Here is a 72,089-nt window from a genome sequence, read left to right as displayed (position 1 = left end):
ATAAGTTATTGAGAGAAATGAATTTCAAATATGTCCTGCGTGGGCGCGATAGCATGCTAATAGGCAGGGATGACATCATTTTATGGAGGCGGCGTTATCTTCGAACCATTAAACGGTTGAGAAATGAAGGCAGACCCATTTACTATTTGGACGAGATATGGGTGAACGCAGGACATACCCGAAGTTACGTCTGGGTAGATGACTACAAATTACTCAAAACAAGCGTTTTTGTCCGGATTATCCATCGGAAGCAAGGGCCCATCACGTAAAGGGAAACGTCTGATTATCGCAAACATTGGCAGCAAAGCAGGGTTCGTTGAAGGATGTTTGTGGACTTTCGAATCCAAGAAAAGTGGAGATTATCATGAGGAGATGTGCGCCGAAACCTTCGAGAAGTGGTTTCAAGATGTTCTTCCTCGGCTTCAGGAAAAAACAGTTATTGTTCTTGATAACGCGCCGTACCATTCTCGGAGAAAAGAAAAAGTTCCCAATGATAATTCCAATAAGCACGAAATATCAGAGTGGCTAAAATCTAAAAACATCGATTTCGAAGACGGTATGTTGAAGAAAGAACTTTTAGATATAGTTAAAAATCACAGAACAGCGCACAACGAATACGCAATAGGTGAATTGGCGCAGAATGCAGGGAAAACTATTCTCAGAATTCCTCCGTACCGCTGCGAATGAAACGCCATCGAGTTAGTGTGGGCCAGAATCAAAGGCTATGTTGCAGCGAAAAACAAAACACACAAAATACCGGAAGTTAAAATACTGCTTGAAGAAACAGTAAGAACAGTGACTGCAAAGGATTGGAACAAGTGCGTCCTCCATGTCGTAGAAAAAGTGGAAACTCAAATGTGGAAATTAGACTGCACTATAGAGGAGAGAAAGGAGCGGTTTGTTATAAACCTCAATGAAAACAGTTCAAGTTCGACAGACTGAACCTTGTTTCGTCCTTTATCATTATTATTACTGGTATTATTTTTGATATTAACAATTAATTGTGTTTGAATGGAGAGTTTTGTTAGCAACCTGAATGAAAATAAATCTGCTTCGACAGAATGAAGTCAGTTTAACATTATTGTTAAATTTATTTCGTACATTGTTGCCCAGGTTTCTCACGCTGTGACAGCTCGGCAGCCAGCCGAATGCGGCCAGCCGCAAAGCGTGCGCCAAGGATTTTCCACACCCCTACGTATGACGTGAACACCGAATGCTTTCTCTGGAAACGAGCGTAGTCGCTCACGTGATACTGTTTATGTTTCGTCCCAGCTCTCGGTGAATAGACTTTTAGGTCAGGGTGAACGAGAATTTCAGTAGTCTTTGTCAAGTCAAAGGGCAATAAAATCAGATCCTTTGCTAAATGCACGAGCTTAAACCGTGTATATTCCGTAATCCACGAAAGTGCCAAAAATCAAATAGTTATGGGGGAGCACACGAAAAATTATCACTCCAAAGGTGGCCAAGTTTCAGTGGGCAACAAAAATCCAGAAAAACACGGAAACACAAGATTATTCTTTCGCTATTTACACTCGCGCAGCATCGTATGGTTATCCATCGTTTACAATACATTTTCAGTCCGAAACTACACAGAATCAATTTGGCGGTTACTCCGACCTACCACGTGGTGCGAAAAGACGTCCACAAAGGAAAAACATAGAAAATAAATAAAAATCCCCAAAAATATTACTGAAAATGAAAGAGCAGATTAAAACACATTTAATGAGTGAATTTCCGTTAAGCGGAGAGGAATAATAATGACTGTGAGCTTAAGGCCCATGGTACCGGCGTGACCGAAGTCCAAACGTTCAACTGAAATGTGAGTAAACTGTGAAAATAAACTCCCTTGTGGGGGTTTAGTGGTTATCTTGCATCTGATTTGAACGACTGGTCTTCATTACCGAACAGATTTCACATACCTTTGTTACTTTACCAAATCGAGAGCTGCGTCTCCACGTCTGTTCACTGCCGGGTCCCAGGAGCAAGAGACGGTCGGACACCTCACCTAACGGAACTTCGTTCAAAAGGTGGTGGGGAGAAGATTCGCAAACCTAACAGAATCGAACCTCGATACTTCGAGAGCCCTTTGACCCGACTTGCCCACCATCTTTGCTAAACTTGTTCACGTTTGGGGGGTTAGTACTATCCTACCACAGAACCATTCTACACATGCACAGCTACGATCTTTGACCAAGCTTTCTGCTACATCATTAACTATCTCAATCACACAAACCAGGTCGCATAAAGAATTGGCAACTAGGAAATGTGGCACACATAAAATGAATGACTGAATAAATAAATAAATAAACACTTGGTCCATTCTCTTCTGTATGTTACCCTAGTAATTACTTCTGCTGAATAAAAAAAGCACTCACAATAGTTGTCATATGCCAGGATATATCCAAGAAAATATGGAGCGGGACAACAAGTTCCGTTTCATCACTGAAGAAAATGGACTCAGGGCTGTCTTTCCGATGGATCGACAGTTCAGGACATTTTTTTTTTTTCAATTGGTACCACGAGGAGGCGACCCTAATCCCCACGCTACACCAATCCGTTATTCTAATTTTTATATGTTTGGCAAGGTTGCAAGTACATAAATTAGCTCCCAAGGCCACACAACAGAAGAATACTGACACTGGCCACTGCCACAAATATTCAGAACATTACAAAGATTCTATAGATCAAATTATCTTAATCAATTAATAGCACATATCCATTACAGTTTCACACTCCTTATCTAAACATAAAAATTATCCTAAGACAAGAATCAACTACAGATGCCGTGGGTGATTGTTAGTGTATCACAACAAAAACATAGTACGTCTAAGCAAATCATCAAATGACTAAACATTCCCCGCAATCATTAATATAAAACACCCCGCCTACAATGGCTTCAAAATATTTACTACCATGTCCATTACGTATTCATCAATTGTACACAAACAAAATCGGAAAAAATGAGTAATTCAGTTAATCATACAAAACCACCAGCCTTCAAACGCTCTACAGAAAATTATTGTTATGCATATTATTAGCTATTAACTAATCAGAAACTTTGATGAGGAAAATACCTGTTTGGAGCAGAACCTACAGTATACTATTTACACAAATGAAATTCATCATAATTATAATTGATCATCTCCAAATCTCAAAATAAACTAGCACTACATTATACAGTGACACATTAGGTCCCAAATTTCATCGAAAAGCAACTTGTAATTTGACAACTACCAACTACCAATCAATCTATTGTATTACACGCAAGGAATGTAATGAACTAAGCTTATCTAGTTCACTCACAGAGTTGGAAACGTCATGGTTAGGTAACACTTTGCTACATTATATCTACAATTTTCAAGGCTTAGGGCCTCCTTGTTGGTCAGACAGGAATGAGGGAAACTTCATCAACCTACTTCCTTATTAAGTTCTTAGACAACATTTTGCCTTGAGCCAGCAAATGTTTGTTCAGATCACTGCCCCACTTTTCAGCCTGATAAATGACAAAACAACATACCATCAATTACGCTTCAGAAATTACAAATTCATTATATTGACGCAAAAAAAAACATTCCCTCTTTCCTCTGCTCAAAACTGTCGTCCTGTTGATCGATTGAGCAAAGAAAGGAAATAAGTAAAATACACTAAAACACACGACATTCCATATCCTACTCATGTTTAACTAAGTCATAAGCAATAAAACACACGATGTTCATATGAGTCTCTGTAACATTTAACTTTATCAAAGGACCAGCTCACACGCTAGATCAGCTATAGCTTGGCACGCCCTACGTTCAAGTAGTCTCACGGCACTATAAGTCACACGCACACCATCTAGGGTTATCGTCGGGGTGGGCTTTGTTCCAAAGGCACTTGGAGGTAGCCTAATGCACTCTGCCGACTGTCCATCTCATGCTGTCCCTTAGATTTATTGTTCTGTAGACAATTACTTTCTGCGAATTGTGGTGGCAAACTAGCTGTCCATTTAAAGTAAAACACACTGTTATAAAGCAGTTCCCCATATTTGTTATTAGCACTGGTGGGTTTGGGATGGACTAACAGTATATCCCTTCCAGCAATCCAAATAAAACTGTATGACAATCAACTACACTGCACGTCGCGTCCTTAAGTTGTTGTTGACCTATTTACTGTTCTCAGTCCACTTCTGCATTTTTTTTTTTTTTTGAACAGGAATTCCCATGGCTCACGAGCGTAAGGCTGTGCTGAAAAGTTTCTAGCACGGCACAGCTGTCTGTGCCTGCCCTTCACCGTCATGGATTAACAAAACGTAAGTTCATAATGACTACACACACTTTACTCAAATATCACTTTATTTATCTATCCCCTATTTCTAAATTCAAAGTCCGCTGTCTTTGCCTAGAAAGTTCTACCGCTTGTTCTCCTTATTCTCAGTGTTCTTGCTTCCAACAAGGGTTACTACTGGGTGTGCGGACATTTGCCACGCTGGACATTTGGCAGGCCGGACATTTACCACGATTTTACCTGCTCCGAAGGGTTGGGTCCCTTGTCTCCCCTTCCTCCTCCTTCTCCTCATCGCTTACTGAGCCTTTCCGCTGATTTACTTAACATAGAACCAGAATCTCTTTGAATTTTCTGCCACATTTGTAGAGAGAGTTTCGTTGTGGAAACTATTAAATGCGTCTCGCATAGAAATCAGCACCAAATTTCGAGCCTCAGTAAAACTTCGCCAATCTTGGAGATTTTGCGTTCCTCTAAATTATACTTTCCTTTATCGGTGTTCCTGCAGCAGCTTTCTGTCATGTTTTGTGTACCATGGGGAATCAGTTCCGTCTCTTATTAATTTATTTGGTATGAATCTCTCGAGTGCTGTTGATACTATTTCTTTGAACTTAAGCCACATATGGTCTTCACTTGCATAGTTTGGAAGGACTGGAGATTGTCTCTTAGAAAGACGTCATCTGCATTTTTAGTCGCTTTTATAAATAGATATATTTCGCGTTTAGTTTTGGTGAATTTCTTTGTTACGGAATTGAGCCTCGCTACGACTGTGCGTTCACTAATCCCTGTATCCGTCGTGATGCTCAGGATTATATGTGGCTAAGAGGTCAAGCGTGTTTTCATAACCATTTAAAAATTTGAATGGCCTCGTGAGCTAATTGCTCAACATAATTTTTAAAAAAGCTTTTAGAACAGTTACGGAAGTTGTTTTCTATCTACAATAGGATCTGAAAATGTATTTTTGCCAACATACAGAAAGTAGATTCAAGTCACTGCCAACTATAATTGTATGAATAGGGTACCTATTTGTGATGAGACTCAAGTTTTCTTTGAACTGTTCAGGAACTGTTTCGTCTGAGACCGGCGGTCGGTAAAAGGAGCCAGTTATTAATTTATTCCGTTTGTCGAATATAACCTCTGCCCATACTAAGTCACAGGAACTACCTGTTTCAATGTCGCTTGCGAGCTGGAACACACATTACATTATTTTCCTTAAGTTGTGCTTCTTGTTTCTGTTGTAGTGCAGATCATTACAGTTACAGCTTTTCCCTCCAAAACCTAGGATTCTTTCTCTGTAAGCCTGTAAATACCAGAGCTAAACAATGTAGAACAACAATGTGCGTTAGAAGCATAGCATTCTGTATCACTTCATTTCTTTATTTCTAACATTTTAAAATTGTAAGTCGACTTTAGATGACATGTCAGTCATAGATGTTCTTATCTCTATTTAGTGAACATATTTTCAGTCATGTTTTGAACATTGTCCCGTTACAATTTATTAAGTAATGTTTCGCCGCAAGGGGTATCGCATTTTAGAGAGTAAATTAATATGGAGTATATCGTTCTTCTTTTCGCACATTCACATACCCATTTCTTCTTTCCTTATTGTCTTTTGGGCATGCAGTCGTAGTAATTAAAGTAGGCACGAATGCAGTGGTCAAAAAGAAGTGATTAGCGTACATTCGCATTCTCTTTACATCGTTCCTTTCTTGTTGCCCCCATGGCGATGGACTGTTTCTATCGCAATCAGTAAACGTGAAAGGAAGCTACCGTACAGACAGAGGGATCTATATTTATACTTGACAGAACTAATTACGTACTGACATAATCGTACGTATTGCTTTCGTTTCCCAAAAGTTACAAATATTTCGATTTCGGAAAAGAAGTTCTGTATTTGGCCAAGATGTCGAGGAAGAAGGTCCCTTACGTACGGGTTGTATCGAGTAAGATGTGGAGCCGGCGGTTTGAAACCGGACAGAAGTAGTACGGGGAAGGGCGTCCCTTACCTGGGGGATCACTACCTGGCGAAGGGGCAAGTGTGGCAAATGTCCGGCGTGGCAAATTTCCAGCGTGGCAAATGTCCGGCATTCTACTAATGAGGCTAGCAGTTCTTAGTAGTCTGTCCTTCATACCTTGACTTTTGCAAAAGTGACAGTGTTCACCGTCACCAACTAACAGGTTTAGTAGCGCTAATAGCCGCTGCCAACGTCGCCGCCTCCTGTGTCCTGGTGGAGCAACATTGTGATCTCCGTCCGACAAGATGTCTCGTAGCGATAACTACAGGGGTCTCCTTTGTAGTGGAAAGAGTTCAGCCACTCTGACAGGCCGTGACCTTGCTGCAGGTAGCCGTGTCGTGCGCTGGGGTCCGTCGTCAGCGCGCGCCGTGGCTGCTGTCACCATTCAGCCACCGCCACTGCCGTTTGGAGGAGAGGGAAAGGTAGCGCCAGACTCCATTCGTAAGTCCGGGCCTGCCGCTCGTGCCCACAGGATCAGCTGTTCGACAGGGACAGGTCGTCCCGTGTCCTTGCCGTCTGGAGCCGACCGGTTGCCCTTTTGCTGCTCGCCGTCACCTTGTAACATTAGTAAAACAGTTGTTACTCCCTTAAACTTTGGTGGTCCTCATTACTCTTGGGGGTCCTCAATTACTCTTGTCTGTACCTAGTACAAATTACTTAACCTACTGTACACTGAAACATAAATATCTACAGACCTCGGCAGAGCTTTACAATTAAAAGGCGAATCGTTATTAACAAAAAAAAAGAACAATCCTCAATCGCTATATAACACGTTCGCTTACTAACACAGAACTCTAAAACGTCTATTCTCATCTGTGAGGCATTTTATTTTACACTTAACTAAATAACCTAACATCGGTCTCATCGGATTAGGGAAGGATGGGGAAGGATGTCGGCCGTGCCATTTCAAAGGAACCATTTCGGCATTTGCCTGGAGTGATTTAGGAAAATCACGGAAAACCTAAATCAGGATGGCCGGACGCGAGATTGAACCGTCGTCCTCCCGAATGCGAGTCCAGTGTGCTAACCACTGCGCCACCCCGCTCGGTAAATAACCTAACACTACAAGCTGTTTTGTTTTCTGACTAACATTTGAATAGAGAAAATGCGTCTCTAAAAGTCTTTACAATATTGAGACGTCCTACCGTAACTAGCCTATTTCATATTTTAAAAGGTATTCGATTGCCCATCAAGGAGCAAATTGTGGAATCACATAGACAGGTATTTTGGGTTGTGACAATCGGAATTCAGTTGACTACTCCACCACCACTATCTGCGTCTCCATGTCCTGTTTTACATGCTTACTATCTCATAGACTACTTGGTCTAAGTTACGTCCTGGTTACCAAAGCATTCTCAAATCATAATCTGGTGTTACTACAACACTTTCATTTCCAAAACCGGTTAGATGTTATTATTTTACTGTTCATATACTACACACAACAATAAAACAACAGGTGACGCATCTGCTCATCCAAGAGGGTATGACCAGGATAACACGTTACCAAATGGCAAACAGACAATAACACAATACAAAAATATAGATAGAAATCCAGAATCATTGGAATGATACTACCTGAGGTTACTACCTATCCTTTCAATCCTATACATTACCCAATTCGGATATTTTGCTCTTTGTTCTCGCTAGGTTAGTTCGTTAAGGAAACCACTAGGGTGTTCTTCACTTAAGATCTCATAGAAACATTACATCTCTACTTCAGTTATTCCAAAACTCTTGTTCTACGTCTCAGTCTATTGTCATCAACATCTCGTCCTCTTTCATGCTTTTGATTGCCTGTGAACAAAGAAACAAGCACAGATACCGCATACATCTAGTTTAAAACTAAGGGCATACTTTACATCTTATTGTACAAGTATCATCTTTTGTTAAATAAACATCATTCATGACTATAACCAGTACTCCCTTCTGTTACCTTCATGGGCTTCCTCCAGGATCCTTAACTTGCCTCCGTCTGATTTTCCTCGCTGTGGTCAGCTCTCCCTCGGGGTCTCTCAAAGTCATCACTGCCGAAGTCAGTAACACTTCATTGCGCTGCGTCTCTGCACACCACCGTAACATAAATACAACAACACACAAAATTCGGTGCCTTTCGCATCCGACATTTGGTCCCGTCGTTCATTCGGCGCGAGTCATTACTACACATAAGCGCATCTACGGCGCGTTTCCCCATCATCGTACTTTCCGAAAGGTTTACCTTTCCTACCGTAATTTCCTCTCGTTTCCCTTACAAGTGATCATCGCTCCGCCAGAGCAAATCACGACCATAACATACGAATATCTTTCGTCGACACCTGTTATTATAATTAACACCTATAGATGACCAGGCAAAGACAGTAAAGGGTGCTAAATCACTTTACCCTTTATGTTGTACAGTACTATTTTTATTTACAAAAATCTGACCAATTCCCCAGTTTACAAAAAATGTCACTTCTGCCCTTAATTCTTACTCCATCGCCGGCCGTTGTGACCGAACGGTTCTAGGCCCTTCAATCCGGAACCGCGCTGCTGCTACGGTCGCAGGTTCGAATCCTGCCTTGGGCATGGATGTGTGTGATGTCCTTAGGTTAGTTAGGTTTAAGTGGTTCTAAGTCTACGGGACTGATGGTGCTCAGAGCTATTTGAACCATCTTACTCCATCCATTTCTCGATGTCAGTTATGTGATGCAAACCCCTAGGCCCACGAGACCTGACCGTTTCTATTTGAAATGCGTTCTGATAAGCAACACGCTTCACCCGAAAGGGCTCTGAATAGACATGCAAGAATGTGTAGGTGCTGATAATGAACCGGTGTCTTTCGGACAAACTATGAGTTTTAACGAGAACTGTATCTCCTACTCCTAATTTTAATTGTCTTTTACATCTCCTACTTTGCACTTCCGAGTTGAAATTACATGTGGTCCCAGCCAAGTCTGAGAAAACGGTTTAGTTACTTCTGTGGGTCCCACTTCGTGGTTCCTCTATCTTTGTTGTTCCTAAATGCCGCGTTTTCTCGTTATCACAGTCTCCTTCCTCTGTACCTAGCATGCATAGACACACTTCAGCGTCATCATACTCGCCGATCACACTTATACCAAGGGACACACATCCGACTCTTTCTTCTACGTGTCCCTCATCGAAAACGACACTCATTCTTGTTTCGTCATCGCGCAACTGGACGCACATACCATAAAAATTCATTTTCTGCAGTAGAAGCGTCGGACACCGACTCTTCACACTGCACCGCGCGAACACATCTTCTCTAACAAGGGAACCTCCCCATCGCACCCCCGTCAGATTTAGTTATAAGTTGGCACAGTGGATAGGCCTTGAAAAAGTGAACACAGATCAATTGAGAAAACAGGAAGAAGTTGTGTGGAACTGTGAAAAAATAAGCAAAATATACAAACTGAGTAGTTCATGGGAAGATAGGCAACATCAAGGACACTTAATACGCAGGAGCGCCGTGGTCTCGTGGTAACGTGAGCAGCTGCGGAGCGAAAGGTCCTTGGTTCAAATATTCCATCGAGTGAAAAGTTTAATTTTTTATTTTCAGTTTACGTGACAAACTCTTATGTTTTCATCACTTTTTTGGGAGTGATTATCACATTCACAAGAAAACCTAAATCGGGCAAGGTAGAAGAATCTTTTTACCCATTCGCCAAGTGTACAAGTTAGGTGGGTCGACAACATATTCCAGTCATGTAACGCACATGCCGACACCAGTGTCGTATAGAATATATCATGTGTTTTCCTGTGGAGGAATCGGTTGACCTATGACCTTGCGATCAAATGTTTTCGGTTCCCATTTGAGAGGCACGTCCTTTCGTCTACTAATCGCACGGTTTTGCGGTGCGGTCGCAAATCACAGACACTAAACTTATTACAGTGAACAGAGACGTCAATGAACGAACGGACAGATAATAACTATGCAAAAATAAAGAAAATAAAATTTTCAATCGAGTGAAGACTTGAACCATGGACCTCTCCTTCTATAGCTGCTCACGCTACCACGGGACCACGGCGCTCGTGAGCTGACGGGCTCCATAATATTGCCTATGTCGCCCATGCACTACTCAGTTTGTATATTTTGCTTATTTTTTCACAGTTCCACACAACTTCTTCCTGTTTTCTCAATTGATCTGTGTTCAGTTTATCAAGGCCTATCCACTGTGCCAACTTATAACTAAATCTGAGGGGGGTGCGATGGGGAGGTTCCCTTGTGAGTAGTCCGTGCGCAAGATATGTAACATTAAGAACAGTCTGAGCTCAGCAGCGCAGTGGTCCGGTGGTCAGCGTCAGCAGCTGCGGATCGAAAGTTCCTTGGTTCAAGTCTTCCCTCAAATGAAAAGTTTTGAAAACTTTACTTTCTTTATTTTCGCAAAGTTATGATCTGTCCGTTCGTTCATTGACGTCTCTGTTCACTGTAATAAGTTTAGTCTGTGTTTTGCGACCGCACCGCAAAACCGTGCGATTAGTAGACGAAAGGACGTGTCTTTCCAATGGGAACCGAAAACATTTGATCGCAAGGTCATAGGTCAACCGATTTCTCCACAGGAAAACACGTCTGATATATTCTATACGACACTGGTGACGGCATGTGCATCACATGACAGGAATATGTTGTCGACCCACCTAACTTGTACACTTGGCGAATGGGTAAAAAGATTCTTCTACCTTTTCCGATTTAGGTTTTCTTGTGGATGTGATAATCACTCCCAAAAAAGTGATGAAACCATAAGAGTTTGTCACATAAACTGCAACAAATGAATGCAACAGCTTCACAGTCGCACGGTTTTCCCTGTGCTCTGTCAAAACATATGTTTTTAACGTTTTCAAATTTTTCGGTGTGTAGACTGTCAAATCCTGCATATGTCCAAGGAAATCTGAACATGTCCTGGAATTTTGGAGAGCGAAGTTGATTATGTGAGAGTGCCTGAACTTTGATAATTGTCTGAAAATAAAAAATTAAACTTTCCACTCGAGGGAAGACTTGTACCAAGGACATCTCGGGCCGCAGCTGCTCACGCTAACCACGGGACCACGGCGATTGTGAGTTCACATCTCCTTGATGTTGCATATCTTGCGCATGGACTACTCAGTTTGTATATTTTGCTTACTTTTTTCATAGTTCCACACAACTTCTTTCTGTTTTCTCGATTGATCTGTGTTCCGTTTTTCAAGGCCTATCCACTGTGCCAACTTATAACTAAATCTGAGGGGGGGTGCGATGGGGAGGTTCCCTTGTAAGCACTGCTGCTTCACTTCCTGAGTCTAGTAGACAGGGAATTGTAATTTCGTTAATTTTTATGCTGGCTGTGGGGCATCTGACTGAGTTTACTCGTGTTGTTTCCTCTAGTAACACGTCCCGGATGTCTTCGTCTTCGAAGCACTGCGTTGACATAATAAACTTCATCATCATGCGACGCCGCTGTGACCGCCCCTGTCACTGCTAGTCATGCGTCCCTACTTTCATTAATATTGTTGCCTCAGGAATTATCGTGTGGCTCCATTGACCTCCCGTCCTTTGTGTGCAACACATTACCATTATCAGGCGGGGGCCGATATTCCCTAAAGCCTTTCCAACCTCTATCACTGCGCTGTGGACTCCTAGGTCCTGGCCCACGCCTCTCATTACCACGAGCATGATTGCTATTGCGACCAAACTGAGGCCTCCAATTGTGGTTGCGCCTCTGTCCGCGATTCCCGTCATGATTACTTTCGAACTTAACTACATTTTGCTGCTCAGTTACGTTTCTTTCAGTGCCTAATTCTTGCAGCAGGTTCTGAAAACCAGTAACGTCTTCCATACCCCTTCCCGCAATTGTAATATCTTTGCACAATTTATTCGGAAGCGTAGTCAGACAAATTCTATTAGGTTTCTCGGAATCGTATGATGCATCGAGAAGCTGATTACTTTTCACAAGCTCTTTGTAAAATTCCACGGGGTGCTTGTATGTACTTTCAGCATAGCTTTCTTGCATCATTATGCCTAACTTTACCCGTTCTTGCGTGCTCCGAGACCAGAGCTCGTTGAGGAAAGTCGTTTTGAAATCCTCGTACATTCGTCAGTCCTAAAGCATTATTTGCATTCGGGTAGCCGCTTCACCTCTCAGGTGACTGCACGCAAATTTTATCCTAAGCACATCTCCCCATCGTACGGAACGATTTGAAGTGGAATGATCATATAAAATTAATTGTTGGTAAGGCGGGTGCCAGGTTGAGATTCATTGGGAGAGTCCTTAGAAAATGTAGTCCATCAACAAAGGAGGTGGCTTACAAAACACTCGTTCGACCTATACTTGAGTATTGCTCATCAGTGTGGGATCTGTACCAGGTCGGGCTGACGGAGGAGATAGAGAAGATCCAAAGAAGAGCAGCGCGTTTCGTCACAGGGTTATTTGGTAAGCGTGATAGCGTTACGGAGATGTTTAGCAAACTCAAGTGGCGCTCTGCATCGCGGTGTAGCTTGCTGTTCAGGTTCCGAGAGGGTGCGTTTCTGGATGAGGTATCGAATATATTGCTTCCCCCCTACTTATACCTCCCGAGGAGATCACGAATGTAAAATTAGAGAGATATGAGCGCGCTCGGAGGCTTTCCGGCAGTCGTTCTCCCCGCGAACCATACGTGACTGGAACAGGAAAGGGAGGCAATGACAGTGGCACGTTAAGTGCCCTCCGCCACACGCCGCTGGGTGGCTTACGGAGTATAAATGTAGATGTAGATGAGCGAGGTAACGAGTGCTCAAACTGGGTTCACCACATCGAGGGCGCTATGTCGTGATTTCGGTCTGGGAACAGAGAGTAAGACTGTACAGAGAGAAAGTGTCTCCTGCATTCTTCCTCGTCGCTATCGAAATTCGCACCACTGTTTGCCGTCCGCACACGTGGCGCCGAATTTCTCTCAGTTCACTGAGCCTGTCTTCGAATTCCCTGTACTTATCGTCTACTGCACACCTACGCTCCCCACTGGTGATTTCCACTGCTCTAACTGTGTTATTAATAGTGGCAGTGCCCTGTGCGCCCTCGTTTTCCCGTAGCTTATTATGTAAGTCAGCTATCAGGTCACGATTGCGTTTTTTTTATGTCTGCTCACATCCTTTTAAAATGAAGCTGTGATTGCACTTCTTCGGATTCCGCAATTGCGGCTGGCTGTGTCCTGTCCGAGTCTGCCTCATTCGTTAGCTTGATCCTTTCTACTGCACTCGTTAGAGCGCCTACCTGATTGATTACTTTATCAATCTCGTCTGCTTGCGCCGTAATCTGCGCACCCTGAGCAGCTACTTGTTCGCTCACACGAGCAACAGCCTCTCCTTGCTCCTTGCAAAAGTCTACTAGGACTTGCATTATTTGCGTCTCCGAAGGAATGACGATTTCTCGCGAGGAGACTTCATTTTCTAATGCTATTACACGATTTTCTAGCCTGCCGGTGGCCTCACTGACTTCGGTTTGCACAGACTGTATCTCCTTTAACATGGAGTCAGCTGGTGCTTGATTTCCAGCAGCAGCTGTTTCGATTCTAGTTTCTAACGCTTCTAGGCGTTCCTGGTGATGCCCTAGCTTGCGTTCTTGTTCGTCAAATCGCGTGTTTATTGCTCCCATTTGATCGTCCAATTTCCTTGTCAGGTCATCTCGCAACTCGTTATTTGAGTCGATCGAAGCTTCATTTAATACTTTCTCTGAATCGTTCAATTTATCACTTAGTGCTTTGTTTGAATAGTTCAATTTATCACTTAATACTTTCTCGGAATCTTTCAATTTTTCACTTAATGCTTTGTTTGATTCGTTGAATTAATCACCTAACGCTTTATTTGACTCTTTCAATTTATCATTTAATGTTCTCTAGGAGTCATTAATCTGCAAGGTAAAGTTAATCAGTGCCCCTTTCTGCTCATTGGCAATCCTGCTTCGTGAAATGAAGAATGCTTGCTAAAAACGGATTTTCCATGGTCATACTTCGCTCGCCAAGACTGGTGGAAGCGGTTCTTCCGCAGCTTCGTTTCTCGCCCCCTCGTCAATGCTGGCGGTCTCCAAGACCGTCCCCACGCTCCCTACCTCGGGTTCCGTTAGGTTCCCGCCGGGTCTACCTGTTTGTTCGCCACCCGTGGTCAGCTGACCTTGCGGGTTCACTGCCACGCTTTCGGACTCTCCTGCACCCGGCAATGCCGACGCGCTCTCCACACTACCGTTTCCAACACTAAACGTGTCCATATTAACTACACTTTCAGCGCCTGCCCTGGTAATAATCTGTCTCATTACCTATCTGTACTGTTATAGCCAGTGTTTCCTACCCCTTACACAGAATGCAAGCACAAAACGTGAATGATAAATTTGAAAAATGGCTCAAATGGCTCTGAGCACTATGGGACTCAACTTCTGAGGTCATTAGTCCCCTAGAACTTAGAACTAGTTAAACCTAACTAACCTAAGGACAACACAAACATCCATGCCCGAGGCAGGATTCGAACCTGCGACCTTAGCGGTCTTGCGGTTCCAGACTGCAGCGCCTTTAACCGCACGGCCACTTCGGCCGGCGATAAATTTGAGTTCCGTTTCAAATGCAAACCAGATTTGTGCCCTCATAGTGGTGCTACTGGCTCTACCCTTATGCGCCTGCGTGAAATTTGAATAGACGTTATCTTCTAGACGTAGAAACACGCCTGCCAACTTTCGTTCGTGTCGCACAACTCCTTCTTGTGATTTTCTTACGATAGTGTAGTTTGCTGATCAATGTTGAGATAACACTACAGTTCTGAAATGACGCATTTTTTTTTTTGCATTGGTTTTAGTATAGTTCATTTTGTTGAGTGGGATGGAATAAACGACGTTATACAATCAAGTGGGTGCAGAACGGTACAGAATTTTCTTTTTAGTTCTAGTGAAGTTTCGCTTCTTGCCTAGCAGCAACTTGCCGCCATGAAGTTCAGGGATCTGTCCCAGAATGCTCAGATAGCAGGGGTTCACGCACTGTCCAGGCACAGATCACAGGTCCCAACTGTACCGGCGTCATTTGTCAAGGATTATAGTCAGATGAGACCTTTCTACTGCACTGCGGCTGGGCTGTGACATTCCTCTCTCTATTATTAAGCTTCAGGAAGTGTAAAAATAGACAATGCTTTTACGTCTTCAGGTAATTAAGATTACCGTATTTAATTCGCCCAGAAGAGAATTACTGAGAAATGAAAGTTCCGCGGTGCACTCCGTAAAGCTGAAGTGTGGCGGGTTATGCATGAAAGTGGGCGCGCCGCTGTTCCGAATTATGAATTAAGTGCTCGTCGCACACAAAGCGGCCGGGAGGCGGCTCTGCGACCAATGGGAACCCACGGCACCGTAATGGCTTGTTTAACATTGCACGCAGCTCGGAATTAACGCTCTGCGCCGAGACACGTTCGGAATTAAATTCCTAGAGGAGGGCGAGAGGTGGGGGTGAGGTTGGCCGGGATGCGGGTGGTGGGGGAACAACAGCCAGCTGGCACCCCCGTACTGGGAGGGAGTGAGGGACCAGGCGGCAACCGGCGGCCGTCAGAGGACTGACTCATTTACTGTGGTGGCCGGGGAGTAGAGAAGGGGGGGGGGGGGGGGACTCACACTGGTTGGAGGGAGGGCGGGTGTCACATCCTTACAACTGCGTAAGGTGCTGCTGAGGCAGACAGGACGAATGTTATCAGATACCCTATCGAGTCATTATTATCATTCTAAGAAATAAGCCCGATAGGTTGGGTCGTTTCCGACTTAGAATTGAAGTTAGCCAAACAGGTTGTTGCGAGCAGTGTCATCGAGCGTGTTTTTCGTTTGTTTTTCTTTAACCGGGCAAGAGAGCGATACAGAAATTCGGCGTGGGACGACACTAAGGATCGAACCCGGGACAGAGGCTGAGCCGTCTCGAGCACGGTCATCTACGCTATGAGCAGAGCTGACAGTAATTTTATCTGGCGGGCTGCTTGAATCTGCGAGCACCCTAGCCCGATTGGCTAACTTCACTGTTAAATTACTGGCCATTAAAATTGCTACACCACGAAGATGACGTGCTATAGACACGAAATTTAACCGATAGGAAGAAGATGCTGTGATATGCAAATGATTACCTTTTCAGAGCATTGACACAAGGTTGGCGCCGGTGGCAACACCTACAACTTGCTCACATGAGGAAAGTTCCCAACCGACTTCTCATACACAAACAGCAGTTTGGGGTCACCAACGTTGTTATGATGCCTCGTGTAAGGAGGAGAAATGCGTACCATCACGTTTCCGACTTTTATAAAGGTCGGATTGTAGCCTGTCGCGATTGCGGTTCATCGTATCGCGACATTGTTGCTCGCGTTGGTCGAGATCCAATTACTGTTAGCATAATATGGAATCGGTGGGTTCAGGAGGGTAATACGGAACGCCGAGCTGGATCCCAACGGCTTCGTATCACTAGCAGTCAAGATGACAGGCATCTTATCCGCATGGCTGTAACGGATCGTGCAGCCACGTCTCCATACCTGAGTCAACAAATGGGGACATTTGTAAGACAACTAACATCTGCACGAACAGTTCGATGACGTTTGCAGCAGCATGGACTATCAGGTCGGAGACCATGGCTGCGGTTAACCTTGACGCTGCATCACAGACAGGAGCGCCTGCGATGGTGTACTCAACGACGAACCTGGGTGCACGAATAGCAAAACGTATTTTTTTCTGATGAATCCAGGTTCTATTTACAGCATCATGATGGTCGCATCCGTGTTTAGAACATCGCGGTGAACGCACACTGCAAGCGTGTATTCGTCATCGCCCCAGTGGCGTATCACCCGGCGTGATGGTATGGGATGCCAGTGGATACACGTGTCGGTCACCTCTTCTTCGCATTGGTGGCACTTTGAACAGTGGACGTTACATTTCAGATGTGTTACGACCCGTGACTCTACCCTTGATTCGATCCCTGTGAAACCCTACATTTGAGCAGTATAATGCACGACCGTATGTTGCAGGTCCTGTACGGGCCTTTCTCGATACAAAAATTGTTCGAGTGCTGCCCTCGCCAGCATAATCTCCAGATCTCTCACCAATTGAAAACGCCTGGTCAATGGTGGCCGAGCAACTGGCTCTTCACAATACGCCAGTCACTACTGTTGATGAACTGTGGTATCGTGTTGAAGGTGCATGGGCAGCTGTACCTGTACACGCCTTCCAAGCTCTGTTTGACTCAATGCCCAGGCGTATCAAGGCTGTTATTACGGCCAGATGAGGTTGTTGTGGGTACTGATTTCTCAGGATCTATGCATCCAAACTGCGTGAAATGTAATCGCATGTCAGTTCTAGTATAATATATTTCTCCAATGAATACCCGTTTATCATCTGCATTTCTTCTTGGTGTATCAATATTAATGGACAGTAGCGTACGCCGGAAACGGCAAAACGTATCGAATTATTTTCTGAATAATTATTTATCAGCAGAGCCTAACCAGTAACTCTGTTACAAGCTTTTCAGCCAGTTTGTGATCACCCACTATACATAAACATGAATCTATGCATGACGTATCGGGCTTCAGGGAAGCGTATGATGTTTCTGCATCGTGTTGGCATAACTTCAGACTGCACGATTGGTAACAACTACTCTGACGCGAAAAAAGCCACAGGAGCAGGAATGAGTAGGGCGACATAAGCGAAAGTTGGTAGGCATGTTTCTACATGTGAAAGATGATGTTGTTGTTGTGGTCTTCAGTCCTGAGACTGGTTTGATGCAGCTCTCCGTGCTACTCTATCCTGTGCAAGCTTGTTCATCTCCCAGTACCTACTGCAACCTACATCCTTCTCAATCTGCTTAGTGTATTCATCTCTTGGTCTCCCTCTACGATTTTTACCCTCCACGCTGCCCTCCAATGCTAAATTTGTGATCCCTTGATGCCTCAAAACATGTCCTACCAACCGATCCCTTCTTCTAGTCAAGTTGTGCCACAAACTTCTCTTCTCCCCAATTCTATTCAACACCTCCTCATTAGTTACGTGATCTACCCACCTTATCTTCAGCATTCTTCTGTAGCACCACATTTCGAAAGCTTCTATTCTCTTCTTGTCCAAACTGGTTATCGTCCATGTTTCACTTCCATACATGGCTACACTCCATACAAATACTTTCAGAAACGACTTCCTGACACTTAAATCTATATTTGATGTTAACAAATTTCTCTTCTTCAGAAACGATTTCCTTGCCATTGCCAGTCTACATTTTATATCCTCTCTACTTCGACCATCATCAGTTATTTTACTCCCTAAATAGCAAAACTCCTTTACTACTTTAAGTGTCTCATTTCCTAATCTAATTCCCTCAGCATCACCCGATTTAATTTGACTACATTCCATTATCCTCGTTTTGCTTTTGTTGATGTTCATCTTATATCCTCCTTTCAAGACACTGTCCATTCCGTTCAACTGCTCTTCCAAGTCCTTTGCTATCTCTGACGGAATTACAATGTCATCGGCGAACCTCAAAGTTTTTAATTCTTCTCCATGAATTTTAATACCTACTCCGAATTTTTCTTTTGTTTCCTTTACTGCTTGCTCAATATACAGATTGAATAACATCGGGGAGAGGCTACAACCCTGTCTCACTCCTTTCCCAACCACTGCTTCCCTTTCATGCCCCTCGACTCTTATAACTGCCATCTGGTTTCTGTACAAATTGTAAATAGCCTTTCGCTCCCTGTATTTTACCCCTGCCACCTTCAGAATTTGAAAGAGAGTATTAAGATGATGTCTATTCAAATTTTGCGTCAGTTGCAGAAGAGCGACGCTAGTAACGCCGCTATGAAAATGCCAGTCAGGTTTGTTTCAAGTACACTCTGTAACGGACGTGGGCCTTGAGACTGGATATAGTGAGTTGACGCCTTTAACGCGACAAAGACACCACTATCACAATCTCACTGGGGGTGAACGAGGTCGCGTAATTCGGCTAGGAGGAGCTGGTTGTTCCTTCTGCGATACTGCAGAAAGACTTCACAGGAATGTAGCCACTGTACATGATTGCTGGCAGCTGTGGTCACGAGAATGTACTGTCGCCAGAACACCAGCATCCGGACGGCCTCTTGGCACCACCGAGAGTGTAGCCAAATGTGTTTGGCCGTTGGTGCATCCATCGTACTGCGTCTGCAGCCACAATTTGAGCGTAAGTTGGTACCATCGTGACACAACAAACTGTAGCACATCGGTTCCTTTAAGGACAGCCCCGTGCCAGACACCTTGTAGCGACCATTCAACTGCCCTCAAACCACCGCCATTTGCGACTTCAGTGGTGTGAATCGAGAGCTCATTGGACGGCAGAGTGGAGGTCTGTTGTATTTTCTGGTGAAAGCTGGTTCTTCCTCGGTGCCAGTGCTGGCCGTGCGTTGGTTACAAGGAGGCCAGCTGAGCGCCTGCAACCAAACTATCTTCGATCTACACGCACTGGACCTACAGCAGAAGTTGTACTCAGCGATGCGACTTCGTGTGACCTCAAGAGCAGTCTCGTCCTTATCACGCGCACTATGACTGCAAAATTATACGTCAGTCTTATAATTCAGCGTGCAGTACTGCCATTTATGAACAGCATTCCAGGGCGTGCTTCCGACCAGCTGTTGTATTCCATCTTTCTCTACAGACTATCGACATGTTGCCTTGGCCTGTTCTATCACCGAATCTGTCTCCAATCGAGCACATTTGGGACATCATCGGACCACAACTCCACAGGCATCCACAACCAGCGTCAGCCATCCCTGTATTGAGCGACCAAATGCTACAGGCATGGAACTCCATCCCAGAAACTGACATCCGGCATCTGAACAACACAATACAAGCACGTTTGCATTCTTGGATTCAACGCCCTGGCAGTTACGTAGGTCATTAACGTACCAGCATTTTACATTTGCAGTTGCTGATCTCGGGCCTACATTAACCAGTGATTATGTCATATTAATTACTTAAATATGTTGCTTAGACAGATGTTGTTCCTAAATGTCATTACTCTAAATTCATTATCTTTTTGGCGTCGCGATTTTTTTCCATCATTGTATGTTGAGAACTGGGACTCTGAGACCAAAATTTTGTGATCGTGCGATTATCTCTCCCAACTGACTGATTTATTGGTGTTTGTTCCATGTAGGAATTCCTTTACGTATTTGAACTATTTCCGTGTCTACAAATGTAATGTATTTATGGGCGTTCAGCTACGTAAACAGCTGTTTGTAAATAAACTCCTGTTATAGAGACTTGTGTAATGTAACAATCTATGGGAAATGTATATGTTGTTGTGGTCTTCAGTCCTAAGACTGGTTTGATGCAGCTCTCCATGCTACTCTATCCTGTGCTAGCTTCTTCATCTCCCAGTACCTACTGCAACCTACATCCTTCTGAATCTGCTTAGTGTATTCATCTCTTGGTCTCCCTCTACGATTTTTACCCTCCACGCTGCCCTCCAATGCTAAATTTGTGATCCCTTGATGCCTCAAAACATGTCCTACCAACCGATCCCTTCTTCTAGTCAAGTTGTGCCACAAACTTCTCTTCTCCCCAATCCTATTCAATACCTCCTCATTAGTTACGTGATCTAAATAACTGATGATGGTCGAAGTAGAGAGGATATAAAATGTAGACTGGCAATGGCAAGGAAATCGTTTCTGAAGAAGAGAAATTTGTTATCGAGTATAGATTTAAGTGTCAGGAAGTCGTTTCTGAAAGTATTTGTATGGAGTGTAGCCATGTATGGAAGTGAAACATGGACGATAACTAATTTGGACAAGAAGAGAATAGAAGCTTTCGAAATGTGGGAAATGTATATATAAAGTGCAAACAACGCACAGGTAGGATAACTGTAGTCCTTGTGGTAAGAATAGAAGAGGTGGAAAGGGCTGCTTATAACGACCCTACACCCCTCTGCTCTAATGGTAATTATAGTATAATTTTAGTCTTTTTTGTTTCGAGTGAATGGTCACGCCTACTAAACAGCGTTGCCATGTCAGAAACCGGCAGTACTTTTTGTAGGCTCTAACTACGGAGTTGCAAAGAATAATATAATTTACTCTTTGAAAACTGTTTTAACTTGAAACTGTCTTACAAATATTAACTACGTCTAATATTATTCACCGCGCGGGATTAGCCGAATGGTCTCAGGCGCTGCAGTCATGGACAGTGCGGCTGGGCCCGGCGGAGGTTCGAGTCCTCCCTCGGGCATGGGTGTGTGTGTTCGTCCTTAGGGTAGTTTAGGTTAAGTAGTGTGTAAGCTTAGGGACTGATGACCTTAGCAGTTAAGTCCCATAAGATTTCACACACATTTGAACATTTTTTAAAAAATATTATTTGGGCCATAGAACGTATTTCTGACCGTTAAGTGCAAAATTAGGGAGTCGATCTACCCAGCAACAAAGTTTAACACTTCACTCCTTAGCTTTAATTATAATTTTGTTGATCAGTGTTCCCTACTGGAACACACCGCTACTATATACTACAGAGCCAGGAAGCAGTACACGCTCACCTAGGGAGCTTTCTTCTGAAAATAAGTTGTTCTGTCTTCTGCATACCGGCCATCAGTTCTGAGGGGGTGAGTTTTGAAAATAATATTCATTAAACTTAAAACAGATAATGATTTATTTTTGAATAAATGTAATTTATCGTAGCTTTTAGTACCAAGATCTTTAACGGCAACAATCTCAGCACTCATGAATTGCCTTGGTATTTGCGACTGCGGACAACCTTTAGCTGATAATGAAGTGATGACAGTGAAAATTTGTACCACACCCGGACTCGAACCCAGATTCTCGGCTTTATGTGAGCATTCACTTCGGCTATGGAAGCACGACTGACGGCGAGACCCAAAATTTCACATGTTGTCGTCCATGTGACTACATCTGCACTCCTACACATCATGTAATTCGTGCGTAGGAGAGATACTTAAACTGAAGTAGGAGAGATACTTAAACTGAAGCGCCAAAGTAACTGGTGTAAGCACGCGTATTCAAATACCGAGATATGTAAACAGGCAGAATACGTCGCCGCAGACGGCAACGCCTATATAAGACAACAAGTGGTTGGCGCAATTGTTAGATCGGTTACTGATGCTACAATGGCAGGTTACCAAAAAATTTAAGTGAGTTAGAACGTGGTGTTATAGCCAGCGCATGAGCGATGGGACATAGCATCTCCGAGGTAGCAATGAAGTAGGAATTTTCTCGTACGCCTATTTCACGAGCGTGCCGTGAATATCAGGAATCCGGTAAAACAGCCAATCTCCGAATCGCGGCGGCCGGAAAAATATCCTGCAAGAACGGGACCAACGACGACTAAAGAGAATCGTTCAACATGACAGAAGCGCAACCCTTCCCCAAAATGCTGCAGATTTCAATGCTGGGCCATCAACAAGTGTCAGCGTGCTAATCATTCAACCAAAACTCATCGATATGGGTTTTCAGAGCGGAAGGCCCACTCGTGTACCCTTGATGACTGCACGACACAAAGCTGGCCGCGGTGGTCTAGTGGTTCTAGGCGCTCAGTCCGGAACCGCGGGACTGCTACGGTCGCAGGTTCGAATCCTGCCTCGGGCCTGGATATGTGTGATGTCCTTAGGTTAGTTAGGTTTAAGTAGTTCTAAGTTCTAGGGGACTGATGATCACAGATGCTAAGTTCCATAGTGCTCAGAGCCATTTTTTGCACGACACAAAGCTTTAAGCCTCGCCTGGGCCCGTCAACACCGACATTGGACTGTTGATAAGTGGAAACATTTTGTCTGGTCGGACGAGTTTCGTTTCAAATTGTGTCGAGCGGAAGGACGTATACGGCTATGGAGACAACCTCATGAATCCATGGAGCCTGCATATCAGTAGGTGACTGTTCAAATTTATGGAGGCTCTGTAATTGTGTGTGGCATGTGCAGTAGGAGTGATATGGGTCGCCTGGTACGTCTACTTACGATTCTGACAGGTGACACGTTCGTAAGCATCCTGTCTGATCACCTGCATCCATTCATGTCCATTGTGCATTCCGACAGACTTGGGCAATTCCAGCAGGACAATGCGATCCCACACGTCCAGAATTGCTACAGAGTGGCTCCAGGAACACTCTTCTGAGTTTAAACACTTTCGCTGGCCACCAAACTCTTCAAACATGGAATTTATTCCTAGCAACGCGCTGTGCCGAAGAGATCTCCACCCCTTCGTACTCGCATGGATTTACGGACAGACCTGCAGGACTCATGGTGTCATTTCCCTCGAGCACTACATCAGACATTAGCCGAGTCGATGCCACGTCGTGTTGCAGCACTTCTGCGTGCTCGCAGGGTCCCTACACGATATTAGACAGGTGTACCAGTTTCTTTGGCTCTTCAGTGTATACTGCAAGAACTGTGGTGGTAAGAAGTACGATTCAGTCGATGTTCCTGTGGACAAAACTTAGGCCGTGAAGTGGCGCGGACGTCCTGTTCAGATCTCTGTCGCGACAGCGTGTGTGCGGAGTTATTGTGTACCTCAGTCGTCTTCGTGCACTAAACGTACAGAGAAGGAGAATGAAACGACCATAGCAGAATCGACATTGAAATTCAGTTTCTCGAACAAGTATGCAAGACAAAGGGCAATTCCTACGAGACGAAGTCCGTATTGACTGTAATGACCTTGTCGGCATCCATCTTAAGTCGTGAGCAGTGTGTTGTACATGAAGATGGTCAATGATATGTCTTGCGACACGATTCGCAATGTGACGCGAAATGCCCTAAATTCCGATATTTAGACATACATTTAGGTATTGTGCAGGTGGAACATGCAGAGCTCGGAGAGAGAACTATTCGAGTAGTCGAAATACCTTTTTAGATTCCAGCTGAGATGGCGGTTACTATGGTGAGCACATGCGGAGAAGTGACTTGCCATATGGCTGAAAAATAGGCGCAAATGACAACATTCCTGGATCCTTGATGGGTTGCGACTGCTTCTCATCGAACTTTACAAATGTTTCCCGTCCCTTCTGTGCATCGGTGGCTGTCGTGTCATCGTCGTCTAAGATGGTCATCTGGAAACTGGCTTGGGATGTAGCCAAGAAGGTTACGTCCATTCCAGGTGTCTGCAACGTCGAATTACTCAAATACGGCCAGGAAAGGAGCAGGCAATGACCACACCGAAAATGATCACTGTCTTATGTCAAGGCTCTCCAAGTCAAGTCTCCCATACACGCCGACCGCAACATCGTCTTTCTCAGCAAGACCGTCGCTTCTGGAGCACCAGCAATACGACGTGAATGGAACAAAGACGTTGACTGAGCCCTCTCCAGCAATGCCTTCATCACGAGCTGGTGTTTTTGACACAGGCGATAGGAATGGAAGTCGGCTTCATGGCTGTGCGAACCGACACATTTCTTATTCACAGTCGGAACCCGCAATAGCCTTTGGACTCCAATGCCAAAGTCCACCACCAAAGGTCTCCAAAGCAAGGGGAAGAAACATCGGCTGGCTACGCCAGTCATCTGCCACACCCTTATCTCAGAAATACGATGATCCCGCCAGCAGTGACCTTTACCCACAGGATGCAACAGTCATGAACCACCAGTCCCCAAGTGGGGTGTCATCGACGACACACACTCACAGCGACATGCCTGAGGAAGTAGATCAACATCTATAACAAAACCACAACTCAGTAGCGGATGGAACACTGATCACTACTGAGTCCCAGTGGGGCGACCACCAATGTGGCATATTGCTATGACCTGGCGAAGTCAATGACAGGATGCACATTGGGGGGTCTCTTTCAGCTGTAGCTGTGCCACTCCGTAACGCATAGTAGACTATGGAATTAATGGGAGTGTGCTGCCGATGCCGGAGCCGCTCTGGGCGCTACAGCAGTTCCTACCCTCGTGATCGCCTCTATTATAGCCAAGTTTATTAGACAGGTAATATTAAACTCAACACCTTCAGTACACAGGTCAAGTACCAGGTGTTCTGCCACGTGTTGAGGGAGCTAGACCTCAACATGGTCCTCTTTCAGGAAACAAGCCTCAGGATTCTTCTGCTTATTTGTGGACACGACGTCTACCATACACCATGCGTGAATAATGGCAGTGGGAGGGCCATACTCCAGAAGGAAGGTATAGAGGTGGACAATGTGATATACCTTCCAATGGCTCGGGGTGTCCCATTACTTTTCGGACAATGGTATTATTAATACTCAAAATATCCACGGGTGTACTGCCGGTCTACAGTGTCCAACGGGCACAATATTTCGGCGATCATACATGTCGCCATCATCAGGTGAACTGACGGACTGAGCTCCTGTGAACGTGCCGGCACGGAGATCCGTACACTATGGCTGCTCAGGGGGAACTGGGTTCGGCCGCGGAGGCGGCCGATTTAAATACCCTCCGCCCGCGGCGCGCTCACTCCGCCGTCCGCGCCTCGCGCCACGGTCGCGCGGTGGAACAGATTGCGACGGCGTCTGAGATGACGTCGGTGTGATGGCTCTGTCCGCCGTGGTCGTCACAACTATACATTTGCTCGATTTACTCTTGATTAACCCAATCGCTGGTTCCCAAGCCTTGCTAAGATTATAGTCACGAAACTTCCTGGCAGATTAAAACTGTGTGCCCGACCGAGACTCGAACCGCCGACTTGCTCGGATACATCAGTCGAGTGTGCCTCTGGTGTTCACGGCATCGACCCTCGACGGTACGCATCGTCTGACCAATATACGACTTGCCACATTGACACGGAATCTGGTACACGCCGGCCTTCCTCAAACCGAGGTCATCTTTGGCGCTCCCCACCAGTGCACGAGTTTTATTCGGAGGACAAAACACAGTTCCAACCCGGTGTTTCTTCAAAATGCGGGCGATTTTCCCCGAGAGTGCGCCTGTATATGGGATAAACGCAGTGACTACCTCCTCCCTCGTGATTTCATTCATCTCCACAGGTTGTGCTGTAGTGGGTGGGCGGAGAGCACGTTGAATCTGCCACTCTGAGTACCCATTTTTTCGAAATACAGTTCTCAGATGTTCCAATTCCTGGGGTAGTCTCTCTGCGTCAGAGATAGTGCGCGCCCTATGTACTAGAGTTTTAAGCACCCCATTCCTCTGTGAAGGGTGGTGGCAGCTGTCTGCGTGCAAATACAGATCAGTGTGCGTTGTCTTCCGATACACCCCATGGCCTAGGGTGCCGTCAGGCCTTCTCTTGACCAAGACGTCAAGGAAAGGTAGTTTAACCTCCGTTTCAGTCTCCATAGTGAATTTGATGTTGGGGTGTATGGAGTTTAGATGTGTAAGGAAGTCAAGGAGTTTATCCATACCATGTGGCCAGATGACGAACGTGTCGTCCACATAACGGAAAAAGCAAGTAGGTTTCCATTCGGATGACGACAGGGCTTCCTCCTCGAAGTTCTCTATGTACAAATTCGCTACCACCGGTGAGAGTGGGCTACCCATGGCGACTCCCTCCGTTTGTTTGTAGTATTCTCCATTAAAAAGAAAATACGTGGAAGTCAAGACATGCATAAAAAGTTCAGTGGTCTTCTCGTCAAACTTCTGACTAATCAATTCTAGTGACTCTCGCAGGGGTACCCTCGTGAACAAGGAAACGACGTCAAAACTCACCATGATATCTGACTCACCCAACGTGAAGCTATCAAGGCGTTTAACAAAATCCACGGAATTACGTATGTGATGAGGGCATTTACCCACATAAGGACTTAATATTCCCGTCAGGTTTTTGGCCTACAAATACACTCCTGGAAATTGAAATAAGAACACCGTGAATTCATTGTCCCAGGAAGGGGAAACTTTATTGACACATTCCTGGGGTCAGACACATCACATGATCACACTGACAGAACCACAGGCACATAGACACAGGCAACAGAGCATGCACAACGTCGGCACTAGTACAGTGTATATCCACCTTTCGCAGCAATTCAGGCTGCTATTCTCCCATGGAGACGATCGTAGAGATGCTGGATGTAGTCCTGTGGAACGGCTTGCCATGCCATTTCCACCTGGCGCCTCAGTTGGACCAGCGTTCATGCTGGACGTGCAGACCGCGTGAGACGACGCTTCATCCAGTCCCAAACATGCTCAATAGGGGACAGATCCGGAGATCTTGCTGGCCAGGGTAGTTGACTTACACCTTCTAGAGCACGTTGGGTGGCACGGGATACATGCGGACGTGCATTGTCCTGTTGGAACAGCAAGTTCCCTTGCCGGTCTAGGAATGGTAGAACGATGGGTTCGATGACGGTTTGGATGTACCGTGCACTATTCAGTGTCCCCTCGACGATCACCAGTGGTGTACGGCCAGTGTAGGAGATCGCTCCCCACACCATGATGCCGGATGTTGGCCCTGTGTGCCTCGGTCGTATGCAGTCCTGATTGTGGCGCTCACCTGCACGGCGCCAAACACGCATACGACCATCATTGGCACCAAGGCAGAAGCGACTCTCATCGCTGAAGACGACACGTCTCCATTCGTCCCTCCATTCACGCCTGTCGCGACACCACTGGAGGCGGGCTGCACGATGTTGGGGCGTGAGCGGAAGACGGCCTAACGGTGTGCGGGACCGTAGCCCAGCTTCATGGAGACGGTTGCGAATGGTCCTCGCCGATACCCCAGGAGCAACAGTGTCCCTAATTTGCTGGGAAGTGGCGGTGCGGTCCCCTACGGCACTGCGTAGGATCCTACGGTCTTGGCGTGCATCCGTGCGTCGCTGCTTTCCGGTCCCAGGTCGACGGGCACGTGCACCTTCCGCCGACCACTGGCGACAACATCGATGTACTGTGGAGGCGGTACGTCCACCCGGCCTCCCGCATGCCCACTATACGCCCTCGCTCAAAGTCCGTCAACTGCACATACGGTTCACGTCCACGCTGTCGCGGCATGCTACCAGTGTTAAAGACTGCGATGGAGCTCCGTATGCCACGGCAAACTGGCTGACACTGACGGCGGCGGTGCACAAATGCTGCGCAGCTAGCGCCATTCGACGGCCAACACCGCGGTTCCTGGTGTGTCCGCTGTGCCGTGCGTGTGATCATTGCTTGTACAGCCCTCTCGCAGTGTCCGGAGCAAGTATGGTGGGTCTGACACACCGGTGTCAATGTGCTCTTTTTTCCATTTCCAGGAGTGTATGTAGGTGCCCTGATGTTGCTGACAATCGGGCGTAATGGTACCCCCTCTTTGTGAACCTTCGGGAGTCCATATAGTCTAGGCGGTACCGGACCTTGGGGTAACAATTTCTTAGCGTCACCCTCCGGTAAATCTGCGTCCTTGAGAAGCGACCTCGTCTTGTTGTCCACCTTCTTTGTAGGGTTAACGCTGATCTTCCGGTAGGAATCGTCATTTAGCAGGCTGTGCATCTTATCAGTGTAGTCCTTATGGGAGACAACAACTGTAGCATTGCCTTTGTCAGCCGGTAAGACAACAATTTCAGAGCGCTCCCTCAGATCACGAATGGCCGCCCTCTCTTTACTAGTGATATTTGACTTCATCGGCTTGGATTTCGTCAAGTTCGCACCAATGACGACCTCATAAACCGTGACTGTGGCTATAATCTTAGCAAGGCTTGGGAACCAGCGATTGGGTTAATCAAGAGAAAATCGAGCAAATGTATAGTTGTGACGACCACGGCGGACAGAGCCATCACACCGACGTCATCTCAGACGCCGTCGCAATCTGTTCCACCGCGCGATCGTGGCGCGGGGCGCGGACGGCGGAGTGAGCGCGCCGCGGGGGGAGGGTATTTAAATCGGCCGCCGCCGCGACCGAACCCAGTTCCCCCTGAGCAGCCATAGTGTACGGATCTCCGTGCCGGCACGTTCACAGGAGCTCAGTCCGTCAGTTCACCTGATGATGGCGACATGTATGATCGCCGAAATATTGTGCCCGTTGGACACTGTAGACCGGCAGTACACCCGTGGATATTTTGATTATCAAATACGCCAGGAGAAACTCAAGAATCACGGTATTATTAAAGTTTACGTTTCCTTCAGTATCGATAAATTAAGAGAATATGCAAGTTTTATGGAAGAGGTAGCCCCATTAATTAAGGGACTGCTAAGACCACATTGTCCTTGAAGGTGGCATCAGTTGTGCATTAGCCACAAAGGTCCTAATTCCAGGCTTCAGAAGCCTGGAATTGAACCTGCTGGTGAACGAACTGCACCTTGTACATAGCGACCAGCAGTGATTTACTTAGTTCACCAGCCACTTGACAAGACACCTTGACTTTGTTTACATCTCCTGTGGATGTACTGTGGCAGTGCTTGTGTGGACCTATAGCTGGTGGCTTTCTCTGACCATATTCTTAGGTCTGCACATTGTCCTTATCATGACAGAAGGTGTGGTACAGACTGGGCGTATGGAAACTGAATGCTGCAGTCCTCAAGGAACTAGAGTGCCTGGAGTTGATAACAGAGAAATGGAGAAAGTGTGAAAGGCACCTTCCATCATATCTGTCAATGCTTAGAAGGTCGCTCGAACGTGCCAAACCTAATTTCAGACGCATGTTGATCCAGTACCCTGGTTTAACAATACAATGAAATACTATTTCATGCTGCTAAGTGAGATCTTTGCCCAAGTGCCATCTGCTACACGTCAGTTGGAATTACAGTGAATAAAGGCTCATGCAATGTCGTCTGCATTGAACACTTACAAATGCACATTGTTGGGATTGGATCAGAGACGAACCACCGCCCATGTACCATAAAATCCGCGAAAAATAGAGATGCCAGAGGATGTTGGTACAAGTCACTGACATACCAGATGGTCGACACCTCACGGCACAAAAGTATTTACAGATGGATTTGTGGAACACTACCCACGGTTCTGTGCAGCAGGGAATCACTACACCTTGGCGATGGATGACATTCTCCGTTCACTGACTGAGGTTCTCGAGTGAGAAGCAACTATAACAGCCCTGATGATGATGGGCAACATAGCTGATGCTCTGCTCAAAGGAACTGCCAACAAATCACTAGGTCCAGATGGTTTCCTGCTAGAGTTCTACCATGCATTCTAAGACATTAACGATGTACCAGAATGTGATGAGCCCTGGCGTTCCCCTACCATCTGAATTCGTTGAAGGCCTTCTTCTCCTGATTCCGAAGCCATCAGGTGGCAGGGGCGTTGAATATTGTCGGATTCTCAAAATGCTTAGCAGTGACTTCAAAACTTTTACCCATATTCTAGCTGCTTGCATTCGATCTGTTATACCCCAAATTGCCTCCTTGGATCAAACGTGCCTGAGATCATGGGGCCCAAAATCATTGATATCGGGTATCCTTGCTGTACCAGGATGTGGTAACAGGGCCTGCCACGTGTCCATTGATCATCACTCGCGACGTAGCACCTCGGAGTAGGCGCATGACAATGCAAATAACGGCCAGGGGGGAGCCCATTCATCTGCTCGAGGTAGTCATAATTCACCCTATCAAAAGCGTGGTCAAAGTCCAAGGACCCCAAGGCCGTACCAGGGCACTGACAGCGCAATTTGTAGTCTAACGATACGATAACAACCATGTGAGAAGAGAATGTAACCGAATGAAATGTGTATGCAGACCGTTAAAATTCGAAATGATAGCACAGTTACTGCTAATAAGAAAATCTATGAGGGCATAGCACGAACTTTCTGTTAATTACACATCCTTAAGAATTGTATTTAAGCTGATGTGCACCCTTTGGTGTGATAACCTGGTGCTTCTCGTGCAACAGCTTGTCTAATCGTATCCAATGATTTTCTGTGCCTGATTTTAAACTTCACGTTTTCCATCAGATGAGTTGGTAGGGCCTGAATTTTCAACATAATACCTTTCAGTGTAATTTATCCTGAAATCGTTGCTGACTGGCGTCATTCACAATGGCGGCGACCTTAGACTACAGCAACAGGAGACCAGCAGCAACGACACCATTTTCCGCCGCAGCCACTGGTATGTTAACAAGGTAAGAAAATTGCATCTGTCGTAACAGGAGCAAATCATCAGGTGTGAACAATGATCAAATACAGAAGTGACAGGAGCACTGGTGTGAGTTGTGATAGTGAGAGCTGAAGTACTATAACTTGTAAGGCGACAGGATGTTTTACCGTTTCACATGTGATTCTCCACGACACGCCGATTCGTCTCCTACGGCTCATGATACAATTTGGACGTTTAGCTTAATTTTCATAATGAGGAGTGCACTGAGCGGTGGGCACATACGTGACTTTCGTCTACACGTTTTTAATGGACCCTTCTTAATTTACATGCAGATAAATGCGTACATTTTATAGCTACGTGGGACTGAAATGAAAGGGACCAGTGCCGGCCGGAGTGGCCGTGCGGTTCTGGGCGCTACAGTCTGGAGCCGAGCGACCGCTACAGTCGCAGGTTCGAATCCTGCCTCGGGCATGGATGTGTGTGATGTCCTTAGGTTAGTTAGGTTTAATTAGTTCTAAGTTCTAGGCGACCGATGACCTCAGCAGTTAAGTCGCATAGTGCTCAGAGCCATTTGAGCCAAAGGGACCAGTCTCTCAGCTTAGAACGCAGAAACTCGACATGGAAATCCACTTTAGGAAACAGCGACACACAACAAACCGACCTCTCCGCAGGAAGTCAGTTTAAGTCGACTGTGGTCTGGACCCTCAGCTCTGCGCATTTCTAAGGAAGTTGGAGAAAGCCTCTCCGTCGCAGCTTTAGTAAAAACTCGGATCACGTGATACTCTCGTGAACAGCGCATGGACTTCACTTGTAAACGTAATAATAAAACCTCGAACGCCGTTTGAACAAACAGGATAAAAGGAGGGAGAAGGTGACGCTACTGCGAAGCAGAATTTTATTAGGAAAATTCTGATTGGCTTGAAGAAGCAAATATGGAATATACCGAGTGCTCCCTTTGGCCGACACCAGTGTTGGCACGAGGAAGAGACCCGGTAACGTGTGGGAACTTCATGACAGTATAGTCAACTGCGGGTGGATAATTGTGGCTCTCTTCTCTTGAGAGACGTCGAGTGTTCCACGGGACGCTTAACACCCCATGGTGACGCAGAGGGAGGATTTTCTGTGAAACGTTTTTAGTTCACTAGTCTCTATTCTAGCCATATTTGTGCTGAATACCTCGTATATCTCCAAAGCGGAGAAAATGAGGTGAGCCGTTCTAGTAAACGTTAATGCGAGAACTTTGAGTGCAATATGCACATCGCCCAGCCTTGGCGAATGTACAGAGCCGTTTTGTCTTAGCCCAGGGACTCATACAGTCTCCTGCTTCATGGAAACTTAGCGAAATTTTCAACTGGTTACATTCAGTCAGAAGTTGGCATAGTGTTAGTAGGCTAATTGGTATAGGACATTACATTCAGTCAGAAGTTGGCATAGTGTTAGTAGGCTGACAGGTGTAGGACATTACATTCAGTCAGAAGTTGGCATAGGCTGACTGGTATGGGACACGTCGCCGAAGCAACCGGCCACCGCCACCTCTGTCGTTATACACTTCAAAAGGTAAATAACGCATCGCTGAGGCACTAATTGCTGAAGTTACTAGCGTGCTTTCACTTCAGAACTGCGTAAGTTTGGAGTAATAGTGTAACACCCCACCCGTTGCTTGTCCGATTTTTGCGTGTGTTCGCCCCTGACAAACAACTTACAGAGAAATTGGGAGTGGAACAGGACGAAAAAATGGATAACGATAGATTTAAATGTGCCCTGTCCCCCCTAATTAATCTGTGCCCTGTCCCCCCTAATTAATCTGCGGTAGTAGTGTTTACGATAAATCACACCTATTTTTACTTCCAAACATCAACGATCACGAACACTTAGGGTGTTCAATAACATCAAACACATACACAAAAATAAAATAAATCAAAAGAGTGAATTCCGGATCAACTACTGAAAGTAAAGGCTCTACTGAATCACAATAATTTTATTATAACCTTCAGATCAATGCTGAATAAAGCACAATGAGCAATTTACAATTTATCCTCCTAACTGGCATTGTGTTAAAATCGGTCCAAAACGCGATCTCTTATAACATATTGAAACGCGTACGTTTCATATGTATTCATTACCAGCGATGGCGAGGCATGACAGAATCTCTGACCAGAGAGTTATTTATCGTGGCTAGTCTGCGCTTGATAGCGCGAGAGTTTAGATGTGTGTGGCGAGTCGGCAGAGGGAGTAGACACTTGCGAGTTGCACTCTGTCTGCAGTAGTAGTCAGTCGGCAGTAGTTGTAGCGAGTGGACGGTTGTACTGAGCGGGCGTGGACGGCGTGCTGTTCTTCCGAATCTGGTCAGGATTGTGGTGGACGATGTGTATTATTGTAGAAGGTAATGAAGCAGCATTGCGCTCAGCTAATAACGTATGTTAATTGTAATTAATTTGTTCAAAAAATGCCCCAATAATATTTTTTTATAAAGTAAATCTTTTAAAGAAAAGTAATCATTTCAATTTAAAGAATTTTTCCACTCTTTTGAAGAAAAAGCATTCATTTCAATTTAAAGAATATTTCCTATGCATTTCCTCCAAGAATCAAAATTAAATATAGGCCAGCATTGCAAGGAGCTGTGCCGAAAAATAAGAGCAGATATAGATGCAGTGTTACTGAGGTAAGAATTTATCAGGTTTAATTATTTCACAGGGCCGAAGGTCAGCGCAGCTGCCCTTATAAAATTTATCAGGTTTAATTATTTGTGTTGAGATGTTACATTCAGTTCATGGTTCATTATTTAATTAATATTATTGTGGGTTTAATGAGCAATCATCTTAACGTTAATTTTGTGGGGAGTTTACATTTGGGCCATTATTATTCTTTTATTTTGCAAGGAGGTTACGCTTGGCACATTTTCATTATCATTGACTTTTATTTCTAATTTCTTGCGGGGAGGTTACAATATATACGAAGAACCACAACACTCCAAAGTACTTTGAAACCTCTGTGGAAACAGCAATTGCAATTGATCCAATTATTTAACATTACTCCAAACACAGGCCGAAGCGGGAGCGATCTCACCGTAATATTCCTGTTGTAGCGGCGGTCTCCGACGGCGACGGCGCAGCCGTACGACCGGCGTGTGGCGTCTCGGAAAGTACAATCCTACAGTATTCGAACACCAGACTGCTGTTCGTAAACTTCTCTAATTGCGTCAATGTTTCCCTCAGCAATGAGCTGGCGCGGCTAACGTCCTCTCAGAACGAAAGACCAAGAGGGGAGACGACTTGGCTAACGTCCTCTCAGTACGAGAGCCCGGAACGGAAGGCCTCTACCGAGAGTCCAGCAAGATCGCTCTTCACCTTTGTTTTCTCGCCTCAAATTTTACCGAGCGAATCACATCACTAGAAGCTCTCAATACACCCAGTTTGCCAGTGCCGACCAACGTACGACCTGGGAATACAACTCTTTTCCACAATTCTTTTATTCCTACAAAATTTCACAAGTAAACTCCACCCTCGCCGGCTGGGAAGAACCACAGCTGTGGGCAATAAAACGTTTACTGGAAGTTTTCTCCCAATAGACCACTCAAGATTTTCCCAGCAAGATTCCCCGTCGTAGGGAACACAGATTCTGGCCTGCCCCACTTCAGTTACTCGAAGGTGAAAAATTAGTAGAAAACAGGCGAGAGCACGCACAGGAAAAGCCCGTCCAGCTATCCACTGCTCTGTTTTGGTAAACACTTGAACACCTGCAGCAGCGCATCCCTCAGAGGTTGGCGTCCACTGTGGCCTCTCTAAGCGGATTACAGAAATCCCCCAGTTCACCATTCATACCGTCAGGATGTGGCATTAGGCGGCTAGGCGGGGACGTAGCCAAGCTCTGTCTCGCGTACTGCCTTTCCGCAAAATCTTATAATTACAAAATCGCGGAATTGTCGCGTGCCAATGCGTTTCCACATAGATTTCCTACATCGTAATTTAGAGTATTACTCCAACAAAACATAAAGTGTCACATTGAATGGACTCGTGTAAGGTGCAAGGCCGTTGTCACCTTACAATAGTTAGATTCCGTCGTGACAGCGACGTTATCCTAAGGTTTAAGTTCAGGTAAGTCATACGGGTGATGGGAAACCATGCCCAGATACAGTATGTTAGTTTATGTTGACAGAGTGAATACTTCAGATCGACATTTCAGTTGAGAATTCTACATGTACTTTTGTCATATTTTTTTCTTATTAAGTCTTGTTAAAGTTGATGAACATACTTTTCTTGCCTTATATTTTTGACACGGGATCTTCCAAGAATGTATAGGATTTTCCTAAGATGACGATTTTCGGATCCTGAACCCACCTGTCTATGGTACTTTATAATAAAAGATTTATATTTACAGGGAATAGAATGTTTGTTTGTCCTAAAATAGAGGTTCCCTGTCCTTATTTACATATTGACACTGACAACAGCTGTTCTTCTAATGTCTAACAGTGATAGTGTCTGGGATCTTCCTTCCTGGCAGGTCCTGGGTTCACAAACTTAATATTTTCCTTTTCGTAGCAATCCTTGAGCGCTATACGGTGTGGTAGATTATACAAAAACCAGAGCACTCAGCACGTCAGAAACTTCATTCAAAAGTTTAGTCAAATTCAGTGAGAACACGAAGTTTCCTAGCAGGTATAACATCGCTTAAACAGTATTACTAAATTTCGCGTTTACTCGACAGTAGAATTTTGATGTTTGTTTTCAAACAATATCTTAACATGAACCATGGACCTTGCCGTTGGTGGGAAGGCTTGCGTGCCTCAGCGATACAGATGGCCGTACCGTAGGTACAACCACAACGGAGGGGTATCTGTTGAGAGGCCAGACAAACGTGTGGTTCCTGAAGAGGGGCATCAGCCTTTTCAGTAGTTGCAAGGGCAACAGTCTGGATGATTGACTGATCTGGCCTTGTAACAATAACCAAAACGGCCTTGCTGTGCTGGTAATGCGAACGGCTGAAAGCAAGGGGAAACTACGGCCGTAATTTTTCCCGAGGGGATGCAGCTTCATTGTATGATTAAATGATGATGGCTTCCTCTTGGGTAAAATATTCCGGAGGTAAAATAGTCCCCCATTCGGATCTCCGGGCGGGGACTACTCAAGAGGATGTCCTTATCAGGAGAAAGAAAACTGGCGTTCTACGGATCGGAGCGTGGAATGTCAGGTCCCTTAATCGGGCAGGTAGGTTAGAAAATTTAAAAAGGAAAATGGATAGGTTAAAGTTAGATATAGTGGGAATTAGTGAAGTTCGGTGGCAGGAGGAACAAGACTTCTGGTCAGGTGAATACAGGGTTATAAATACAAAATCAAATAGGGGTAATGCAGGAGTAGGTTTAATAATGAATAGGAAAATAGGAATGCGGGTAAGCTACTACAAACAACTTAGTGAACGCATTATTGTGGCCAAGATAGACACGAAGCCCACACCTACTACAGTAGTACAAGTTTATATGCCAGCTAGCTCTGCAGATGACGAAGAAATTGAAGAAATGTATGATGAAATAAAAGAAATTATTCGGATAGTGAAGGGAGACGAAAATTTAATAGTCGTTGGTGACTGGAATTCGAGTGTAGGAAAAGGGAGAGAAGGAAACGTAGTAGGTGAATATGGATTGGGGCTATGAAATGAAAGAGAAAGCCGCCTGGTAGAATTTTGCACAGAGCACAACTTAATCATAGCTAACACTTGGTTTAAGAATCATGAAAGAAGGTTGTATACATGGAAGAACCCTGGAGATACTAAAAGGTATCAGATAGATTATATAATGGTAAGACAGAGATTTAGGAAACAGGTTTTAAATTGTAAGACATTTCCAGGGGCAGATGTAGACTCTGACCACAATCTCTTGGTTATGAGCTGTAGATTAAAACTGAAGAAACTGCAAAAAGGTGGGAATTTAAGGAGATGGGACCTGGATAAACTGAAAGAACCAGAGGTTGTACAGAGTTTCAGGGAGAGCATAAGGGAACAATTGACAGGAATGGGGGAAAGAAATACAGCAGAAGAAGAATGGGTAGCTTTGAGGGATGAAGTAGTCAAGGCAGCACAGGATCAAGTAGGTAAAAAGACGAGGGCTAGTAGAAATCCTTGGGTAACAGAAGAAATATTGAATTTAATTGATGAAAGGAGAAAACATAAAAATGCAGTAAATGAGGCAGGCAAAAAGGAATACAAACGTGTCAAAAATGAGATCGACAGGAAGTGTAAAATGGCTAAGCAGGGATGGGTAGAGGACAAATGTAAGGATGTAGAGGCTTATCTCACTAGGGGTAAGATAGATACTGCCTACAGGAAAATTAAAGAGACCTTTGGAGATAAGAGAACCACTTGTATGAACATCAAGAGCTCAGATGGAAATCCAGTTCTATGCAAAGAAGGGAAAGCAGAAAGGTGGAAGGAGTATATAGAGGGTCTATACAAGGGCGATGTACTTGAGGGCAATATTATGGAAATGGAAGAGGGTGCAGATGAAGATGAAATGGGAGATATGATACTGCGTGAAGAGTTTGACAGAGCACTGAAAGACCTGAGTCGAAACAAGGCCCCCGGAGTAGACAACATTCCATTGGAACTACTGACGGCCTTGGGAGAGCCAGTCCTGACAAAACTCTACCATCTGGTGAGCAAGATGTACGAAACAGGTGAAATACCCTCAGACTTCAAGAAGAATATAATAATTCCAATCCCAAAGAAAGCAGGTGTTGACAGATGTGAGAATTACCGAACAATCAGTTTAATAAGCCACAGCTGCAAAATACTAACACGAATTCTTTACAGACTAATGGAAAAACTAGTAGAAGCCGACCTCGGGGAAGATCAGTTTGGATTCCGTAGAAATACTGGAACACGTGAGGCAATACTGACCTTACGACTTATCTTAGAAGAAAGATTAAGGAAAGCCAAACCTACGTTTCTAGCATTTGTAGACATAGAGAAAGCTTTTGACAATGTTCACTGGAATACTCTCTTTCAAATTCTAAAGATGGCAGGGGTTAAATACAGGGAGCGAAAGGCTATTTACAATTTGTATAGAAACCAGATGGCAGTTATAAGAGTCGAGGAACATGAAAGGGAAGCAGTGGTTGGGAAGGGAGTAAGACAGGGTTGTAGCCTCTCCCCGATGTTATTCAATCTGTATATTGAGCAAGCAGTAAAGGAAACAAAAGAAAAATTCGAAGTAGGTATTAAAATCCATGGAGAAGAAATAAAAACTTTGAGGTTCGCCGATGACATTGTAATTCTGTCAGAGACGGCAAAGGACTTGGAAGAGCAGTTGAACGGAATGGATGGTGTCTTGAAGGGAGGATATAAGATGAACATCAACAAAAGCAAAATGAGGATAATGGAATGTAGTCGAATTAAGTCGGGTGATGTTGAGGGTATTAGATTAGGATATGAGACGCTTAAAGTAGTAAAGGAGTTTTGCTATTTGGGGAGCAAAATAACTGATGATGGTCAAAGTAGAGAGGATATAAAATGTAGACTAGCAATGGCAAGGAAAGCGTTTCTGAAGAAGAGAAATTTGTTCACATCGAGTGTAGATTTAAGTGTCAGGAAGTCATTTCTGAAAGTATTTGTATGGAGTGTAGCCATGTAGGGAAGTGAAACATGGACGGTAAATAGTTTGGACAAGAAGAGAATAGAAGCTTTTGAAATGTGGTGCTACAGAAGAATGCTGAAGATTAGATGGGTAGATCACATAACTAATGAGGAGGTACTGAATAGGATTGGGGAGAAGAGGAGTTTGTGGCACAACTTGACCAGAAGAAGGGATCGGTTGGTAACACATGTTCTGAGGCATCAAGGGATCACCAATTTAGTATTGGAGGACAGCGTGGAGGGTAAAAATCGTAGGGGGAGACCGAGAGATGAATACACTAAGCAGATTCAGAAGGATGTAGGTTGCAGTAGGTACTGGGAGATGAAGAAGCTTGCACAGGATAGAGCAGCATGGAGAGCTGCATCAAACCAGTCTCTGGACTGAAGACCACAACAACAACAACAACAACATCTTAACATAACACATCGGAATTTCGGAATGACTGATTTGAAGTAGTGACGCCTAAAAACTGATATTAAATACCTTTGTTGCTCGCCATAACTTCACATAGTGAATCTCAATAAATCAAATTAAATAAACAAATTCGAGTATTATCAGAAATATATTCAGGCAACATTAACATTAGACTCTTTGTTTCTTCGTTCACACCTGCTTCTACTGCCATAGTTTTTATCTGATTAGGGGGCGCTCCGATCGGAGTGGTCGCCAGTTTTCTTCGAAACACCAGTACAGGAGTTCTTCTACTGCCAAGACTCCTTTTCTTGGTGGACACAATCAGTCACCAGACGCACTTTTACGGCGCCATGTTGAGACAGTTTAACTGAGTGTTGCTGGCATCTTAAGCGTTGACGTTATATATTCTGAAGAACTCAACGCTTCGGCGACGCTTAGAGTGGCCTTCTTCTGAGTATACCAGTGTGCTTCTCTGATCTTGAGTTTCGTCATGGCCGGCTGCTTAGCCAGTATGCAGGTTTTGAATTTGATTTCCTTCCCGCAGACTTGCCGGTGTTCGGCCACGGTAGATTTGCTGTGATGCCCCGGACGAATATGGCGCTTATGTTCTTGTATGTGCGTTGCTGTCGGCCTGCCGGTCTCCTCGAATATACTTCTCCACGCTGACATTCTAACCTGTACACACCTGCGACGTGCTAAGCACCTATCTTGTCCTTCCTGGAGCCTACTGTAAGTAGCCTGTTTGTATGTTGGCAGCGCTATAGATTGTATTAATATCCACACAGCAATCTGCGCTCTCGGTAAGAGATTCTGTGGTTGGACGGACTATCAGCGAGTGGATAGGGAAGTGTATGGACATGGCATTCTTAGTGGAGACTCCGTGTTGGTAGGACATGCATTGTAAAGTGAGATGGAAAGATGTGTTCATAAGAAAATATGCAAGGACACGTATGGTGATGGAAGCTTGGTTGATGATGTTTGGGCAGTGGAATTATTGACAACTACATAATTTTTGCAACTGGATGTCACATGAATAAGGTAAAATTTTCTTAATACATTGTTTGCTCTTCAACAAAATCTTTCGGTCTGCTAACCATGTGCCTCCGAATAGTTAGAGTCTATAGTAGTTACACTGTTATTGTTTAGCTGCTTGTGGTTGCTGCTTGCTATAATTGAGGCGTTGAGATCAAAAAGGGGATATGTCACTCAGTTGATGTTCTGAAATATATTGAAAAAACTCAATAATTCTGAATAGCGTTATTCCCAAACTTTAGTTAGTCCCACACACTCGTGAGGAAGAATGCAATGTTATACCAACAATCTTTAATCATAGGATGAAGGTAACTAATAGAAAATGGTAATAGAAAATGATTGACATATCCGCTTTTTGATTTAAACAACAGCCATTGTACTGAAATATTGTACAACTCAACAAATTGCCACAACTACAAGCAAAATATTATTTTTAATCCCTTCAACATGGTCATACACATGTAATACGGGAGAGTTAATTTCACATGTTTTACTTATGAAACAACCCTTTCTATATTGACAGAGATATATGTTAATAAATTTGTCTCTCTTGATCACTGTCCCAAACTTCACTTCCAGATTCATTGGCGTCCTCTCTACCAGTCAGTTTACTAATATCGCATTGCTTTAGAAGGCTATCAAAATACTCACGAAACTGCAAAGGGATAACGTCCATCACACGTGCAATATCCTTCAGTTTCTCAGGTTTCAGTGGAGTGACGTTCATGTATGCTCTCGGCACATTATGGAATTGACGGACTGTCACAACCTTAACCAGACGAAAATCATATTTCACCATTCCACTGCTATTTGGTGAAACAGTGACGCATTTTGACTGGTCAGCGTACTCAAATAGTTTGTAACGTGTAACAGCCCATTTTTCTCCTTTCACAGTTACAGACTTCTTAAAAAATTAATCTAGAAGTTTCTGATAGTCAAGAAATGCGTCTTGTGTGCATAGTTCAATATACATGCGTTTCCTTGCTTTCTGTAGTACTGTGAACCATTGGCGGGGAGTGTACACTGTGTCCTGTTACCTCTTCCGTAATTGCAGACTTGTAAAATCCCTGTCACAGGCATTGTAGGAATGCCAACGGGTTGGGAACATGTGGAAAACGTTGGAAAATCTACCACTATGAACCAAAGTGTACCAAAACTGAACCATTGTGCGATTCCTATTCTGTCCTGTACAGGCATATGAAAATCCATACAACGTTTTCATACTAGATGCCACATGTTTAGTTATTAAATCCGTAAGAAGAGAAACCACTGCATTAGGACCCTTCTTAGCGGTTACTTTATCAAACACATAAATGAAAGCTTTGTTACCAGAAAATCTGTGAAAACCAAATATAAATACCCATGGCTGCCGCAAATAGAACATATCACTTACCGGTATGTGGGGAACAGGCACGTTCTGCATGAAATCGAATGTGATCATTTATGATTTTCCCACCTCTTCTCATTGTACAAGTTTTTCACGACGAGCCATGTTATCATAGAACTGACGTGCTCGGAGCTTATGGAGTTTCAACTCATTTGGCGCTGCAATCTTGATAGCAGGGTTGTTCTCTCCTTCAATTTCACATGTAAGCTTTTCACATTCACCACAGACATCCATTCGAGGACGACCAAAGCCATAGGTGTAATGATTCCTGAAGTGATCATAAAAATAACGATATCGTAACTTTGGTTTGAACAACCCTGGGTCAGTAGTGTTACTTTGAGACCTATAAATTATGTACATTTCGGTGTCGTATTTTTCAAGAAATATTTCCCACATGGTTTTCACACATAAAGAACTTGAGAGATATCTCTTCTTCCTACCACAACGTCCATAATGCGCTACCCTTACTGGAAACGACTCAATGAATTCCGCTATTATGACATTGGTATTTTCTGGAACGGAATAATGGTTTTGGTATCTACCACGACCAATCATGTGGTGAAGTCACTCCTCCTTGACATAAGCAGCACTGTCTCTCCACTCGGCGTTTTGTTATGCCATGGATTGCCATAAAACCTTTCTTGAATACCATAGTTTCCTTTAAGCCAATTTTAACCTGCTGATACAAGTGAATTAGTATCATGAAACTAAAATCTACATAATCGTAATACTGTAGCCCTATTAAACATATGCCTTAAATATTTGTCTTTTTACAAAACGTGGATCAAAGATTCGGGAACGAAATGGTTAATAAAATAATATTACTTTTGTCATGCCAGTTACCTTATAATAATTGTTTGGTGTCCTTCCACGATTGGTAATGGAATTTGGGCGTGGTCTCCTTGCTTTTGGAATGAAGGGAAGAATGTGAGCACTCAAGTACCTGTACTGTCCATCTTTGTTGGGCATATTGTTTAATTCTGTCAACAATGGTTCCCTCTCAGCAAATGAGAACTTCTCAAAACACGCCGGCATCTGTAAACAGATATTGGCGTATTATTAACCTACATACTAGACGAATAACATTTTTTTACCGATTTCCTGTATTACAACTAAAACGTAAATTGAAACTTTGCGTCCATGAAAGGAATTTATAATCACACTTTAGTACAATATTTCTACACAACGTGCCTCTGCTACAGAATATTACATTATGTACCGAGAATTCAAACAATGAATATTGTATGACTATTTACCTGCAATCTGCACCTGTTTACCTCATAGGAACAATGTTTCCTTTCCAGTTGGTATGCTCCAAACCCTTGACCTTCTTTTGTTTAATCACATTCCTCTTCCACAATTTGGGGCGTATCTTCTTCCTTCTAAATTCGTGTATATCGTCTTCGGACTCGTCTGACGGTTCCATCACCGAAGCCATTTTGAGATCTCACAGTTGATTACTGCAAACCGCTACAGTGCTGCCCCCACGCCTCACGATCTTTTGTGCAATATAGGGACTTGTCTCTGTGACAAGTCCTCTTTCTGCACGAAACGTTAATTTCAACACTGGTTTTGACAGGGAAAAACACACTGAAGGAGTCCCATTTTAGAACCAACAGACGCGGAAACGTGTGAAAAAACCAACTACAGTAATAACTCATATACCGCAAAAAAGATGACGAGTCCCGTTTCTGATCTCAACGCCTCAATTGCTGTAGTTCGTGTTATGAAGATTTTCTGTGAGGTAAGTGACTTATGAAAAAGAATGGGGTTTGCACTGTTGGGATTCGTTACTGAAATTAGCTCGAGGTAGTTTAATATTACTTTAATTTCATATTTTTTGGACTTGTATTATTGTTAGGATTTCTTGTTCAGGACCATGCTTTTGTGTTAGTTGTTGGTAGTCATGTTGTCAATGTATAACAGTCAGATTGCGTTGGGCTTGTATATTGTCGGTAATAAATTAACAGGTTAAGTTTGAGTTGTCTTTGTCAGGGAAAATTCTGTTGGTCAGTGTTTATTAAAAATAACTAATCAGGTAGTTTTAGCTGTCGTCCTTGCTAGGATACTTCACTGTAATCATCTATTTTCCTTGTAGTTTGAATAATTTGTGCATGATTAGAAATTAATTTTTGTCTACTGCTAGCGCGAAATTGCATGTATGGAATTTGCTTTGTAGTTGTAGTTCCATATTTTTGTATTGTATTCTCATGAGCATAAGTAGTTGTGGCATGCATGTGGGTTTGCACTAAGTATCTCGCAGTCGCTTTTGCAACTAATTGGATATTTATTATTTTCAGTGCTATTGTTTCGTGTGTGATATTGAGTTTAATAGTGTGACAGTTATGGCGAGTGAGGCTGCAAAGCAACTTGAGAAATGTCAGTGATGACGAGCGTAGCTTGTTAGCACCACGTAGTAACGAATTGACAAACGTTCAAGACAATAATTTGGTAACAGTGCACAGGGACATGGACCAAACAGTAAATAATTGGTAGAAATGGAAACAATCAGTGAACAGGGAACTGTTGATGATCGATCGGTCGGTAACAGTTGGCCCGAGGAATGCAAAATAACACAACAAAAGCTTGCAAATACCGTAGATTCAGGTTTCGCTTCAATACAATTTTCTCGATTAAGTCAAGACACACACACTACTTTTCAAAATACGAAGATCACCGGCGCAAACGCGCTGATAAAAAAAACAAAGGAACATGTTTCAGTCACTAATGCATTATTACTGCAATTAACTCAAAAATTTAACCGAACAAACCAAAAGCTTCAAAAGTTAGACACAATGGAACAAAATCAGAAACAAACACAGCAACAACTTCAAAAGTTGAAATTACACAAACACGTGATTTAACGGCTGAGATACACAAAATCGAATAGAAATATCAAAACCTTTCTGAATACGTGAAAACACAAATTTGTGAGCATTTTCAGCCTATATTTTCGCGAAATGAAGACACATTACAGAACCATGAAGCAGCAATAAAAGAACTGCAGACCATTGTACACGAAAATCACGAAACCTTGCAGGCTAAAGTTGACTCCGTTGCATCTACCGATACTGTTGCGCACCTTCTAAAAAAAATCAGGAAAACTTAAAGGACACGGTAGATACGATTACGACACAAATGGACACGCTGGAACTTGGCTCACAAGGGGAGGCCGCCAATTGTGAAATTCAGATTCGATTCATACTGCGCATAATAAAAGCTCATGGCCAGAGCTGTAATGTGGCCAAGCACCAAGATGCACTTCTCAGCCGTTGTCGAGAAAATCGACAGTTAAAAGAAACCGTTGCGGTGAAATACTCTCTACGATTAATAATTTTGCACAGCGTCGTGGCGCAGCGGTACGCGCTCGGGTTCGTAATCCGAAAGTCGCCGGATCAAATCTCGCGCCATGCAATTTTTTTTATTAGTTTTTTGTAATTGAAATATATATATATATCGAAGCGGTACAATTGGAGAGCGATCCGCCTTCACCAACATCCATAAGCAATTCATTAATATATAAACTATTAATGAATTGCTTATATATATATATATATATATATATATATATATATATATATATATATAAACTATTAATGAATTGCTTATGAATGTTGGTGAAGGCGGATCGCTCTCCAATTGTACCGCCTCCCTTTTTCCGTTTGTTTAACAGGGTGTACCAAAGCTCTCCCGTCCGCACTGATTTTTGACGATGTTATAAGTTGCGCTAGGGACCGCACCTACCTTCTTTCGAAGTTAGCAGGCAACTACGCTGTTATGCTGCTGCTCGTTTCGGCCCATTCAACATCTGTCCTTCAAGTGTAACGAGCGAGTAACGGAGTTTATATTTCATACATGCCACAGCAAATTTGTGTTCGTGGGGTCTCTGTTTCAATTCGAACGTTTGACCTACGTTATACGTATTCGTTTCGGAATATCGTTTCTACGTCTTCCGTTAACTATAAGTGGTTAACATTATGAAGACAATTAACAACATTTGTGAAATACAACTTTGCGGAAAACATAATGATGTTCGAAGTCGCCAGTTTTTCCACGAGAAACGACTTTCAACAACTTATTATATGCATAATTGTTGCAACTGATTGCCGGGAATTATATATATATATATATATATATATATGTATATATATATATATATATATATATATATATATATATATATATATATATATGTGTGTGTGTGTGTGTGTGTGTGTGTGTGTGTGTGTGTGTGTGTGTGTGTGTGTGTGTATATACACATTTGAATTACAAAAAACAAATACTAAAAAAATAAAAAAAGGTTGCATGGCGCGAGATCCGATCCGGCGACCTTCGGATTGCGAACCCGAGCGCTTACCGCTGCACCACGACGCTGTGCAAAATTATTAATCGTAGAGAGTATTTCACCGCAACGGTTTCTTTTAACTGTCGATTTTCTCGACAACGGCTGAGAAGTGCATCTTGGTGCTTTGCCACGTTACACCTCTGGCCATGAGCTTTTATTATGCGCAGTATGAATCGAATCTGAATTTCACAATTGGCGGCCTCCCCTTGTCAGTAGAACACGCGGAGGAAATCGGCACATTATCGGGAAAAATAGCAGAAATTTCGGATCAGTTAAGAAATTTATCTACGAAGGTAGGTGACGACTTGAATGATACAAGACCAGAAGCCTGTACTGACACAGAAGAGTACGAGGAAATTAGGAAATTTAAACAGAGTCAGAAAAATAATTAATACTCGACACAAAGGATAAGTACGGGAAATACAAGATCAGTTGGCACAGGTGATACAAGAATTACATATTTCAGAGGATACTCGCGCTTCGACACGGGAGGAAGGATTTAGACATCTGGAAAAGTCATACGGTAATAATATTTGGTATTTCGGAGATCTTGAAAGGAGTCGGCAGGGTGCACGGAGCCTTGATATGGAACCGTCGACACGACGCAGCAATGACCGATTTATAACTCGCCGATATGATGACTTTGACTATTTGCTCATCATCTCAAAGCGTAAATTCAAGAATTCTAGTTATGACATACATCCACAAGCTTGGCTTCATCAGTTTTCTCTTTGTTTTCCTCCAAATTGGTCATTAGAGCATAGATTAAAATTTATGTATGGCTGTTTAGGAAATGAACAGGCTGTAAGAATGCGATCGGTTGTTCGCGACTGTCGCAGTGAAGGAGATTTTTATCATGGCTTACTTTATGCATATTGGTCTCAGCCTACTGCACAAGAGCGAGTAAAACATAGTGTTGTGGATTGGCCAGACAGCCAACCCACTATGAGAGGAAGCCGAAAGGCACGCGTTTTAGTTCACGCAGGCTGGCGTGAGGTCTGGAACAGGACAAGGAAATCAGAACTCAGAAAAACGGACGCAGATGGTGGAATACTTAACTTTAATCCATCAATGTTGAACGTAGCTCTTGTCTGTACATTCTGTGGTGTCACTGCCAGACACCACACTTGCTAGGTGGTAGATTAAATCGGCCGCGGTCCTGTAGTACATGCCGGACCCGCGTGTCGCCACTGTGTGATCGCAAATCTAGCGCCACCACAAGGCAGGTCTCGAGACACTGACTCGACCTCGCCCCAGTTGTACGGACGACATTGCTAGCGACTAGATGTACGAAGCCTTCCTCTCAATTGCCGAGAGACAGATAGAATAGCCTTCAGCTTAGTCCATAGCTACGACCTAGCAAGGCGCAGTTAATCCATATCTGGAGAGAGACTCATTTGTATTACCAAGAGATGTACAAGAATATATTAAAGTTAAGTATATTATTCCAGCTACGTACTTTTCTTCATAGCATTAATTACGTATCCTGTTCCAGTACTTCACGCCCGTCTGCGTTAGTTTAGCGTACATTTGCAGCCACCTCTATCTACAAGGTGTTAGCCCAGCTGCCGACACATCACATGGCGACGAGTCTACAACGGCTCTTGTGTTATACTTTGCTCTGAATTTATTTGTGTCATGGCTTCGCCACAATCTCCAGATGTACTGTCCGAATTTTTTCGCTTGCAGAATCAGCAGACGCAGGCGTTATTGGAAGCCCTTGGACAGCTCGTCCAGGGTCAACGTGCGCTGCAAAACGATGCGGCAGCCACCGCTTCATCGCTACCGCAGCCACAACATACTGTTGCACCGCAATTTAGACCATTTGATGCAACTTACGAGACATGGCAAGAATGGTCTCGCCAGTTCCACTTTCATCTAGCAGCCTACAGAATTCAAGGTAATGAGCGGCAGCCGTTTTTGCTTTCTTGTGTCGGTGTGTCTACCTACCGTGTGATAGTGAAATTGTTTCCCCGACGCGACGTAGCAACTCTGTCCTACGAAGAAATTTTGTCTGCGTTAGATGCCTATTTCGAAGAAACAGTAAATGTAGTTGCAAAGCGGTACACGTTCTTTCGTACAAAACGTACGGCTGGTCAGACTAATAGGGAGTGGGTTGCAACTTTGCAAGGACTTACTAGGGAGTGTGCCTTTGAATGTGACTGTGGACTTCCTTATTCAGATACTATGGTGCGTGATGCAATAGCACAGAACGTTTCTGATGTTCGCATACGGGAACAGATTTTGAAACTAGTTAATCCCTCCCTTCAACAAGTGATAGACATATTAGATAGGCAAGACACACTTGACTTTGCTCAGGACTCATTTGAAACTTCGCCAGCAGTGTGTCACATTAACCGGCCCGCCGGGCCCGCTGCACGGGACGCTAGGCGGCCCTCGCACCCGTCACAGCAGCGGCAGCCTAGGTTGCAAACACGTGCGCCGCGTAAGCAAGCAACTGCAGTGAAATCATGCCCGCGGTGTGCAACTAGACATTCGCGTGAAAATTGCCCGTCACGCCAAGCTATTTGCTTTTACTGTCAAAAGAAAGGACATGTTCAAAGTGTTTGCCAGAAGAAGCTTAGATCAGACACTCACAATAATTCCAGGCCCTTTGCTTCGCGCCGGAATCGAACCAAGGACAATCAGGCTCGTGGACCTTCGCCCATGGACATTCATGTAGTTCATTCCAACCCGTCCAGTGACACTTTAGCTAACAGTGACTGTGTTCGTCCCACCAAAAGTGTGCATCGACGTCGCAGGAAATCCCGTAAAGTCGCAAGTGCTTCTGTACCTGTATCAGTTCAAATTGCACGTGACAGTGGCTCTTGTCGTCAACAGGACAATAAACTTTTTGTGGACTTAGACTTTGAAGGCAAAGTGATCCCATTCCAGCTCGATACCGGAGCTGCAGTTTCATTGATCAATCACGACACGTACAAACAACTGGGCAAACCGCCATTGCGTGCCGCAAATGTTCAGCTCACTAGTTATTCAGGACAGCAGATACCTGTGTTAGGACAGTGCAGCCTTCTTGCAACATACAAGGGACAAACGAAACTTGTGTCATTTTACGTTCTTCGTTCTTCTACTGCAGTGAACTAGTGAATCAGACTGTGCCTTCCGCCAGTGTTTCTAGTCTTTGTGAAGAATTTGCAGACATTTTTGCACCGGGCCTTGGTTGCGCTACGAACTATGAAGCGCATTTGGAACTAAAAGCAAACGCGCAACCGAAATTTTTCAGAGCGCGCAATGTTCCCCACGCATTGCGTGATGAGGTCGCAAGAACATTACACGCTTTAGAATCTCAAGGTGTGATTGAACGTGTGCAGGCTTCTCTCTGGGCCTCACCCTTAGTAATTTTGCCAAAACCTTCCGGAAAATTGAGACTTTGCGTGGACTTCAAGGCAACTGTGAATCCACAACTTGACTGCTACTTTTCCTTTGCCCCGCCCGGAAGATCTTTTTGACAAACTGTGCCCGGGAAAATATTTTTCAAAGTTGGACCTAGCAGATGCGTACTTGCAAATACCGGTGGACGAAGAATCCCAGCGCATCTTGGTGGTTAACACGCATCTTGGCTTGTATCGCTTCAAAAGACTGCCCTTCGGGTGTGCATCCGCCCCTGCAATGTTTTAGCAATATTTCCAAACAGGTTTGTGCCGCGCGCTTCTTCCATTTCAGCTCCGCTTCATCGCTTACGCCGTACAGGTGTTCCGTTCGTCTGGACGACGGAATGCGAACGCGCCTTTCGCCAGTTGAAATCGGCGTTACTTGCAAATACTTGCCTTACGCCATTCGATCCCCAGAAATCCCTTTTGTTGATGGTAGATGCATCGGATTTCGGGATCGGTGCTGTGCTTGCGCACAAGGATGGCTCGCATGTTCGCCCTATTGCCTTTGCGTCAAAATTGCTCTCATCTGCGCAACGAAATTATTCACAGATAGAGAAAGAGGCTTTGGCTCTCGTGTTTGGTGTTACAAAGTTTCATGATTTCTTGTATGGTCGTCACTTTACAATCATCACGGACCACAAACCGTTGACATCGCTTTTTCATCCGACCAAGCCTGTGCCTCCACGTACAGCGCAGAAATTCATTCGCTGGTCTCTTTTTCTCTCGCAGTACCGCTACGATATCTTGTATCAGTCCACTGCTCAGCACGGAAACGCTGATGCGTTGTCCCGTTTGCCTGTTGCTGAGGATAAAGCATTCGATTCTTCTGAACTTGCTTGCATGTTTATTGATTCGGAAACCGATGACGTGGTCGAATCGTTTCCGATTGATTTTCGTCGTGTAGCTACAGCCACAGCTGCTGACCCTGTCCTTGCTACTGTTTTGCGTTTTGTTGCTACGCAATGGCCCTTGTCAAAGTCACGGATCGAGGATCCGTTGCTTCGCCGTTTTTTTGCTCACAAGGAGAGACTTTTTGTACGACGTGGTGTTTTGTTGTTGCGTTCTGATAATGATCAGTCCAGAGTCGTGGTCCCACGTTCGTTACAGTCCTCTGTCTTAAAGCTTCTTCACCAAGGACATTGGGGTATAGTGCGAACGAAACAACTTGCTCGTCAGCACTGTACTTGGTTCGGAATTGATGCTGCGATTACGAATATGTGCTCCTCTTGCGTGGCGTGTGCCGAACAACAATCAGCACCGCCGCGGCACTTCTTTGCATGGCCGAAAGCCACTTCCCCTTGGCAACGCTTGCACATCGATTTTGCTGTTCCATTCTGGAATGCTCGATGGTTGGTTGTGGTCGATGCTTTCAGTAATTTTCCTTTTGTTGTCCGGATGTCTTCCACGATGTCTTCTGCCACAATCCAAGCCTTGTCTGCTATCTTTTGCATTGAAGGTCTTCCGCAGACTATTGTTTCCGACAATGGCCCACAATTCATGTCCGCAGAATTTCAGTCATTCTGCAAGGCCAATGGTATTCAACATCTGACATCCGCGCCGTTTTCGCCTCAGTCAAACGGTGCCGCTGAACGATTGGTCCGGACTTTCAAGTCACAGATGTTGAAATTGAAAGAGTCGCATTCTCGGGAGGACGCTTTGTTGCTCTTTTTGTCTTCGTATCGCTCTCAGCCCCGCGATGTTCGCTCGCTGGCTGAGTTGCTTCATGGTCGTTCTCATCGAACCTTGATGTCTTTGCTGCATCCGCCGCATCAGGTTCCTGTGCAGCGGCAGACTCCTGCTTTTGCTCCTGGCGACGTTGTCTATTATAGCACCTATCGCGGTTCACGGCGTTGGCTCGCAGGGCGCATTCTTCGCTGCCTCGGCCGCGCGATGTATTTGGTTTTGGGGGCCTCTGGTGAGGTGCGTCGGCATCTCAATCAGCTGCGCCTCTGTCGTCGCCTGGGTTCTGCCGCTCCCCGTCTGCTTTCAGCGACGGAGCCGTCAGGTCAGCGCCCTGGGGACCCATCTACTGGCTCGCCTCATCCCCAGGTGTTGCCGACGCTGCCTTCCATTTTGCCCCATGGCGTCGCGCCGCCGCCGCAGCCGCCGCCGCCGTCTGTTCTCCCGCCGGCGCCGCCCGCAGTGGACGCGTCGCTGCAACCGCCACGCGCCTCCCTGGGTCACGCGCCGCCGCTCGCTTCCCGTGACCAGCCGTCCTCCGCCATGGAACTCTTGCACGCTCCGGACCAAATGTCGTCTTCGCCCGTCGGGTGCTCCGACCACATGGAGGTCGACCCTTCGGCCCCTCCTGTCTCATTACGGGCGCATACACCGCATGTTGACGTGCACCCTGGACTAGGTTTTCAGGCGTTTCCTAGCTCCCCTCGGACCGAATGGCCGGGTGCGGGTGGCACAGCCTCGCCTGTTGTTAGACTCCCCACCTCATCGCATACGTCAACATGGGGTCCTCCCCACGGCGGACGGAAGCCTTATAACACGACCGTTCGCCGATTTGCGGGGGAGGAATGTGGTGTCACTGCCAGACACCACACTTGCTAGGTGGTAGATTAAATCGGCCGCGGTCCTGTAGTACATGTCGGACCCGCGTGTCGCCACTGTGTGATCGCAAATCTAGCGCCACCACAAGGCAGGTCTCGAGACACTGACTCGACCTCGCCCCAGATGTACGGACGACATTGCTAGCGACTAGACGTACGAAGCCTTCCTCTCAATTGCCGAGAGACAGATAGAATAGCCTTCAGCTTAGTCCATAGCTACGACCTAGCAAGGCGCAGTTAATCCATATCTGGAGAGAGACTCATTTGTATTACCAAGAGATGTACAAGAATATATTAAAGTTAAGTATATTATTCCAGCTACGTACTTTTCTTCATAGCATTAATTACGTATCCTGTTCCAGTACTTCACGCCCGTCTGCGTTAGTTTAGCGTACATTTGCAGCCACCTCTATCTACAAGGTGTTGGCCCAGCTGCCGACACATCACATTCTTCACAATATCAATAATAACTGAACATGGCGCCTTGCTAGGTCGTAGCACATGACGTAGCTGAAGGCTGTGCTAACTATCGTCTCGGCAAATGAGAGCGTAATTTGTCAGTGAACCATCGCTAGCAAAGTCGGCTGTACAACTGGGGCGAGTACTAGGAAATCTCTCTAGACCTGCCGTGTGGCGGCGCTCGGTCTGCAATCACTGATAGTGGCGACACGCGGGTCCGACGTTTACTAACGGACCGCAGCCGATTTGAAGGCTACCACCTAGCAAGTGTGGTGTCTGGCGGTGTCACCACACATAGTATTATAATGATGAAGTATTTCGAACAGTCTGAAATTTCCAGCCCTGTAAAATATTTTAATGAAATGTTACACAAGAGTCAGTATTTGTCAAACCCGTACAGCCGTCTCGGAACTTATTCACACGTGCTTAATTAAATTGCCTGACCACTTAAGACATATTATTTAGGCCAGACATTGTAAAGATGATATCGAAGCATTTCAGGGGCTTTTGCAAGAACTGGAAATCGACAGGAACAACTGGGTGATGCGAAAACTGGTAAGCAACAACAATTACGGGTCACATCCATCACAATTTTGTGACGACAGAAAAAATAACCGTACATGGCAAGTCCACTGTTATAACCCAAATCGTGATCAAAACAGACACCACCCGTGTGACAACCATTGGTAGAATAACAATAATTACGGAGGCAGATCACATTTCAGAGTTAATGTCTATGACAGGGATAACCGTGGAAATAAACAATATGGGAATCAAAATAATTATTATCATGGGAGAAAAAATGATTTCAGACGCAACAAGCCACCCCGTAATTACGATTCTAGGAGAAATTCTCCACTACTTAATCGACGAGAAAGAAACTACAGAAATTACCGACACTACTTAATCGACAAGAAAGAAACTACAGAAATTACCGACAAGGTGACAGACGCTATAGTCACAACAGACTTGAATTTAATCAGAACTGGCGTGATTCAAATAAGGCACGGCCCTCTCGACAAGCTGAAATTGTAAAAATTAGATCTCCAAATCCCAGTAACGACGCGCGAGACCTAAGAAATAATAGACAATGACTCGCACCGCAGGCAGCTAGAAAACGCACTTATGAGGCTGACGACGTTGCTGCCATGACTATAAATTATGTGAAAATGGACGACATTAGAGACATTTTAATCCAGGAGCATAATACGAATCAGAACAGTACTCCATAGCCTGTAATTCACATCACAACAAATGACATAAAATTTATGGCAGCACTTGACTCCGGGAGTCCCGTTTCGGTAATTAGTGAAACAGCTTTCAGTAAATGTTACAAGTCGAACGATTACCTCACACTTCCTTTACGTAAAATTAAATTACGAGGTGCACTTTTTGGGAAAAAATGTAGATATATGCCGACAAACTAACTTAGACTTCCTGTGACAAAGGCACATATTTTTTATGAATTTTCCTAGTGTTCCATTACTGTCGACGGAGATTATATTAGGTGTAGATTCCAGAATAAGATTTTCACTCTGCAGCGGAGTGTGCCCTCATATAAAACTTCCTGGCATATGAAAACTGCGTACCGGACAGAGACTCGAACTCGGGACCTTTGGCTTCCGCGGGCAAGTGCTCTACCAACCTTTTTTTTTAATCTCATTTTGTTCATTTTCGTTCGTTGTGTCTGCTCGGGGCGGACGTCGCAAGACACCCGTTTCAGTTCGTCGTTGACCCATTAACTCAGTTTTTTTTATTACAGAGGGCAACTAACCCTCTGACCAAACACGCTGAGTTACCGTGCCGGCTTTTTTTTTTTTTTTTAAGCTCATTTTGTTCGCTTTCGTTCGTTGCATCTGCTCGGACGGACGTCGTATGACATCCATTTTAAGTTCGTAGTTGATCGATTAACACAGGTTTTTTTTTTTATTACAGAGGGCTGCTAACCCTCTGACCGAACACGCTGAGCTACCGTACCGTACAACCAGCACCATAGAGGGTTCTACAGCTGAGCTACCCAAGCACGACTCACGCCGTGTTCTCACAGCTTTTACTTCTGCCAGTACCTCGTCTCCTACCTTCCAAACTTTACAGAAAGCTCTCCTGCGAACCTTGGAAGGTTAGAAAGTGGTAAACGCTCCAATGCAGGGCGATAGCTCGCTTCTATCGTAATAAAACTTAGCTCCTGCGTCTGTGGGTACAGTCTACATCTACATCTACAATTACACTCTGCAGCTACCTTATAGTGTGTTCGGAGTGTACTACTTTCTGTACCACTGCCCCCTCCCACCTTTCCCTGTTCCATCTGCGAACGGTTCACAGGGAGAACGACTGCTGATAAGCCTCCGTGCGACCCTAAACTCTTTAAGTTTACCTTCATGGTCTTTTTCCGAGATATACGTCGCAGGAAACAATATACACTGCTGGCCACCGTAAATGCAACACCAAGAAAGACAAGAGGTAGCACAACAAAATTTATTTTGTAGGTAACATGTTGACCAAGTATCAAATGATTGCGTTTGCAGACGTCTGTGACATGTGGTTCCTGCCAGAATCAGTAGCCAGAGTAGCCGCCATTGTTGGAGATCACCGCTGCCACACGTCTCGGCATTGAGTCAAAGAGAAGTTGGATGTGTTCCTGGGGTACAGCAGCCCAAGCAGCTTCCACACGTTGCCAAAGATCATCTGGTGTGGCAGCTGGGGATGTAATCTGGGTCACTCGTTGAGCAACCACGGACCACATGTTTTCTATCGGCGAAAGATCCGGAGAGCGAGCCGGCCAGGGAAGCAATTCAATCTGGTTATTGACGAAGAACCTTTGGACAATGCGTGCCACGTGTGGTCGCGCATTATCCTGTTGAAATATGGCTGTGGCCGAGTCCTGAAGGTAAGGAAGGACAACTGGCTCCAGCACCTCGGATATGTAGCGCCGGCTATTTAAAGTACCGGCAATGCGTACTAGAGGCGTGCGAGAGTAATATCCAATACCGCCCCATACCATAATACCCGGGGCAAGACCAGTGTGGCGGTGCATAATGCAGCTGTCCTGCATCCTCTCTCCACGGTGTCTCCACACTCGAATCCGACCATCGTGGTGCTGCAGACAGAAGCGTGCCTTGTCAGTAAAGACAACGTCATTCCATTCTGCAGTCCACATCCGTCTGTCATCACACCATTGGCGACGGAGACGTCTGTGGTTCTGCGTCAATGGTAGACGAAGCAATGGACGTCTTGCGGACACACCACTCTGCTGTAAACGGCGTCGAATGGTACGCGCAGACACTGGATGATGCGTTACAGACGCAATGTGCTGGGCTATGGTTCGGGATGTCACTGAGCGATCCGTCACTGCCATGCGCACAATTTGCCTATCAGCACGTGCAGTGGTGCACCGAGGTGAATGCGATCGACCACGTCGGTCCGTCGTACCCTCCTGCATCCAACGGTCACATATCCGCATTACAGATGTTTGGTTTCGTCCAACACGACTAGCGATTTCTCTGTATGATAATCCACAATCTCGGTAAGCCACTATCCTTCCTCTGTCGAACTCGGATACTTGATCAAACGATGTTCGCTGTTGTCTACGAGGCATAACTGATCGTCTTGTGAAACAACCACAAGGTAAATACACGTGCCGAACGTACACTCGTCGAAATCGCCAAGCCTTAAATGGCGCTATGAGGTGGCGCCACAGGCGCGCGTGATGTGCGTCCGCGCTGAAATTCTAATCAGTTGCATATCTCATCGCTGCAAACCCATGGTGTAAATTTCACTTGATTCGGATGCTTCCTTCAGGGTGTTGCATTTACGGTGGCCAGCAGTGTATATAGCATGCGTCTTCAAGGAACTTACGCAGAACAATAAAGCACGCCATGATGTAGAACGCCTTGAGACAGCCACTGTAGTCGGCTGAGTATCTGCGTAACGCTTTCGCCTTTGCTAAATGGCCCTGTTGTGAAACACGTTGCTCTTCTCTAAATGACCCTGTTGCGAAAAACGTTGCTCTTCTCTGGATCTTCCGTATTTCCGTCCATCCCCATCTGGTACGGATCTCACAGTGACGAGCAATATTCGACTTTTTGTCGAACGAGGGTTTTGTAATCTGCCTCCTCCGTAGGTGGACTATATTTCCTGAGGATTCTCCCAATGAATTTCAATATGGCATCTGCCTTACTTGTAGTTAGTTTTATGTGGTCTTTACACTACAGATCGACCCACATGCGTATTCCTAGATATTCGATGGATGTGCCTCCACGTATTCTTCTGCAAGAGTGTAATTGTAAAATAACGGACCTGACTGTCTTCGTATACGAAATACACTACGTTTTGTTATGTTGAGGGTCAGTTGTTAACCTCTTCGTAATGGGTCTATCCTTTGATGCATTTCGCTACAGTTTTCTAGCGTTGTGACTTCTCTGTATTCAAGAGTACCATCCGCGACAGTCCTCAGGGAACTTCTGACGTTATACACTACCCATAGCGGTTGGTTATAATTGAAGTGCAGCTACTTAATGAGTCCTGTGTGGGCTGTAATTATCATATCGCAGCGAAACTTTGTAGGTACACCAATGCGATAGTGAGGGACCGATATACGCCGGAAAAAAATTGAGCTAATTTTGGGCCCGTGGTGCAAATCTGACGCTGTACAGCATCTCGTCGACGTCTCCGCTACTCATGTAGTTGTGGAAGCGGTGGTTAGTAATAAAATCGACATTATGCCTTTCCTATTTGTTTGATCTTTTCCGTCCACGTCCCATTCGTATTCCGTTGCATGTGGAAATGCTTCCGTACGTCATCTCGCTGCCAGAGCGCCAAATTTGCACCTGGTGGCTAAAATTGCAACTAATTTTTTTCCAATATTAATCGGTTCTGCTTTTACGCAGTAGCATATCTACAAAGTTTCGCAGCCATACGATAATTATAGCCCACAGTGGATCTCCGTGAGTAGCTGCACTTTAATTATTAACAACTCACTATTTACAATTCGTACAGAAACAAGATGGCATTTATATGAGTCGAGGGGCATGAAAGGGAAGCAGTGGTTGGGAAAGGAGTGAGACAGGGTTGTACCCTCTCCCCGATGCTATTCAATCTGTATATTGAGTAAGCAGTAAAGGGAACAGAAGAAAAATTCGGAGTAGGTATTAAAATTCATGGAGAAGAAGTAAAAACTTTGAGGTTCGCCGATGACATTGTAATTCTGTCAGAGACAGCAAAGGACTTGGAAGAGCTGTTGAACGGAATGGACAGTGTCTTGAAAGGAGGATATAAGATGAACATCAACAAAAGCAAAACGAGGATAATGGAATGTAGTCAAATTAAATCGGGTGATGCTGAGGGAATTAGATTAGGAAATGAGACACTTAAAGTGGTAAATGTGTTTTGCTATTTAGGGAGTAAAATAGGAAGTCATTTCTGAAAGTATTTGTATGGAGTGCAGCCATGTATGGAAGTGAAACATGGACGATAACTAGTTTGGACATGAAGAGAATAGAAGCTTTCGAAATGTGGTGCTACAGAAGAATGCTGAAGATAAGGTGGGTAGATCACGTAACTAATGAAGAGGTATTGAATAGGACTGGGGAGAAGAGAAGTTTGTGGCACAACTTGACTAGAAGAAGGGATCGGTTGGTAGGACATGTTTTGAGGCATCAAGGAATCACAAATTTAGCATTGAAGGGCAGCGTGGAGGGTAAAAATCGTAGAGGGAGACCAAGAGATGCATACACTAAGCAGATTCTGATGGATGTAGATTGCAGTAAGTACTGGGAGATGAAGAAGCTTGCAGAGGATAGAGTAGCATAGAGAGCTGCATCAAACCAGTCTCAGGACTGAAGACCACAACAATAACAACTCACTATATGGCGAAACGGGTCCTATAACACTCCATTGGACTATGCCGGATTTTACTTTTGCGTGTGAAGATTTGTCTACCTTGAGAAAGACAAGCTGCGTTCTGTGTTCTGGAAACGTTTAGATCCCGTTACACAGAAGATCTGAAATTCCGTACGCTCTTCTTTTGTCCATTGGACGGCAGTAGTAAACTGTACAGAACGCCTTCCGGACGTCAAGGAACAAGGAATCATCCTTGTTATCGTAATTCCTACACAGAAGAGTTTCGGTCTCCAGAAATCTAATAATCCACCAGCATATAGATTGTTTCAAAATTCTGCAACAAACCGACGTCAGAGATATTTTTGTGCGTCTGTTCGATGACCCTTCTTGGAAAGGGGAATAACCTGGTCACCGGCTCAGCTATCCTAGATAAGGTGGACGTTAATAGTTCCATATCGCTTTCATTGTCTCTTGATGCTTTCACTGTTATCTTGCACGAAGTGTTGGCCATTGCCTGCACAATAGGTACGTGTAGTTCAGATGCCTTTTGAGAAACTCTCAGCGAAAGTAGATGATTTGTTTTGCGGAATTTGATGGTTAATTTGCTAATTTGCCGCTAATAAAATTTAATTTCTTGCTAAATTCGTTAAAACATTGATTTTAATTATTAAATGAGTTATCATAATTTAATTTAAGATGTATCAGCGTTTCAAAAGTTTTCGTAAATAACCGCTATTAACCGCCTTTTGTGTTGAAACAATTTTTGGTTTACCATGACACGTTTCCAGTTGCCTAGCGGTTTCCAGTTGTATCACGGGTTACAGACAGTTCAGTGACTGCAGCTCAGCGGGGTTCGTTATACGGAGTCATTTTTATCCATGGGATTAATCCTGCTACAAGATCACTTTGGGAACAATAGTTATCTTCTCTAGTTATATTGATTACACAGCACTACACAAACATTGCCACGGCCAGTAGCTACCACTTTGCTTACATGATATAAACAAGCGAAAATAGTTTACCCTTTGAGGCATTGCAACATTTTTTAAATATTTCTTAAAAGTTATTTATTGCAAAATAATTTAACATTTATGACAGTAAAAGTTATCTAGCTTAGTTATTTATGTGTAAACTTACAATTACGAGTTTTTAAAATTACCAATTCGTTTTAGTGCCATTACGCATAGAATAAGACGACTTTCCGTTGGTCATTGTAATGTTATATGAAACTATCTTTCGTAGAGACTGGAGCGGGTCAAATAAACAAATACAGTGAAAACGGGACTATCACACCGCCAAAGCTACATATTACAGGCTGCAATTTTGGGGAAAAAATAGGAGAGTATTGGCTGAGAAGTCACCGTCATCCAAATAGCAGGTAATCTGGGACTACCAAAAAATAAATGCCTGATACAGAGACTCGTTTCCGAGTTCCTGACGCACTTTTCCACCGCTTAAATGGGTCTTCAAATGTCAAAACCGCTTTCCTCTCCATGTTATGTTAAATTTCGAAATCCTAATCATTACGTTTCTGGATAAGGTAGTCGTCCGTGACATCCCGAGAGATTTGTGGCTCTGTGGTCTTGTTAGTGGCCATAATAACATACGTGGATCACTGCGCCGGCGATGAGTTTCAAATTAATTTTCGTTATGACAGCGTTGTGCGTCGTAATGAGCCAGTTATTATTTATCGCGACGAATTTGACATTTCCCCGCCGTTGTTCACACAGCATATATTTTACAGCGTAATCACCTGCAGCGATATTACCGTTGGGAAATTCACCTGTCCCTGCATAAGTCATAGTCTACAGTAATTGACATGTCACGTATTTAGAACGGTCTTCATAACTGCGTAAGACAGGCGGGAAGGTGGATGACTTGGAAGTTGATGCATGTACAAATAATTAATCATTGCTACTATATGGATCGAGTAAGTAATTTTAAGTTACATTTTTAAAAAAATGTGTAGACGTTCGCCGCCTTATTTTGTTTTACGTTAGTGTTGACACTGCACGAATAGACGTTAAAAATCATAATTATTTTGCATCTTTAGTTTGGCGTTCTCATACTGCTGCTTCAAATGACGTGGCGCCAATTTTTATAATGTGACAAGATTCCAATCCAGATTTTCGCGGAAACCTTGAGGAGTTTTGAATCTTGGGGAAACAACGAATGATGCAACTGCATCGTCTCAAAAGGGCCAAATACAGCAAAAGAGGAGATGTGAGTTTGAATCCCAGTCCGACAACAATATCTACAACATCTCAAGTTCAAATTCATTTCATTAATGAAATAAAATTTCTGGTGGCAGATTTTTCAACTTTCCGTGACTTCAGCCTTTATCATGGAAAACTGTACACCGACTTTCCTTCAACAACACTGTAGGATGCAGAAATTCCTGCATGAAAAGTTGCTTTACACTTAAGTCGTTTTGCTGTTGTATGTATCCATGATATAAAGGTAAGTCTAGTGAATCATAAAGGCAAAGGACAGAAATCGAGCACACTCCTCTCTTTAATATCTTAAACTGCGTCTATCTAATATACCTGCGTCAGTAGGAGACTAGTGACCTTTTCTCAAGTGACTTATTATATGAAGAATACTGATTCACGTAATGTACCAGGGACAAATTTGACAAAATTTACCTGAAAAAGTAGGTTGGTGCAAAACTTCGTTGAGCTTATGTTTTACGTGTTGTCACACAGGTTGTTACAAATATTATTATCAATCCTTAACTTTTCTATTTGCGGTTCTCATTTATTCTTGTAGTGACTTTTTTTATTTATTTCTAATGTTGTACGTTTAAAGACTATAAGAAATGTTGTTTAAGTATAAGCAACGGAACGTGAAAAGAGAAAATGTCTCACATTTCTCACTTTTCTTCTCTTTGGATTTAATAAAGAATTGCAGACAGTGGAGGCAGTTGGGAATATGCTTGGGGTAAGTGCTTCGAAGAAATCACATCAGAAATGTAGTTTTTACAATTTATCAATATGGTCCATCTTATTACTGGCAAATGTGATGAACTACGACCATTTAACCTTCGTGTGAGTTTTGCATTCAGTGAGAAATGACAGGGAAAAGAGAAAGGAAGATAGTTTACAGACAAAGATCATTAGAGGCGGCGAAGTAGAAGTTACGTTTAGACAGGGATTGGTCGTTAAAAAAGAAAGAGATCAGCATTTGCCTAATAGGTAAGGAGATAACAAAAAATCTAAATAAGAATGGTTCAAGAAAATGGCTCTGAGTACTATGGGACTTAACATCTGTGGTCATCAGTCCCCTAGAACTTAGAACTACTTAAACCTAACTAACCTAAGGACATCACACACATCCATGCCCGAGGCAGGATTCGAACCTGCGACCGTAGCAGTCGCGCGGTTCCGGACTGCGCGCCTAGAACCGCTAGACCACCGCGGCCGGCAAGAATGGTCGGTTCAAATGTTCGAATGGCTCTGAGCACTATCCGACTTAACTTCTGAGGTCATCAGTCGCATAGAACTTAGAACTAATTAAACCTAACTAACCTATGGACATCACACACATCCATGTCAGAGGCAGGATTCGAACCTGCGACGGTAGCGGTCGCTCGGTTCCAGATTGTAGCGCCTAGAACCGCACGGCCACTCCGGCCGGCAGAACGGTCGGACAGGGATTTAAAACACTGCGTGATAAACTCGTTAAAATTAGGTACTGGTTGACTATAACAACAAATGTCTGATGCAAAGGTCAGTCTTAGTCCTCAAAATGTAACGATATCCATCTCATGGCAAGAAGAAAGTAGGTTTTTTTTTTTTTTTTTTTTTTTTTTTTTTTTTTTTTTTTTTTAAACAGTTAACAACTGCACCCCAAGGTGTTCCATCGCCGTTGGAATCTATTGCCCAAAGACGAGACGCGGAAACATAAGAAAAATGACCAAGTATATTCCGTGAACTGTTGCTACTATACAAGAACGCCCTTTTGCACCTGCTGATTTCACAGAAGTATCTATCCGTATGCGTGGCTGGAAAACATGCCCTACTTCACTTATTCTTGTGATATGTCGTAATTTACGGACCAGAAGACGCACTTTTTTATACGAAAATTTACCTCCAAAATTCAGGTTCGTTTTATATTCGTAATTAATTTAAAAATTTCTAGTATTTGATTTAAAATTCTCGCCAGTCTTAAAAATTGGCCATATATTTGACGCCACGGCAAACTTATTTCTATCTGGCAACACTGGATTGAACTGGCAGCAGCAGTACACCGATGCGGCGAACGTGAGCTGTGGGGATTGACATGCTTGCTAACACGGTCTCCCTTCTGCTCCGCCATCACAAACCCAGAACACTGTCTAGTCTACGATACATCATAGCAGTCTCCGATGCCAGTGAACTTGAAAGCGATTTGTGTTATCGGTAACAAAACAATATTTTTGTTAGTAGCTAGTTTCTTAATGGGAAAAGAATAAAAGGTCTTCATATGATGCGGGCTATGAATTGAAAGTAGCAGCATATCTAGAAGAACATGGAATCAGAGCAGCTGAGCGACATTTTGACCCTCGATCAACAGAAAAAACCATTCGCGATTGGCGAGCTAGTAAAAAAGAATCGAGAAAAATGAGGAAGACTAAATTTTCAAGTAAAGAACCGAATGCAAAATGGCCAAAACTAGAAGATGAGGTTTTGAAATGGCTTCAAGGACTCCTCAAAATGGCTTTGGAATTAATGCAAATATGATTCAAATACACACTCATAAGCAAGCGCGACAGTGGAACTCAACAGACTTTAGGGGTGGAGTTCATTGGTGCTGCAGGTTTATGAAGCGTTATGGACTCAGCATGCGAACTAAACCCAATTTATCACAGAAAATGACACAAGAGGAGGAAGAGAAAATGTTATCTTTCCACCACTTTATGTTTCAACGTCGAAAGAAATCCATTGTGGAAACAAGTGAAATAGCGAAACGTACGAAACTTCTCTGACATTTGGTGTGCCGAGTAACAGAACTGTTGCCATGAAAGGTGCTAAAACCATAACTATAAAAACAAGTGGACATGAAAAACTGCAGTACACTGTTATCTTTCATGTTGTACTGACGGTACTGAACTTCATAGAATGATCATATTCAAGCGCAAAACAATGCCAAAACCTTCTGCAATACCTGTTGTTCAGTACATGACAAAGGTTGGATGGACGAAGCTGGAATGGAATTATGGATTAACAGAGTATGGGTGATTTATTGAAAAAGAGTTCTCTTCCTGTGCTGTATCAATTTATTAGTCACCTTAAAAGTTCTTTGAAAGAGAAATTGAGACAGGGAAATACAGAGCTTGCTGTTATTCCGGGAGGACTTAACTTCACAACTGCAGTCTCTTGATGTCTCAAATAAACTATTTAAAGTGAGTGTGAGAGAGGATTGGGACAAATGGCTAACGGGTGAAACTCATCATTTATTCACTTTGAAGGGAGCTTTCAAATGACCTACAATCAAACAGATGTCTCAATGGATAAAACAGGCGTGGTCTAAACTCCATTCACCGAAACAAGAGACGTACTGTAAACACGGCAAGGCGCGTGACCACAGCGCTGCCGTCGAGCGGTGTACAAGGCAGGGGCGTCAGAAATTAAAAAATGAAAGTGTTTTTTTATATAGTTTGGCACCTGAACATGATAAAGTGCCCGAGAACAACCTTCCGACAACTTTTTTTTTTACAATACATTAAAATTTATTGTCACTGAAAAAGAGAAATATTTAAGCGTTCTGGAAAAGTTGTTTTTTCTCGTTACTCTATAATTATCACGCCATATCTCCTAAACTGTGTGTCACACAGCAAAATTATTTTATAATTGCCTTCAGTACTATATGTTGATGACGTCAGAAACTTTTCTGCCCAATAGAGTCAGTAATAGTGAAGTAATAAATTAAAATCTCACGTCTGATCCAGTACTTTTACCAAATCATCATCCGAAATATAGTAAGCGACAAACTTTTCCCCTTTATATTTTTTTGTGGGGGTGTAAGCGAGAAAAGTTTCAGAAAGGTTTGAATTTAATTTTGTAGTTTGTTCGAATGCGATGGGTGCAACCGTTTGTCCTTTATAAGCGATGCATTGTGCGGTTCCCAGGCGCGGCGCTCAGTCAGTGTGGCCGTCTCAGTTGCAGGTGTGAGCTCGTTAGTGGGTGTTCTACAGCGGCGATTTCAGGATATCTTAAGTTCATCTGTAAAGGCGCTTGAAAGACTTTTTTGTTGATTATTAAAGTAAATGTGTTTGTAGTCACGCTGAGCATTCACTGTTTATGTGCGCATCCAACAGAATCGCACGGTTTCTTAAAGTCACTTATTTCATTAGCATCACATACGGCTGTCCTCATTATGTCATCCACGCATTCAGCGAGGAGGTCGACATGTTAGTTCTGAGTCCACCAAAGAAGCGACTAAAGAAGAAATCATTAAGTTCTTCTAAGAAGCACATGGTGCTCAATGTGTATAAAACGGAACTCTTACATCCAGAGCAGTCGATGAGTGTCATTGTTTCGTAAACAGCTGCAGCTACAGGTGTTGGACGTTCTTCAGTGTTTCGTAAGATAAGTGAGTACAAGGCCACACACTCTTTGAAGTCTCCCAAGAAAGGCGAATTACGACAGAAACTTTCTGAAAGTGTTGATGACTTCGATAGAAATGCGATACGAAGGAAAGTAGCAGAATTTTTTTTTTCGTAACGAATTGCCAACAATTGCCAAAGTACTTACCGTCGTGAACGAAGATGCAGATCTGGGCAATTTTCGGAGAACTACATTTTATAAGTTATTGAGAGAAATGAATTTCAAATATGTCCGGAATGGGCGCGATAGCATGCTAATAGGCAGGGATGACATCATTTTATGGAGGCGGCGTTATCTTCGAAACATTGAACGGTTGAGAGATGAAGGCAGACCCATTTACTATTTGGACGAGACATGGGTGAACGCAGGACATACCAGAAGTTACGTCTGGGTAGATGACACTATAAATTCCTCAAAACAAGCGTTTCTGTCCGGATTATCCACCGGAACGAAGGGCCCATCTGGTAAAGGGAAACGTCTGATTATCGTACACATTGGCAGCAAAGCAGGGTTCGTTGAAGGATGTTTGTCGACTTTCGAATCCAAGAAAAGTGGAGATTATCAGAAGGAGATGTGCGCCGATACCTTCGAGAAGTGGTTTCAAGATGTTCTTCCTCGGCTTCAGCAAAATGCAGTTATTGTTCTTGATAACGCGCCGTACTATTCTTGGAGAAAAGACAAAGTTCCCAGTGCGAATTCCAATAAGCAAGAAATATCAGAGTGGCTAAAATCTAAAAACATCGATTGAGAAGATGGTATGTTGAAGAAAGAACGTTTAGACATAGTTAAAAATCACAGAATAGCGCCCAACGAATAGGCAATAGATGAAATGGCGAAAAATGCAGGGAAAACTGTTCACAGAATTCCTCCGTACCACTGTGAATTAAACGCTATCGAGTCAGTGTGGGCCAGAATCAAAGGCTATGTTGCAGCGAAAAACAAAATATACAAAATGCCGGAAGTTAAAGTACTGCTAGAAGAAGCAGTAAGAACAGTGACTGCAGAGGATTGGAACAAGTGCATCCTCCATGTCGTAGAAAAAGTGGCAACTCAAATGTGGAAATTAGACTGCATTATAGAGGAGAGAGAGGAGTGGTTTGTTATAAACCTCCATGAAAACAGTTCAAGTTCGACAGAGTGAACCTTGTTTCGTCCTTTATCATTATTATTACTGGTACTGTTATTAAAATTAACAATTAATTGTGTTCGAATGGAGCGTTTTGTTAGCATCCTGAATGAAAATAAATCTGCTTCGACAGAATGAACTCAGTTTAATATTATTGTTAAATTTATTTCGTACATTTTTGCCCAGGTTTCTCACGGTCCGCTGTGACAGCTCGGCAGCCAGCCGAACGCAGCCAGCTGCAAAGCGTGCGCCAAGGATTTTCCACACCCCTACGTATCACGTGAACACCGAATGCTTTCTCTGGAAACTAGCGTAGTCGCTCACGTGACACTGTTTATGTTTCGTCCCAGCTCTCGGTGAATAGACATAAAGAGAGAGAAGACATTATAGTTAAATATTTCAAGAAGTGCGACATAAGTAACACTGTCGATGGTAGTGAAGAGCATCTCAAATATGAAGAGGACGACAATGAAGAGAAAGAAGAAGAACAATGTTGTGGCCTGCCTACTCGTCAAATAATGGGTGCCTAGGAAATCTGCTTCTCGGATCGCTAGACAATAATTCAAGCAAATCGTATTAATGAACTTTTATTATTGTAAGATAAATGACAAATAACTTAATTTTGAGAATTTACAATGATGCGTCGCTAGAAATGGGCGACAGACAGAATAGAAGAACATGGAAACAGAACAGCTGAGTGGCAGTATATACACTGCCTAATACAACTGAAACAATACATTTCCTGAACAGCTGAGCGGCAGTATATACACTGCCTAATACAACTGAAACAATACATTTCCTAAGTCGCTGCTGCAGAGCTCGCTGAACAGCTTGTCTTCAACTGGCTGCAGCCAGGCGGCGCTTATTTCTCTTCGCCTAGAGGCCGCTGCTGTCTCGTTGTTCTAGAGAGGGATTGGACAACGTACTATTGGTTGACGTCTTCTTCACAGCCCTGTCTGCTTAACATTCCTGACCGGCGAACCGGTGCTTGGCTTTAGCCAGGAACAAAGAAGAAGAAAGTTCGAACGACGATTTTCAGGTATTTTAAAGGATGGTTAGCTTTCATAAACTAACTGACTTCGCAATTAATACTAAAAATTGTAAATATGTTACTTTTTCAAAATTTTGTTGTTGTTGTTGTTGTGGTCTTCAGTCCTGAGACTGTTTTGATGCAGCTCTCCATGCTACTCTATCCTGTGCAAGCTTTTTCATCTCCCAGTACCTACTGCAACCTACATCCTTCTGAATCTGCTTAGTGTATTCATCTCTTGGTCTCCCTCTACGATTTTTACCCTCCACGCTGCCCTCCAATACTAAATTGGTGATCCCTTGCTGCCTCAGAACATGTCCTACCAACCGATCCCTTCTTCTGGTCAAGTTGTGCCACAAACTTCTCTTCTCCCCAATCCTATTCAATACTTCCTCATTAGTTATGTGCTCTACCCATCTAATCTTCAGCATTCTTCTGTAGCACCACATTTCGAAAGCTTCTATTCTCTTCTTGTCCAAACTATTTAACGTCCATGTTTCACTTCCATACATGGCTACACTACATACAAATACTTTCAGAAATGACTTCCTGACACTTAAATCTATACTCGATGTTAACAAATTTCTCTTCTTCAGAAACGCTTTCCTTGCCATTGCCAGTCTACATTTTATATCCTCTCTACTTCGACCATCATCAGTTATTTTGCTCCCCAAATAGCAAAACTCCTTTACTACTTTAAGTGTCTCATTTCCTAATCTAATTCCCTCAGCATCACCCAACTTAATTAGACTACATTCCATTATCCTTGTTTTGCTTTTGTTGATGTTCATCTTATATCCTCCTTTCAAGACACTGTCCATTCCATTCAACTGCTCTTCCAAGTCCTTTGCTGTCTCTGACAGAATTACAACGTCATCGGTGAACCTCAAAGTTTTTATTTCTTCTCCATGAATTTTAATACCTACTCTGAATTTTTCTTTTGTTTCCTTTACTGCTTGCTCAATATACAGATTGAACAACATCGGGGAGAGGCTACAACCCTACTTACTCCCTTCCCAACCACTGCTTCCCTTTCATGTCCCTCGACTCTTATTACTGCCATCTGGTTTCTGTACAAATTGTAAATAGCCTTTCGCTCCCTGTATTTTACCTCTGCCACCTTTAGAATTTGAAAGAGAGTATTCCAGTCAACATTGTCAAAAGCTTTCTCTAAGTCTACAAATGCTAGAAACGTAGGTTTGCCTTTCCTTAATCTTTCTTCTAAGATAAGTCGTAAGGTCAGTATTGCCTCACGTGTTCCAGTGTTTCTACAGAATCCAAACTGATCTTCCCCGAGGTTGGCTTCTACTAGTTTTTCCATTCGTCTGTAAAGAATTCGTGTTAGTATTTTGCAGCTGTGGCTTATTAAACTGATAATTCGGTAATTTTCACATCTGTCAACACCTGCTTTCTTTGGGATTGGAATTATTATATTCTTCTTGAAGTCTGAGGGTATTTCGCCTGTTTCATACATCTTGCTCACCAGATGGTAGAGTTTTGTCAGGACTGGCTCTCCCAAGGCCGTCAGTAGTTCTAATGGAATGTTGTCTACTCCGGGGGCCTTGTTTCGACTCAGGTCTTTCAGTGCTCTGTCAAACTCTTCACGCAGTATCATATTTCCCATTTCATCTTCATCTACATCCTCTTCCATTTCCATAAAATTGTCCTCAAGTACATCGCCCTTGTATAGACCCTCTATATACTCCTTCCACCTTTCTGCTTTCCCTTCTTTGCTTAGAACTGGGTTTCCATCTGAGCTTTTGATATTCATACAAGTGGTTCTCTTCTCTCCAAAGGTCTCTTTAATTTTCCTGTAGGCAGTATCTATCTTACCCCTAGGGAGACAAGCCTCTACATCCTTACATTTGTCCTCTAGCCATCCCTGCTTAGCCATTTTGCACTTCCTGTCGATCTCATTTTTGAGACGTTTGTATTCCTTTTTGCCTGCTTCATTTACTGAATTTTTATATTTTCTCCTTTCATCAATTAAATTCAATATTTCTTCTGTTACCCAAGGATTTCTACTAGCCCTTGTCTTTTTACCTACTTGATCCTCTGCTGCCTTCGCTACTTCATCCCTCAAAGCTACCCATTCTTCTTCTACTGTAGCTCTTTCCCCCATTCCTGTCAATTGTTCCCTTATGCTCTCCCTGAAACTCTGTACAACCTCTGGTTCTTTCAGTTTATCCAGGTCCCATCTCCTTAAATTCCCACCTTTTTGCAGTTTCTTCAGTTTTAATCTACAGGTCATAACCAAGAGATTGTGGTCAGAGTCCACATCTGCCCCTGGAAATGTCTTACAATTTAAAACCTGGTTCCTAAATCTCTGTCTTACCATTATATAATCTATCTGATACTTTTTAATATCTCCAGGGTTCTTCCATGTATACAACCTTCTTTCATGATTCTTAAACCAAGTGTTAGCTATGATTATGTTGTGCTGTGTGCAAAATTCTACCAGGCGGTTTCCTCTTTCATTTCTTAGCCCCAATCCTTATTCACCTATTATGTTTCCTTCTCTCCCTTTTCCTACACTCGAATTCCAGTCACCCATGACTATTAAATTTTCATCTCCCTTCACTATCTGAATAATTTCTTTTATTTCATCATACATTTCTTCAATTTCTTCATCATCTGCAGAGCTAGTTGGCATATAAATTTGTAATACTGTAGTAGGTGTGGGCTTCGTATCTGTCTTGGCCACAATAATGCGTTCACTATGCTGTTTGTAGTTGCTTACCCACATTCCTATTTTCCTATTCATTATTAAACCTACTCCTGCATTACCCCTATTTGATTTTGTGTTTATAACCCTGTAGTCACCTGACCAGAAGTCTAGTTCCTCCTGCCACCGAACTTCACTAATTCCCACTATATCTAACTTCAACCTATCCATTTCCCTTTTTAAATTTTCTAACCTACCTGCCCGATTAAGGGATCTGACATTCCACGCTCCGATCCGTAGAACGCCAGTTTTCTTTCTCCTGATAACGACATCCCCTTGAGTAGTCCCCGCCCGGAGATCTGAATGGGGGACTATTTTACCTCCGGAATATTTTACCCAAGAGGACGCCATTATCATTTAATCATACAGTAAAGCTGCATGCCCTCGGGAAAAATTACGGCTGTAGTTTCCCCTTGCTTTCAGCCGTTCACAGTACCAGCACAGCAAGGCCGTTTTGGTTATTGTTACAAGGCCACATCAGTCAATCATCCAGACTGTTGCCCTTGCAACTACTGAAAAGGCTGCTGCCCCTATTCAGGAGCCACACGTTTGTCTGGCCTCTCAACAGATACCCCTCCGTTGTGGTTGCACCTACGGTACGGCTATCTGTATCGCTGAGGCACGCAAGCCTCCCCACCAACGGCAAGGTCCATGGTTCATGGGGGGTTTTTCAAAATAATTGAATAATTGCTTAAACCGAGGTATGTTTCATAGGTTGTAGCGTCTTATAGTCTGTAAAATACAGTAGCGCCCTCAAATGTTCATCTTTCTTGCATCTTATAAAACACCCAGGAAGAAAATTTCTTTGCCGATGAAAATTAACTTTAAAATTAGATCGACGACACTTTATCTCCGAATCAACAGATTTTTACAGGGGTGGAAACCAAAAGCTGCCTGAGCATAACAGACTGTTTTTATTGCCGTTGTAGGCATTCTATAAAATACTGAATATTATTTTTTCAAAAATTGTCTCGATGTGTAACGTGAGCATTAAACATCGCATTCAAGGGTTGAGCAATACTAAGTATGGGTTGGCCCTGTGTTGTGCATGTGAACAGTGTCGTGAAATCAAACTTTAATCCAAGTAAAATGCTGAATTTGAAATAATGAAAATAAATCTAGTGAGATCCCAAAAGAAAATAAAAGTCTACTTAGTGAAAACTATTTAATTTTAACTCAGTACTGAAGTACGATATGCAAGTTGCATAACATGAACTACAACATTTGGCTTGAAATATCTGCGAAACAAAATACTACTCAGCTGGGTAGCAAACAACTTTTATATTAGCTACACTGTTTACTGTAAATTAATCTGCTTAATAAGCGCAAATACCTGAAAATTCTGACTGTAAAATGTTTGTTCACAAGAATGCAAAGTGAAATCTACTCTGAAATAAAAGTAACTTACCTCATCCTTACCATGCTGTTTTGTGTCTGCCATAATGACGTTCTCGAAAGCAAATAGAAATCAGCTGATGCAACAGCTCAATAAAAAATAGACTGCTCACTGCAGAATGTGTTTTTTACTTGTCAGAAACAATCTATGGCTTCGTGTGGCGCAAGGTTCAATGCACAAACGGTAAAAAATTCAAAACTTTACTATTAATGAAGGAGGAGGCTTTTCCTTTAGAGGAAGTCTTTCTTGAAATAATGAACCCTGATTATTGTCAAAAAAGACTGTGCCACATAAGGAGAACCTAACAATTACGAAATTCTCACAATACAAAAATTACAGACACGACAACCAATTGCGTAATTTGTGACATAATGAATACAAACAGATCAAATTAACACCAATCATGAAAGTTGTTAGTTATCTGAGAAACGAAGATTTCCTTCATTGATAGTTCTGATAAAAAACATTTGATTCTTGTACACTGAAAAATCCCTTCAAAATTCTTCTCCATCAGTAGTATTAATAACATATGTTTACTGACAAGTTTTCATCTCCACAATAAAATATTCCAGATAATTTCTCTCAGATTCTTAAAAATCAAATCCCCTCTAAAAACTCAACTGCTTGCTACTATGCCACAAAGAAGAATGTCCTGACTAGCTACCGAGCACACCACAGATTACTTTAAACAAATGGTCAAGGATCTTATTCACTGCTAGTGTCGCTCACTCATTCACTTTGTCTCAGTACAGTAAAGATGAACTATTTACAGTGGCAGAAAACATATGAAACACTTACAGTGTGAGAGGGTACATAGTAGTTGATCAAGTTTTCTTATGCTTTTCTGTTACATTTAATAAACCAACTGTAAGTTGGCCGAGTAAATGGTCAGATTCAAACCTTACAAGTGACCTTTGTACATTACAATGAGAAGGTCAAGACACTTAATGTAATTCGGCGGTTATGAGAACATTTGCCTATCAGTATGTAATTCAAAAAGGGATGACAGTCAATTGACAGTAA

Source organism: Schistocerca nitens, chromosome 7 (assembly GCF_023898315.1).
Source record: "Schistocerca nitens isolate TAMUIC-IGC-003100 chromosome 7, iqSchNite1.1, whole genome shotgun sequence".
NCBI lineage: Eukaryota > Metazoa > Arthropoda > Insecta > Orthoptera > Acrididae > Schistocerca > Schistocerca nitens.
The sequence above is the reverse complement of the archived record's forward strand: the minus strand, read 5'-3'. Positions refer to the sequence as shown.